The sequence below is a fragment of the Dasypus novemcinctus genome, chromosome 9 (genome assembly GCF_030445035.2).
Source record: "Dasypus novemcinctus isolate mDasNov1 chromosome 9, mDasNov1.1.hap2, whole genome shotgun sequence".
Classification (NCBI taxonomy): Eukaryota; Metazoa; Chordata; class Mammalia; order Cingulata; family Dasypodidae; genus Dasypus; species Dasypus novemcinctus.
In genome coordinates this window covers 63,193,908-63,265,996 of record NC_080681.1, presented here as the reverse complement: position 1 = coordinate 63,265,996, position 72,089 = coordinate 63,193,908, and positions in this window count along the sequence as shown.

Here is a 72,089-nt window from a genome sequence, read left to right as displayed (position 1 = left end):
TCTATGGACCATGTGAGCCATCTTCCCAACCCTAGCCCCCATCAAGCCTGCACAGCTCAACCCAATAGTATTCCTATACTCCCGTCACATCCCTTCACTGCACAACTACTTACCTCCACCTTATCATAGATTTTGCCCATATGAGCATTGGCTGACAACCTTCCTCTCCCCTCCAATTACTGGCAAACCTATCTTCCAGACTCTAGCTCTCTGAGATGTCTCTATTTGTTTAATTTATATCAGAGAGGTTATGTAGTATTTGTCCTTCAACACCAGGCTTGCTTCACAAAACATAAGGTCCTCAAGATTCATCCATATTATCCCATATATTATTACTATATTCCATCTTACAGCCAAGTAGTATTCCATTGTATGTATATACCACATTTTGTTTATCCATTCATCTGTTGATGGGCATTTGGGTTAATTCCAAATTTTGGCAATGGTGACTAATGCCACTATTAACATTGGTGTGCATATATCTGTTTGTGTCCTTGTTTTCAGTTCTTTTGGGTATATACCCAGCGGTGTATTTGCTGGGTCATATGGCAAAACTATAGCTAGTTTTTTTAAACACCTCCAAACTGTCCTCCACAATGGCTGGATGATTCTACATTCCCGTGAGCAGTGGATGAGAGTGCGAGTGCCCATTCCTCAACATCCTCTCCAACTTTTGTAGTCTGTTTTTTTTAATAGCCCCCAGTCTAATGGGTATAAGATGTTATCTCATTGTAGCTTTGATTTGCATTTCCCTAATAGCTCATGATGTTGAACATCTTTTCATGTACTTTCTAGCCATTTGTATTTCTTCTTCAGAGAAGGGTCTATTCAAATTTCTTGCTCAATTTTTAAATGGGTTGTCTTTTTATTTTCAAGATACAGAATTTCTTTACATATGCTGGATATTAGGCTCCTATCAGATATATGGTTGCCAAATATTTTCTCCAATTGTGTAGGCTGTCTTTTCACTTGCTTCACAAACTCCTTTGTGGTGCAAAAGAAATTAATTTTGAGGAGGCCCCTTTATCTATTTGTTCTTTTGTTGGTTGTGCTTTGGGTATGAAGTTCATGAAGCCATTTCCTATTACAAGGTCCTGTAGATGCTTCCCTACATTGTCTTCCAAGGTCTTTAGGGTCTTGGCTCTTATATTTAGAACTTTGATCCATCTTGAGTTGATTTTTGTGTGAGGTGTGAGATGGTATTCCTCTCTCATTCTTATGTATATGGATATCTAGTTCTCCAAGCACCATTTGTTAAAGAGGCCATTCTCACCCAGCTGAGTAGGCTTGGTCACCTTGTTCAATATCAGATGACTGTATATACGAGGATCTATATCAGAACTTTCAATTTGGTGCATATGTCTATCCTTGCACCAATACCATGCAGTTTTGACCACTACAGCTTTGTAGTATGTTATAAAGTAAGGTAATGTGATTCCTCTGATGTCATTTTTCTTTTTCAATATGTCTTTGGCTATTCAGGGCCTCTTTCCCTTCAAAATAAATTGCATAGTTAGTTTTTCCAGTTCAGTAAAAAGTGCTGTGTTGATTTATATTGGGATTGCTTTAAATCTGTAGATTAGTTTGGGTGGGCTAGACATCTTAATGATATTTGGTCTTCCTATCCATGAACAGGGAATAATTTCCATTTATTTAAGTCTTCTTTGATTTCCTTGAACAGTGTTGGGTAGTTTTCTGTGTATAAGCCATTTACATCTTCAATTAAATTTATTCCTAGGTATTTTATTTTTTTATTTACTATTGTAAATGGCATTTTTTTTCTTGGTTTCCTCCTTAGATTGCTCATTATTGGTGTACAGAAATGCTACTGATTTTTGTGCATTGATCTTATTACCTGTGGCTTTACTGAACTCATGTATAAGTTCTAGAAGCTTTGTCATAGATTTCTCAGGACTTTCTATGTATACAATCATGTTGTCTGCAAATAGTGAAATTTTGACTTCTTTCTTCCCAATTTGGATGCCTTTTATCTTTTTCTTGCCTAAGTGCTTGAGCAAGTACTTCTAACACAATGTTAAATATGAGGGGTGATAGTGGGCATCCATGTCTTGTTCCCAATCTTAGAAGGAAAAATTTTAAGATTTTGCCATTGTATATGAAGTTAGCTGTGGGTTTTTCACATATAGCTTTTATCATGTTCAGAAAATTTCCTTTTATTCCTATCTTTTGCAGTAGTTTTTTTATCAGGAAAAGATGCTGTATTTTGTCAAATGTTTTTTCTGCATCTGTTGATGTGATCACGTGATTTTTTTCTTTTGATCTGTTTATGTGATGTATTACATTGATTGATTTTCTAATATTGAACCATCCTTGCATACCAGGGATGAAACCCATTTGATCATGGTGTATCATTCATTTGATGTGTTGTAGAGTATGATTAGCAAGTATTTTGTTGAGGATTTAGCATCTAGGTTCATTAGAGATATTGGTCTGTAATTTTCCTTTTTTGTGGCATCTTTGTTTGGCTTTGGTATTAGGGTAACATTGGCATCATAGAATGAGTTAGACAATGTTCTTCCTACTTCAATTTTTTGGAAGAGTTTAAGCAAGATTGGTGTTAGTTCTTTCTGGAATGTTTGGTAGAATTCACCTGTGAAGCTATCTGGTTCTAGTCTTTTCTTAGGTGGGAGGTTTTTAATGACAGATTTTATTTCTTGACTTGAGATTGGTCTGTTGAGCTCATCAATTTCTTCTTTCATCAATGTAGGCCATCTATGTGTTTCTAGGAATTTGCCCATTTCCTCTAAATTTTCCTTGTTCTTGTCATATCATTTTTCAAAGTATCCTTTTATGATACTCTTTGTTTCTGTGGGGTCAGTAGTGATATCCCCTTCCTCATTTCCTATTTTGTGTATTTGCCTCTTTGCTCTTTTTTTCTTCGTTAGTCTAGCTAAGGGTTTGTAAATTTTATTGATATTCTTGAAGAACAAGCTCTTGGTTTGGTTTATTTTTTCTAATGCTTTCTTATTTTGTATTTCATTTAATTCTGCTCTGATCTTTGTGATCTTTGTTATTTCTTTCTTTCTACTTCCTTTGGGGTTAGTTTGTTGTTTTTTCACTAATTCCTCCAAGTGTGCAGTTAGGTTTTCAATTTTAGCTCTTTATTCTTTTTTGATATAGAATTTATGGCTATGAATTTCCCTCTCAGTACAGCTTTTGCTGCATCCCATAAGTTTTGATATGTTTTGTTGTCATTTTCATTATTTTCAAAGTGATTACTTATTTCTTTTGGGATTTCTCCTTGACCCACAGATTGTCTAAGAGTGTGGTGCTTAACTTTCTTATCTTTGTGCCTAATCTGGTTCTTTGTCTCTTGCAGACTTTCAGCTTCATTCCATTGTGGTCAGAGAAATTCCTTTGTATGATTTCAATCTTTCTGAATTCATTGAGACTTTCTCTCTTGCCTAGCATGCGGTCTATCTTGGAGAATGATCTATGTGCACTTGAGAAGAATGTATATCCTGCTGTATTGGGGTGTAGTGTTCTGTTTATGTCTATTAGGTCCAGAACCTCTAATATATTATTCAAAATCTTTGTTTCTTTATTGATTCTCTGTTGAGATGGTCTGTCTAATGGAGATAATGGTGTATTAAAGTCCCCTCTGTAATTGTAGAGGCATCTATTCCTCCACTTAGTTTTTCCACTGTTTGCCTCTTGTATTTTGAGGTGCCCTGGTTAGCTACATAGATGTTTATGATTGCTCTTTCTTCTTGCAAGATCACCCCTTTTACTAACATATTATGTCTGCCTTTGTCTCTCACAATAGTTTTGCATTTAAAGTCTATTCTAGGGAAGCAGACTTGGCCCAAAGGATAGGGCATCTGCCTACCACATGGGAGGTCTGTGGTTCAAACCCCAGGCCTCCTTGACCCATGTGGAGCTGGCCCACATGCAGTGCTGATGTGCACAGGGAGTGCCATGCCATGCAGGAGTGTCCCCCACATAGGGGAGCCCCAAGCACAAGAAGTGTGCCCTGTAAGGAGAGCCACCCAGCATGAGAGAAAGTGCAGCCTGCCCAAGAATGGCACCACACACACAGAGAGCTTACACAACAAGATGAGACAACAAAAAGAAACACAGATTCCCAGTGCCACTGATAAGGATAGAAACAGTCACAGAAGAACACACAGCAAATGAACACAGAGAGCAGACAACTTGGGGGGGGGGAGAGAAATAAATAAATAAATAAATCTTAAAAATAAATAAATAGTCTATTTTGTCCAATATTAGTATAGTTACTCCTGACATTTTTGGTTACTGTTTGCTTGTAAGATCATTTTCCAGCCATTCACTTTCAAGCTCCTTGAATCCCTGGGTCTGTGTTGTGTTTTTTGTAGACAGCATATAGTTGGAACATATTTCTTTATCTATTCTGCCAATCTGTGTCTTTTGACTGGTGAGTTTAATCCATTAACATTCAGTGTTACTACTCTCAAGGAATTACTTACATTAGCCATATTTTCTTTGGGTTTATATATGTCATATGTTGTTTTTATTTCTCTTTTTGTCTTTTTAGTTGTTCTTATATGCTCCTCCAACATTCTCCCTCCTGTTATTTCCTTTCAACCTGCAGAACTCCCTTTCGTATTTCTTGAAGGACAGGTTTCTTATTAGCATACTCTCTTAGTTTCTGTTTTCGTGAATATTTTGAACTCTGTCATTTTTGAATGCCAGCTTTGCTGATAGAGAATTCTTGGCTGGAAACTTTTTTTCTTCAGAACCTTGACTATGTCATACCACTGCCTTCTTGCCTCCATGGTTTCAGATGAGAAATCTGCATTTAATATTATTGAGCTTTCCCTGTATGTGATGGTTCTCTTTTCTCTTGCTGCCTTCAGTATTTTCTCTTTGTCTTGAGCATTGGATAATCTGACAAGTATATGTCTTGGAGTAGGCTTTTTGGATTTATATTGTTTGGGGAATGCTGAGCTTCCTTGACATGTACATCCATCTCCCTCAATAGGGTTGGTATGTTTTCAGCCATTATTTCCTCCAACACCCCTTCGGTCCCCTTTCCCTACTCTTCTCCTTCTGGCATGCTTATAATGCATATGTTTGTGCATTTTGTGTTGTCATTCAAACCCTTAAGTCCCTGTTGAATTTTTCTCTATCTTTATATCTTTCAGTTATACTACCTGTTTGATTTCAGATGTACTGTCTTCCACATCACTAGTTCTTTACTCTGCCTGTTCAAATTTGCTGTTATTTGCTGAGAGGATATTTTTTATTTCTTGGATTTTGCCATTCAGCATCATCATTTCCCTTATCTTTTTATGTATATTTACAATTTCCTCAGTATGCTTTCCCAGTGTTTTCTCAATATCCTTAACCTCTTCCTTCACTTCATTAATTTGGTCCATATTTGTTTGCAGAGCTTTAATTAGTTTTTTGATGTTCTGCTTCTCTTCCTGGTTTTCAGTTCAGTCTTTGGACTAGGTCATATCTTCCTGTTTCTTGGTAAGGTTTGTTGTTGTTGTTGTTGTTGTTGTTGTTGTTGTTTTTGCTGTCTGGTCATCTTTTTATCTTCATCTTTTTACCTTAATCAGTTTATTAGCTTCTTACTCTAATTTAGGGCTTTATTTAGTTTCTGTTTATGTGTGTTAAGTTGTCCCTTTGACCCTTTGTTATTTTATTCTATTTCCTTGTTGTTGTTTAAGTTCCCTTGAAGGAAAAAGATTAGGGCCAGTGAAAGCAAAAGAGGTAAGAAAAGAAAAAAAAAATAGTAATATTGATAGTAAAAGTTAGCAGAAGAACCATATAAGTCCTAGGAAAATGAATATTTAATTTATGTAAGCCATGTAGAGTTATATGAATAAAAAAGTGGAATACCTAAAATGAAATGGGAAACTGAATATGGAGAAGTATATAGTATGAATTAATAGGCCAGAGTGATGAGGAGAGAAGGAAAAATAAAAGAAAGGACAAAAAATAGATAGAGTTAATAAAAGATAGAAAACAGAAGAGTTAGAAATAAAAAGCCAGAAAAATTGGGGGCTAAACAAAGAAAGATGGAATGTAAGAGCAACAACAGAAAACAGAAGATAGGAAGATTTAGGAAGGAAAAGAGATAGCATTGATAGCCAAAATCAGTATACACATAAAAGAGGAAATCAAGAAAGAGGAAACACAGCAAACAAGAAATAAGCCAGCAGCATCTAATTTAAAAAGGGGGACATGTGGATAAGGAGTAAAGGAAGACAGAAACAAAACAAAACAAAACAGACAAACCCACAAGCAAAGAGTCAACCAAATACTAAGGAAAAACATACTTCCCTCTTAAGCCCCTGTGGATCTTCTCAGGCTGCCATTGTTTATCCATCAATTACCCTGCAGCTTTCTCACTGCATATTTTGAAGTGGGTTTTAGTGAGTAAACTAAGTTCAAGTATAAAACAAAAGTAACTTTTTTTTTTTTTAAGGAAAAATAAGAGACCCAAGGGAAGCTAATACAGGAATAACATCTATGTTTTCCCTGTTCTAAAATATCAGCTAAATGCTTAATATCCTAGTGGGCTATTACTCTAAATGTAGCTGGGAATCAAACTAGAGACCTTGTATATTCAAGGCAGAAACCCTTCCACTGAGCTAAACTTTCTTGTTGGGTTGATTACCTCTTCAGAAAACTATTTTCCCTTTCCTTCAGCCATGATTGACTTTTTGCAATTGGATAAACTGCTGATTAGGAATCTGTCCTCCCCTTTTTATTCTAACTGCTTTCTCTCCCAAGGCAGCAGGACTCAATAGGCTGTGTGAGAGTTTCCTTTTGAAATTCAAATGAGACCCTAGTGACTTAACTCACTGCAGAAAAAAAATGAGTCTCAGCCTCTTCAAGAGCACCCACTCCTTGCAGGGAACCCTAAATATGCTCTTGGAAGATTATTAAGCACTTACTACTGTCCCCCTGCCTTAGGCCCTGCACAGAGCTAGTTAATTGCTTGACTCCACCTTCTCCCAGGGTGGTTAGGTAATTCAGGCTGCCTCAGCAGATTTGCCTCTCTACTCTTCCTGGTTTCTCCTCCAGCTAGCTAGTAGGCCTCTCAAAGCTCAAAAAAGGGGGTCCAGACAATTGAACCCACACAAGGTAGACCCATCTCTACCCTTCACCAGAACCCTCCCACTCTCAGAGTATGCATTTTCTGGCTGGGTAACTGGCAAGAGTCAGGGATCACTGCTGCTTCCTATCCTGCGGCGGCTTGCTCAGTCGGTAGAGGTGGGGTCTGGCTGCGGACGAGGGGTCGGTCCAGCTCTGGATGAGGGGTCGGTCCCGCTCGGGACGAGGGGTCGGTCCGGCAGCAGACGAGGGATCGGTCTCACAGGGGTTGCGCGGTTCGACTGACGGGGTCGCCTGGCGAAGCCGGCGACGAAGGGGTCGCCCGGAGAAGCAGGCGACGAAGGGGTCGCCCGGAGAAGCAGGCGACGAAGGGGTCGCCCGGAGAAGCAGGCGACGAACTGGGGACAAGGGAGGCCAGGCCCTTGTCGGGGGCTCTCAGGACTGGAGGGCGCATGGCAGAAGAACTACCGCGGAGACAAGGTAAACATGCAAGTCCACTTTACTGAGGGAGAGGCAACAGTTTTATAGGGGCTGGGGAAGGCTGATTGGTCGAAGCCACGCCCTGTTCTGATTGGTTGCCGGCGAAAGGTCAGTGGGCGGTACTGGACGGGGGAGGGGTGGTGGTTAGGGATTGGCTGTCGCTGTTGCTGGGGGAAGGGGCAGGGTTTAGGGATTGGTGGCTGCTGTTGCTGGGGTGGAGGGCAGACTGGATTTTTCCGCCCACGCCTGGCTGTTGCTGCTGTCGGGGGAAGGGAAAAGGGCAGACTGGATTTTTCCGCCCACGCCTGGCTGTTGCTGCTGTCGGGGGAGGGGAAAAGGGAAGACTGGAATTTTCCGCCCTGCGCCTGCGCAGGGAGAAAGAAGAAGAAGGGTGCCGCCCCACAGGCATCGGGTGGCGCCATCCGGGAGGAGGGGCAGCCGCGGAAGCATGGCTGCTGAGAAGGGGAGACCCGAGGGCACTCTGCGCCCATGCCGAGCTTATCTTCAGGGGTGGCGGTGAGTCCGACCAGCCACCCTAGCTTACTGCGGCTGCTCCCCCGCCAGGCCAGTAAACCACACTTCAGCCCGAGGGGTGACTGCACTATCCTGAGGGTGGGGCTTAGCTGACTCACAGCTCCAGCCTCAAGCGTGAGAAAATCATGGTTTTACCTTGAGCAATCAGTCTTTTTGTCGTGTTCTCTCCAGTTTGATGCCCTGAATAATATATTTTTTTAAACATTGGTGTACAAATATCTGTTTCAAATCCTGTTTTCCATTATTTTAATTTATGTTTCTTTAAGACAAGAATTTTAATAACTAAAAATTTTGATATCTAACAAGTTTTTAAAAATCTATATAAATGCTAGAGAAGAAAAAGTTTAAAAGGTTGGAATCTCTATTGTATACATTGGGGATGATTAAAAAACAATTATAGAAACTTAAACTCAAGAAAATAAAGAATGACATTTTTAAAGTCAGATATATTGAGGTGTATGTATATATATAAATTACACAAAATAAAATTCAACTTTTGTAGTGTACAGTACTATGAATTTTGATAGACACGTACAGTTATGCAACTATCATAATCAAAATACAGAACAGTTCCTTCACCCACAAAAGAATTCCCTCATTATACTCTTTGTAGTCAAACACTTCCCTAAAATACCCAGGTCACAGCAACCAATTTATAGGCACAAAGTGTAAAGTGATTACATATAAGAAAAAATATCTTTAAATTTTTTCTTTATTTTAGCAATTGCCAGAGGTCTTCATTTCTTTGTGTAGATCCAGTTTTCCTTGGTAACATATTCCTTCTCTCTGAAGAGAGTTTTTTAGTATTTCTTTTACTGCCCATCTGCTTTAAGAAATTCTCTTGCTTTTTTTTTTGTCTAGAAAGGTATTTATTTCTCTGTTATTTTTGAAACATATATTCACTGAGTATAGGATTTTAGGTTTATCGCTTTTGTGTTTAACACTCCAATGATATCACTGCTATCTTTGAGCTTGCATAGTTTATGTCAAGGATCCTATTCTATTTTTTCTCTGTTTGTCTGTATATAATGTAGCTTACATTTTTTCTGACTATCTTCACTGTTTCACCTTTATCTTCTATTTCCAGATACTTGAATTTATTCCATCACTTAGTGTATATGTTTGTGATAATGGATGTGTGTTTGGTGTTTTTGTGCTTGAGGTTCCCTGAGATTTTTGGATCTGTGGTTTCATATCTTATTTTGGAAAATCCTTGCCTGTTATCTCTTCAAATATTTTCTGTCTCATTCTCTTTCTCCTTTTGAACTTCCTCCATTGTATGTGTGTTAGATCATTTTATATTATCGACAGTTCTTGTACATTCTGTTCTGTTTTCCTTTTTTGCTCTTTTTTTCTTTATTTTTCATTTTGGTTAATTTATTCAAGTTCACTGATCCTTTCTTCAGCTGTTAAACCTCCTGTTGAGTCCATAGTCACTGGAACCATATGCATCTTTTTTTTTTTTAACTTTTTGAGTATTTATTTTGGTTTTCTTTTACAGTTCAGTTCTCTATATTGAAATACCCTATTTGCTCATTCATGATGTTCACCATTTCTATTAAATCCTTTAACATTAATCATAGTTATTTTACAATCTTGTCTGACAGTTCCAATATCTGGTAAATCTATGAATCTTTCCTTTCCTGGAATTGAAAAGGCATCACCTCCTAGTGGACTGGTTTCAATCCAATGATATAGAATGATTGTTCAGAAGAAATAGCTAATAGAAATAATCAAAGCATCAGTGCTTGTGGACATAGATTCCCAATTCTCTCTCTCCAACTTAAAGTATCAAAAAGTAGAAAACTTTTACTTTTGTATCTCTAGCACTTGGAACAGTGATTGGCATATAGTGGTCACTCCAGAATAATTTGTTCTATGAATAATTAATGAATGAGAAAGACCCTGTTTCTTGGGCAATTAATGTTGAAGTTTCAAGAAAAAACATTCAACTCTCTGCTGCTTATTAGGTTGTATGGGAATTTCAGTCATTAATTGACTAGATAAAAGAGGTAAATCATATTTATGATATCTCAGACTGGTAAAAATGTAGTATAAATTATACTTCTTAAATAAGTTTCATGTTATATTTAGCCTGCATTTTCAACCCATTATTAATTGTGGACATATTCTACAGAAAAAGCTGCAAATGAGGGATTAAAATAACAAAATTAGGAGTAGGATATAAAATAAAGTAAGGAGGTAATAAAATCATTTGTCTAATGAATGTAATTGAATACTTTTTATTTGTCTAGCACTATGATAGGTACTGTGGAAAGTAGGTACAAAAATAATATTGGACAGCGTTTCATACATCAAGTAGCTATCAAAATATTTGGGCAGAAGTTGATAAAGAAAAAAAAAATCTAAAGAAAAAAAAAGCCAGATCTGCACAAACCTGTGTTTCATTGATAAGAAAGAAAAAGAAATTTAAACAAAGAAAAACTTAAAGCAATTGAGACTCATACTAGATGGCTGCAATCCACGAGGACTTATTGATCATTTTAACTCATTTGAAAATTTCCCCTCCACACACAATGTCAATCTATAGGTGTTAATTGTATTTTACCTGGCTACCCTACCCTTGGAACTCTAAAATAGTCTATAACTAACAAGATCTCTTTTAGTCCAAATTTTCTTTCACTGTTATAAATAGCTTTTGAAAGATCAGTTTCTGTGCTGCCACCTTACTCTATTGTCACGTTCAGACTACGTTACCTTGGCAACTTAACAAGATAAAAGTACTGCTGTAGCCACCATTGATGTCATAAGTAGATAGCATTGTCTTGGCAGCAAAATAAAATGGTTGCTCTCTAAATAGGTATTTTATGTGTGGACATTCTCAGCACCATTATTACACATTGTCTATTTTGAATGTAGTACCCTTTCAAGCACTAGACTGCTCAACAGCACTTCATCTCTCTTTCTCTTCATGTCAGTAAGTCACCAAGAGTATTAAAAAGAACACCAGATCAGAATATAGTGAGTACTGGGTACTGCTGTAGATACTGCTTACCCAATATTGATTCACTCCCCTTCCTTCCTAATTTTAAGTATACATTCACCACCACAGTCACAATCATATTGGTGACTCAAAATTGCTGAATCCGTCTGCACTGGAAAAATGGATCCCAATGCCTAAACCAGTCATAGTAATTCCAGCTCTTTACTGGTGATTTGTTCAGGGACCCAAGTTTAAAGTCATCAGTGCATGGGCATTTCCCTGGTGACTGTATTGGTCCAGGATTGAACACATGAGCAATTTGGCCTAATCAGATTGCAGAGAAGAACTTCCATTCCATGAGTGGAAGAAAGAATCTCTTTTACAAGTCAGACAAGAACAAGGAATCATTTTGTCCAAGTTATAGTAGGTAGCCATTTTGAGAATATGAGAGATGCAAGCCTGAGGTCAAAGCTGACACATGGTAGAAGGGCAGAGTAGAGAGAATAGCTGAACAATGGAGGCAGTTCTCTTGATTCCGCTTTGCTTGTAGACTGCCCTATCTCTGGACTTCCTGCAGTATAATACATTGTTATTGTTTAACACAGTTTAAGATCAGGCTTCTCTGGTTTTTTGTAACTGAAAGCATCCTAACTGATATTGTTCTGGTAGCCAATAACAAATATATGATCCTTGGACATTAGCTCTTGCATTGAACAATGAAAAGATTGCATCAGAAGACTCTCAATTGCCCTTCTAATTTTCTAAACTTCCATGGCTTAAAAGGCAAAGCATAGTCTAGGTATCATGAAGTTTTCAAAACAGTGTAAGAAGTCAAATGACAAGTTGATGCTCAAAGTTTAGGAGAAAAGGCACTCCAAAATAGAGCATATTTTAGGAAAAATCGACCTCTAGAAGTTTGGGCCAATCACTCACTTGAAAGGTTTAATGAGAAGCACTCAAAACTTCCCCTTCCTTTATTCTATATTGGAATAACCAAGAAAAGGAAATGGTAGTAAACTTTTTGGAAAGTACAGAGCTCACAAAGAGAAGCTATTTCTTTCTTCACTATCCCCCTGTGTAGGAGGGGAGAATGATGCACCCTTTCCTCCCAATCAAGGGAGTTCCAGCAGAATCATTTATAAAAAAGTGGGGATGCCTGCAACAAGGGGAGGCTTGAATTTATTCCCCAATTAGAAATCTGCTTTGCTAGTGGCTTTCTGAGTCTGCCCTGTCATGTCTCCACCTTGAACAGGAGAAAAGAGAACAGAAATTATCAGAGCTAGAAAGGAACTGGAGGAAAAGTATTCTGCCCCAAGGATAACTGAGATTCATCTGAGTGACAAGAAAGATAGGTGGACTAAAACCTGAATAGGGGGCCCAAACAAGATAGAGTATCTTTTGGGGAAGCTAGGGAATCAGTACAGAATTTGGATTTCTTAAATCAGGGAATTGTATAGATAGGAGACCATAACATGCATAAGAAAAAGTAGAATTAGTTCAGAACAAGGTATTATCAAAAAATAGTATATAAATTTTGCACCATTCTCAGGATTTAGGATTCTTAAACCTGGAAGGGACCCTAGTGGTTATTCACAGGAGTGCTTCCTATATGCCGAGTATTTCACTAGACCATCAAAACACAGTCTCATTTGTTTGGTATAAAACAAGCCCTTTGAAGAAAGTGTTAACTCTATTTTTAAAATAACAGAACTCAGTTTCCAATAAGGTAAATGTCCCGCTCAAATTTATAGCCAAATAAATGATGGACATGGCTGCGAATTCAGGCATGTCCAACTCGAAGTCCTTAACTCTTTATGCTAAAATTTCCTACCACAGAATTTTCTTCTACAGTTTACATGGTATAGGATTCTCAGCTTCATCTGGAGTATTTCAGCATGGGTTGGATGCTCTTTTGAGAGGCAACTTTTCTGTAGTTGAACAGCTCTGTTTTTTTCTTCCTATTTTTGGGCTCCCAAATTTGTCCATCAGAAACTTGCATTCAGTCTTTATGCAGCCATCTGGGGCAAAACTACATAAGGTTATTCTTTGCAACTTTACTTATCCCCAACTCTTCACTTCTTCAGAGAAAATATCCAGTGTTCTCTCAGCCGTTAGTGTCAGCATTTTCCTCCTAGACTCCTCCTTAGTGGCATTTCTTGTACTTTATATTTTATAATTGTCAGTGTCCCTGTTGAAGTGGAGTACCAGAACTGGACACAATATTCATTTGTAGTTTGCTTTCAAACTTGATATTAAATTTCAATGAGTGCTGCCTAAGTTTACTAGCTTTTTCATCAGGAACCTAACCCATTAAAGCCAGATTTTCTAAGAACCACTCTACAAGGCTTAAGAACACTCAAGAAAACTCTCAAAAACTTAGCCAACAACACTTAAGATTCATCCCATTAAAAGGAGTGCTATTAACATTCAGTTGAATCCAATTGAATTGAACTTCAAGTCCCAACATTAAAGACCTTTACAGGAAATTGCAGGCTGCTTAGCTCTGTGTTACTTTAGTTGACTTAGTTTTAGAGCCAAGACGTACTTGGTGAGATTTTTATCAGCTTCCAAGCTGAAAGGTGTGTTTGCCTTCATCTTATGCCATTTCTGTGAGCACCCCAGTTGGTGAGACTAAGCCATAATAGTAATAAAACCACAGATCACAGTCTGGGTTAAACATTAAGAAATTTAGTTTATTCTTCTGGCTGCATTTTCCAGGATTGTGCTTTTATTTTAATGACTTTCCAGTATATCCATTGTGCCCTCTCTCCTACAAAAGTGAGAAACAGCAACAGAGAATTGTGTTTCACTGAGTCCTCAGCAGCCAGGAAAGATAAGGGTAGAAGAGAAATTTGTGAGACTGAGTAAAATAAAGCTCTAATATTGTTGGTGCAGAAGCAGCCTGTGATAAGAGAAGAAAAATGTATCTTTTGGATGGCACTGCCAGAAAAAGAAAATGGAGGACATGAAGAAAAGACCTTGTAAACACTGCCTATTTCAGACTTGTGTGCTGATGCTAGGTGAAAGGGTGAGCTAGACTCTAAGTACCATGAGGACATTTCTGCCTTCTCCATTTTGTCCCATACATGGTAGACAATGCCTTTTACATTTGGATGAATGACTAAATGAACTAAAGGCTAAACCTACAAATGGTTGACAATGGCTTGAATCACGAAGCTTGTGTGTCTTATGTTGGAGATTTTAAATCCCCTTTCTTCGGATTTTTACTGCTATTAGCCATTAGCACTTTATTTCCCTAACCAATGCCCCCAGAGGAAGTCAGATCCCTCAGTTTTTGTTTCTTCATAAGTTGGTTGGATGAACTGTGTGAACCAAGCTTCTCTACACACAAAATTTGATTCTTTTATCTTGGGAGATTATATGATAAAAAAATATACATCATTTAGATCTTGTCTATTTGGTTCAGACACAGGCTTTCAAAGCTAATATAATAGACCATATAATGTAAGCAGGTTTAGGAAAATTAGGTAATATTTTGGCTTAACAAAATATTACCACGATCATTATTTTGTAAGGAGTAAGGTCACAAGTTCAGTTAATACTTTTAAGAGACAAAATTACCTGTCTTAGAAAAAAATATTTACTTTTTTAAGGAAATGCTTGCTCTTAGTTAATTTGTGATGTAATCAGTCACAGCTCTTATGGAAATATAAAGTGATTTGAAAGCAGAAAGCCTACAGTCTTCCTTGCTCAATGAAGGAGAACTCACACTTAGGCTCTGTAAATCATGCCATCTCTATCCAAAGATATTAGTTAAGATAGAAGCTGGGATTTTGTTCTTATGTGGAGACAGATATAGTTTATCCTTGGACGTGCTTGGGTCATCAAATGTGAGATTAAGGAGAGCAGAAGGAAAAAGAGACTCTATAGATCTGGCTTTCCTAGACTCCTCTCCTCTGAAACAGAAGAATAAGGAGCAGTATAGGGAAAAAGATAGGGTGGATAGCGGGAACCCGTTACACCAGAACTACCATGAACTACCACCATTCATGGATAATAAGGGGGAAATAAACACAGAGTACCAGCAACATTAATCTTCTAGTTTTAAAAGAATTGTTTTTTGAAATTTTGAATTGGTAGATTTCAATGCAAGAAAAGAAATCTAAATAAATTAACATCTATTTCTAAATGAAATATTAGAAAAAAATTTGATATGTTATAATCATGGGATGTTCCAGAACTTAGGATATCATGTGGTTTGATTTTCTGCATTTTCAGGGAACCCAAATATATGAAAACAATTGTCTAAAAATCGGAGTTCTGGTGGAAAAAATAGAGTTAAAATTCAGGCCAGAGCAGTTCTTTGGGCTACCTAATTTATTGTTTATCACCACCTGTCTGACTCTTCAGGTCCTCATGGGTCCTAATAATACTCATGGTATCTTATTAAAACACATATTATCTTTATAACTTATTATTGTTTCATACCCGGATTTTCACCAAGACTGGAGTTAACCAAAGCATTAAATAAATCTTGATAGTTGTTATTGACTGATAAATAAATTTATGAAGTAGTAGTATAGGGAAAAAAGATAGTTGCTTGTTCAGAAAAATGTAGCATTGGAGATATTTGCTACTACTTCCCTTCCAATGCATCAGATGTGGATTTTTGTATAATTAGATATTCAGGTGATAAGTCACGTGATAAATGGATAAACTGAAACTTTCTGGGTTAAGGGTTTGATGGAGAAGTCATCAAGGCAGGATTGACAGATGACACAAAATAGATGTTGAGTACATTTACCTGGAAGAAGCAAATGAAATGGGAAGAAGAGGCAGAGATAAGGAGGGAAATAAGGTAGGTAGTCTACCTGGAATGTCTGTCTGGAAGCTTTTCAAATTTTTCATTTAACCCATTGTGCTCAATTAGTTTATCTACTTGGAGTCAGATGTTGCACCATCTGATTGGGCTATCTTTCCAAGCACATAGATAATCAGCAATAGCTGTTTTGTTTAGTTCTTGGAAGAACAATTGCTAAGGAGCAAACTCAGTCATAATACCAGAAAGGAGAAATGAAAATGATAGGTGCAGAAAATCTCCAACACAGCAAATTTTGGGGACCTAACCAAAGAAAGTTATATTATGCCTCAAGTAAAGTAGACCACAAGAGCTGTTGGAACTTTGGCATAGTCATGCGGGCAGGTCTAGGAAAAACTCACTAGGCTACAAAGCCTGGAGAGGACTACAGTGTGCAATATCAAAAGACCGAGTAAGGTCAGATGTGATTACAGTGGGCATGAGAATCAGAGATCTCTAGCTTGTGCAGTGGAGCAAGTTCCTGGGAGTTGCAAAGGGAACATGATAAAACTGAAGTAGATATTGGGCTTAGTCAATAGACTACTACTGGGGACAACTAGAATGCTAGACAGAGAAACCAAGGCAGAAACCTGGTGATACAGACTGTGACAGCTTAAGTGTTGGAGAGAAAGGGCACATAGGGTTTATTCAGATCACCAATGCTGAGTATGAGGCACCAAAGGCCATTTCCCTGGGGTAGTAGAGTGCACTGGATAAGAGCAGTGACTTGGGGACTGAAAACATTGGTTCTCAATCCTGGTTTGGCTGTCTACCAACTGTGGGACTTGGAGATAAGTCAATTAACAATTTCAATCCTCAGTTTCCCCATATGAAAAATAAGATAATGCTGAACTCAGTGTGTGGCATATATTAAGCATTAAGAAATGGTAGATAATATAATTTTAATCATTTTTCATTGATGGGGCTAAGATTGCTAATATGCCTAACGTCCTTATTTAGGATTGGCTTAGGAACTGGGACACTTTGCTTAACAATGGTGATGTAAATTCCAGATAAGCAAGCCAAGAATATTTAGGAACTTAGAGGTGTAACCTGGGTTTCAGCCATTTTGGCCTTCTTTGAATGCATCTTTGTTAATATTCCTCAAATTTGTTGTCAGAGAAAGAGTACAGAAATTTTATGATCTGGTTTCTGCAAAACTTATTATTTTAAGGTTCAAACAGGAGCCAAATGTAGCCCTTCAAATGAATTTCTTATCATACCTCTTTACTCAAGAAAGACAAGTCATTTGAACTATTGGAATAAGGGTACATTGCTATTGCTGAATACTATTTAAAAAGTTGAGTAAAAATTTATTCTCTTAAGTAGTCAAACAGTTCCTCTGCAATTGTTCAGACTACCAACTGATATAGCAAAGCCTTATTTCAAATAATGGAGAGCATATACTTCAGACCAATTTCTGCCTATTACATTATAAATTTATGGGAGCTGAATAAATGAGGCTCTATTGCCTGAGAACATCAGAGTGTTTTCTGAAGAAATTTACAAATTTATGCTAAAATAACTTCATGGTTACTAAGGATTTCTGTCTTCCCATGTAGTTGTGAACATGGAAACACAGTGTAGCCTTAATACCCCTGTTAAGAAAAGTAAATTTTAGCTTAATTTAGCAAAGAAGAAAAAATTTACATGCCAGGGGCTTTCTCCAACTTTTTTCTGAAATGCATAGAGTTTTAAGACCTTATCTCTACCCCAAAGAAATCAAAGACATGATACTCATTTTCTCATTCAATCAGCAAAAAAATTAATTAGTGCCTAAGGCACTAGGGGAAGAGATGTGAATAAAAGAGACAAAGTACCTGCCTTCATGAAGCTTACATTGTGGTGCATGGAGACAGGCTATCAACAAATAATAAATAATATAATATAATACAATATAATGAATATAATAATATAAATTTGGTGTAACATAATTTAGGGAGAAACAAAATGAAGAGAAACTACAGCAGAGTAAGTGCTGAGAGACTGATGTGAGTTGGTGTTTCAGAAACCATGTCAAGGAGGGGCTCTCTATAGAGGTGACAGATGAGCAGAAACCAGAATGAAATCCCACCAGGAAGTGAACCCCAGCAGACCCCAGGCCTGGCAGTGTCCTTTAACAAATTCCATTCATCTCTGATCCACCAACCTCAGTGACTTCTTCCTTGACAGCAATACCATTTCAAGACCTAAGGACATGACTCATGTCCAAAGATGTATAGCAAGAGCAACTCCCATTCTGACATCTACTCTGCCACCTTTGTCACCACCCAATTTTAATTTCCTTGTATTACCATTAGTGTTTTAATACTAATGGCTTGCCCCTGTAGATTTATCAGCTCAACTTTTTAAATAACAGATATGGAATGTCTTCTTCTTATGAATCTAGAAAAAGAAAAGAACGGAGAAAAGAAAAGACATGAAAGAATTAGTTTACATAGCTTGAACAATCCTCTACACCAGGAGCCTTCCAAGTTATTGTGGTAGCAGAAATCCTTTTTCAGACAAGATCTTACACAAAATGTATTATATATTCTACAACACAGAAATAATCAAACTGGTCAGGATGAGGCAGGGGCAAAGATCTCAGAGCTCTGACTACTCCAGCAGTCCCTGGGAATTTTCCAAAGCCCTTGGAGTGAGGTCTCCTCAGATCTGACACACAAAAAGAAGTTTAAGTTCATTGTGAAATTTTTTAAAATTTCGGATGAAATTTCTCTTTATGCATAGCTGTCTCCTAGAAGTAGAGACAGAGCTCAATCCACATGAACATATCTGTAGAATGATTAAGATGCACAAAATTGACATGGATTAAACATATTCAATACTCCTGGGCCTTAAGACCTGACAATAAAAAAATATGAGCATATGAGGTAATTAAAAAACCCTGCTCTTACACATTTGGCAGAAGAGGATCCTCTGAACTCATGCACCTCCTTTTCCCAGCTGCTGAGTGTATTTAAAGGGCCAGGAGCCTCCAGAGGCCTCCCTTCTTTAAGTGTGAGTTCAGACTGTGGCTGTGGTCTAGATTTAGAGGGGCTACACAGAAGCATTTCTCCAGGCCTTCTACACTGGGCCCGAATCCAGAGGCCAGCCAAGCTAAGGGGCTTGTAAAGTAATTTGAATGAAAAACATGCTAATTCTTCCCATTATTTTCTTTTAAAAAATAGACACATAGCATCAGGGCCATTCTAGTCCAGCAGAGGTCACAGATTCCTGGGTTCTTTCTACCTTTCCCAGAGAAGTAGATCTCTGATTGGTCCTCTCTTGCTTTCGTGACATGTCTGACCATGTTTCAAACTCTGCCAGAGTTCTAGAAGTTTCTACATGTTCCTAGAGTCTAAACTAAGCCCTTCCTAAGTACCTTTTAATTTTATCTTTTCTGAATGGCTGTTCAAGCATAATTTAGTACAAAGAACAGGACTTTAAGTTAGGAAACCTGTCTCTAGTCACAGATGTGCCATGCACTTGATAACTTTAGGAAACGACTCCATTTCTCTGAGCCTATTAGATTAAAACACTTTCAATAACCTCTACAAGCATAATGCTCTGTGATTCTCAATAGAACACAGTATAGCCACTTGCCTCAACAGTGACCTTTGACCTAGTCAACAAACATTTTTCTCTCTCCTGGGCTTAGACTCCCTGGAACTGAAACCCACATCTGTGATCACCACCCTCACCACCCACACCACCCACACCCCTCTCTCCTCACCCAGAATCCACAGCTGTCCCAAATGATGAGCTAATCATCCCCACTGCTTTTGGACCCCCACCCTGTTCCCAGTTTATGCACATTTGCTTTAAATTAACCAATCTTAGATTTGAGAAATCTGTTCATCTTCACCTCTAGACCACAATGAAGGCACAAGCCCATGGGCCCCTGACATTGTGCTTATGTTCTCCCCACCTGCCGGTGAATCATCAGAGCTGTCTACTCTTCCCATCAATGCCTCATGCTCCCATTCCCCCCACACACCAGGACCTATGATCAACAAACCATCTTTTCTCATGCATTATGGTCTCAGTTTCCCTCCTGGCCTCTACTCAGACCCAAATTTAAAATCCAACTTAACTAATTTGAAGCAAGTGGTGCAGCAAACAGGGTATATTGATCACGACTATGGGAAATTAAACATAACACCCTTTGGCTGTCTGTGGCTTCCTAACTGCACTTCTCAGATAACTAATACTGTCTGGAAAGGCCCACAGCTTGCTGAAGTACATCTGCAGTATGCTTTGTGTCACTGCCAGGTGCTTACGTTGGGTACTGACAAAACTCCCTACCCTAGACTGTGGATCCCACAAAATGAGCCCTCCTCCAGATACGCAATTTGCTAGTCCTGTTATGGTAAGGGGAGAAATCCTAGGTTTCCAGCACCGTTCAGAATGGGAACCACTAGTCCAAGAAAAATGGCTAATAGCTAAAGGAACTGTTGGCTCCACAGAGTCAGTATAGAGACAGGAAATAGGCAGACCCTGCCCTGGTTCTAGGGCTACTAGGGCAAGGAGCATGTGGGCCTTAAGAAGCCTGACCCCATATTAACTGGGAAACTACTTGGACCATTCACTGGAGACCATATGTATACATAATAGTTCCAGCCCAGCAAGAGGGATACCACCTCCACAGGGAATGTAACATGGCACCCCACTAGCAATGGTGTCATTGGGGCCTGTGGCCTCTTTATGGCCATTACTATCTCTGCTATTATCACTCTTTGTCCCCCAACTCTATATGTTATTGTGGGCTCCATCCATGGTGCAAGAGTTATGAGCTAAAGAGTTATCCATGGCTAAAGAGTTATGAGCAAGAGAAAGGGGCCCAGCCAGTGGTACTAGCTCCCCCTAGACTCCATGGGATGTCACAAAATAAAAAATAAAAAATTTCCCAGGCAATGTGCTTGGGGCCTATTGAGCAATGAGGCCTTTTGGCAGACCAGGGCCCTAGTACTGAGCTCTCTTACATTAGGGTATCTCCCTAATGAGCCTGCCATCATCACTCTAGTGGAAACAAACCTCAGCTCCAACAAGGGCATAAGACATCCTAGAAAGGCAGTTCCCATGAGTATGGTCTGTATGGGAAACACACATCTTCCTATCACCACATTGTCACCATGTAAGGTCAAGCAGGGTCCCCAAAGGAAGTGTGAATTGGAAATTGAAACTCAAAATTTTACTTGTTCGGATATTCAAACCATATTTAAAGATTTTATAAAGGGCAGATTGGTTGCTGAGGGTCTATAATATGGGGTTCAAGGTGCCATTTTCATCTCAGAAAATGAGGCAATTGGCCAGTATCACTAAAGATTCCAAGCCCCTCCACTTGGCCAAAGCAGATACCCATTGGCAAACAATTGATGAGGCTTGATTGTTACTTAGAAAGATTGAGACGATGCAATGGGCATAGCATTTCTTTCAATATTTAGACAAAAGGCACCTAGAGTTCTTCTCTAGCCCTCGGGAGGCTTCCTTTGATACTGAGTCATGAGAAATTTTCTCACAGGAAGTCCTCCTCTACTCCACTCACCCCCCTCCCCCAAATTACTGATCAGGCTTGTTCAACCTTATTGGTATGGCTCATATGATCCCCAAGTTTATGGAAGGAGTGGAGCTATCAGCAGGTTGTGGGGAGGAAATCACATCTGACTCACTTCCCTGGCTTATCAGGCCCAGGGAGCCACCCTAGAGGGAAGCCACAGGACACCTTCCCTGGAGGGCCCTACCTCTTCCTCCCGCAAATCAAAGGCCCAATCCTCCATCCCTGGGAGTTATGATATTGGAACAATTCTCATTAAACAATTACCCACTGGTAGTGGCACCTTTTGTGCTTAGTTTCCCCACTATAGGTATTGATGCATTAATACATCTCCTGGAATAAGATCAAATCCTTGGCTCCCTTAATGGGTCAAATGGGATGCCTGTGGAATGATCTCTGCCAATCAAGGTGATAAATGCCAAAATATCCCCCCAAACAAGATACCCTGTGGCTTTGGCCTATAATCCAAGATTTCCTAAAAGAGGGAGTCATGTTACCTACCATTATTTTGCTGTCACCAAGACCTTTAAAAAAAAAAACTTTATAGCTGAACTCTAATTAGATTAGAGGGTGATGTTAAAAAGGGCCTCCGAGAAGACCTAGACACACTCACACATATCATTTACAGAAACAAGATTGGGCAATAGCACCCCAACAAAAAACAATGTCATAACTCTATCAAATTCCTGGGCATCATCTGATCTTGTAAAGGCAGACAGGTTCCCATCACCACCTCAGACACTAAGACATGTACAACACCTGTTAGGATTACTCATGTTCTGGAGGTAACTAATTCCACACCTCACACTCTCATTACAGCTCGTATGTAAAATCACATGTACATATGCTGCTTTACCACTGTGAAGAGCCCCAGAAATGTGCCTTACAATTGGCACAATAGGCCATTTCCCAAGTCATGCCCCTTGTCCCATCAGGAACGGATGTTTGATTAGAGGCCTTGGCTACCTTTGAACTAAGCATGGCAAACAATGGCTCTCTTTGGGGTTTTTTGGTTGTTTTTTTGTGTATGTGTTGTTGTTTTTTTAACTAAGAGGCTCCCCTTGTGCTTGTCTTTCCCCTTGTCTGCTGCCCAGTATACCATTTGAAAGGGCAAATCCAGGCTGCTTATTGGGCTCTACAAATAACTGTGTACCTACCTGTGCACATCCTCCTGTAATTTGGAAAAGCTCTATTTGTTAGGTTTAGCCCTGTTCTGTAGGTACCACTTCCCTTTTACCAGTGAGTCTTTAGTGGCTGTGCTGAGCTACCCCTGGGAATTCTCTCTCACCTAGGGCATTATGGGAATCTACATGTGCAAGCTTCCCCCATACTCAGCCTGTTGCTATGTATCCTGTGGCACTGGCAATAGTACCCCCATAGCCCTCCTCTAGCCTAGTGGGACCAAAATGGACCCTTGGGACCAACTGTCTGACATGGAAAGGAAGTCAGTGTATCTCACCAATGACAACACTATCATTGTACACAACACAGCTTGCTGGAGGGTCATGGCATACTACCTGGCTTCAAATACCCTGCTTACCCCAGATGGCTGTTTGGGGTCTGCACAGTTGGCAGAGCTGAAAATGGTCCAGTTACTCTCTAAGTTGCTCTGATTAAGTTGCTCAATAATCTTCACTGATTATTGAGTGGTAGGCAAAGGGCTAGGAGGAGGGTCAGGCCCAATGGAAACAGAAAAATTTTCTCATATAAGGAAGACGATGTGGGGGGCTCCACATTTAGAATCAGCTGTAGCCTCCCCCATATCCAACACGCTCAACTCACCATACAAGAGCCACTGTTCAATGACACTGGTGATAAACTACCTAAAATTCATTCCTGCACTGCATATCTGGTGGGTCCCTTGGAGACTGCCAATTCAAGTCCTCCAAACTTTCCCTCCCAACTGGTAGTCTAAGCCCATAGTATCTCAGGGTTCAAGTCTTCTTGCACATAGAAATGGATTGTTTAATGCCTTATCACTGGCCAAAATAGTAAATGCTATGGCCTGTGCTCAAAAACGAAATATTAACTTATCATAGATGGAGTTAAATTCCATGGGAGAGGGGTGTAAGGAGATAAATTCTTCTCCTGCTGCCATATTAGTTGCATAGATCACTTCTGATCACTGCAGAGCCATCAGGGAGTAGAGATTTTCACTCCCAGGCCAAGCAGTGGAACGGTCTGGGTCATCTTTAGAGGTGAAGAGAAGTTACATCTGGTGGATGCCAGTCATGTGAAAAATTGACCTCCTTTTACCCTGTCATGAGAGCCTATTATCCACACAAGGCGCAACATCCAGGCTGACAAGCACCAGTCATAGAGCTAGCACTGAGAGAAAACATTCGGTCTCTCAAAAACAGAGAAATAATACTGAGTCTGACTGTTGTAATACAAGTAGAAGTCCCAGAGACTAGTCCTCACAGACTAGTGCAATGTCAGTTGTTAAACCTGGCTCTGGGTTTTAGTATTTTTGCTGGCTGCATGAATCATGGGCTTACTTACCAACCCACAAGGCCTTCCCACACTGGCCTAAGAATGCTCAAACAATACTCAGCTCATCCTAAAATGGTACCCAGGGATAAGACACATGGGGAGATTGCTGGCTGGCACTTCTCAACCACCTGTGCCCAGCATGCTACCAAACATGGCTGATGACCCAAAGCTGTCCAACCTATAAATCAAATGGGTCTGCTGGCACCAATGCATGAATGATTCCCTCCCCATTCATAACATAAATAAGATTCTCATACAGCACCAATGGCCTCACTTGTACAATTAAATCAAGCATGTATGGCTAACTGTCCTCTGTCCTAACTTGCTAGACATACTGTTCCAAGGCAAGAGCTTGGATTGCAAAGAGGACCTGTAAAGAATGAACACCTAATTGGCATGTAAGTATGGACAAAACATATGATCCTGGCAGAGGGAAATAGGGGGGGGAGGGGTGCACATAGAACCATAAAGCCAAAGCCCTTGCTTTGACTGTTAGATGACCCCCTCACAGTCATGGTCAATGCTAATCTGGTGGAAAATTTAGTTATCAATAGATGAACTGACTGAAGTAGAAATGCCAGGATGGATAACTATTGTGAAAGTTGATTAACTAGAATTTTAAAAATGAATGAGGAAAGGCATAACTATCATAACTGTTTTCTTAACAAAGTGAGTCAGTTATTCCAGTCAAGCTGTATCTTTCCTAGATAACCAATAACCCAGGCAGTCCCTCAAAGCTAGCATTTTTTAAACCTGGAGATTTCTTATCTCCAGGGTAAAATCCACACTCCCTAGCCTTACAGCCGGGGCGTAAGTTGACCCCAACTCACTCATTGCCTTCATAGCTCAGCTTCCACTTCCCATTACAGCTCTTCCCCTTATGGGTCCAGCTTTCCATGACTTCTGGGCCTTTGCCACTGGTTGCTCCCTCTCCTGAACTATTACCCTATTATCACTTCTACTTACCTTTCAAGATAGATATCAAATACTATTTCTGCCTGGAAACTGGGCTCTCTTACTTGCTCCCTCCACACAGGATGCCCAGTGCAACACACCACTATTAAAATAGTTTGTCTTCCCAACTAGACTATGACTCCGTCGAAGGCAGAAGCTAGGACTGATTCATTCTTACGTTCCACCTCCCTGTCTCTTTCGACCCCATGTTTGACATTTATAAAATTTTGAGAAAAATTGGGGGAAAACTCTCCTTTACATGAATACGTCCTTGAACCCACTCTGCTGTGATCCCCTTTCAAAGAGAACAACACGATATGGTGAAAAGTGGGTTCTGGGATTAGGCAGACCTTATTCTAGGTCTGATTTACCATACGTTAGTTCTATGACATTGACCAAGTTACTTAACTGCTAAGAGTCAGGTTTTTAAAATTATTGTTATAACAAAAATAGTAATAACAATTAAATTTCATAGACAATATGAGGACCAATTGAGGCAACATTTGCAATTTTTAAAAACATAAATTGAGAAATTCTATATGAAAGTTAAGTAAGTAAGAGCAAAGACAAGTAACTTGTTTTTCTTTTTAAAATTTATTCACTATGGGGCTAGAGTAGGACCTAAAATTCAACCAGAAAATAATAATTTTAAAAAATTTAAAGAAGATAGCATTTCATAAATGGTTTCTGATAAGAAGTAAAGAGGTGAATATTAATGCCAAAATTAAATTTTCAAGATTTTTCAGAAATTAATCAATAGCTTCCTTCTGATATAGAATGGAAAATAGGTATTACTGTTTTAATATTAATATTAAAATGAAACTGTACATAAAATAATTTTATTAGAAGGCAATTAGACACAAGTTTGTAATTCACATATCACACACATTTTAACCCCTTTCATTCTGCTATGTTTTCCCGTTTCTTTATTGTCACCTCAAACCTTCAGAACTTCTCAGTTTTATTCCCTTTCTCTTTCTTACATTCCCCTCTTAATTCTGACTCTAAAGTTCTGCCTCTTTTCTCCCATAAGAAGAGTCTTTGTAAAACTATTTCTCAAAACAAATTATAAGATCTGTGTCTTTCAATCATGATTTATAATAAAATAGAAGCCAATTCCAGTTATTAGAAAACAGAATTTCTCATATTTTTTAATGCAACATTTAAAAAAATACAGAGAAAAAAGTTTTTAATTAAAAAAATAAAGTACAGTTATAACAACAAAAAAAGAAAACAGAATTAATTTATAAATGAGAATTTCAATTTTACTTTAAAATATAATTTTACTGCAGTGTTTGATTATGCTATCATATTTTTCTGCCTATCCAATAGCCATCTCTAATTTCCTGCTGGCAAGTGCTCAGAATAAAGTACCCTCCCCAGCCCCAGGGGATGAATGTCAATTATTCTAGTTAATCATGATAATTCCAGTCCCTACACCAGGGATTGGTTTAACCATGGGTATGTTATACAACCTTGCCAATTAGAGTAGGAAGAAGTATTTTTCTAGACTTCTGGGCTTTGGGGAAAGATTTTTCATCTTGATAACAGGAGCAAGGTGATGAAGAATAGCTCTTTTCTGCTTCTCCATTTGGTTGTGTGAGCACATGATGCTGTCACAGCTAGAAGGAGAGGAGGCATCACTCCATGCTAGTGGAAAGTGAGGACACCTGGGTCCTTTATAGTGGCATAAAATCACTGGATTCTCAAACTATGGAAATGTCCACCTGCAGATTTCTTGGTATGTAAAATAATAAACTTCTTATTATTTAAGGCACTTTTAAATTTTGTTTTGTTTTTGTTTTCCTGCTGAAAACATCTTAAAGTCTGAATAATATTTTGGTAAATTAAATTGTCTGGCTAACCAAGAGTTTTTTAAAAATTCTTTCCAGGTTATGTTGGGAGAATGCTATTAATAATGGCATCCCCTCAGCTTTGCCAGTAGAATCCTTATGAAACACAAAAAAGAAAGGCAAACTCCCCAAAATATCTCCAAAATACACATGTGATCCTGAAATTCTAGATGAAACATGCAAACAGAAGATTTGTATCGTACCTAGAAGAAAATTCAGATAACATCAAATGAAAAGTTTGGTAGATTTGACTGTATAAAAATTTAAACTCCTACACATGACAAGCAATTCCATAATCAAAATTGAAGGGTAGAACAAGAAATTAGGAAAAGTATAGGCAACAGCAATCATAGACAAAGGATTAGTGCCTTTGATATAGGAAGTTATCTAACAAGTCAATAAGAAAAAGCAAAACTATCCAAGGGAAAAGGTGTCAAGAGCAATTCATACTCATCCAGCAGGCAATAAAAATTAAACATTAATAATTAAGGAAATAGAAATAAAGAAACAATGACTCTCAATTCGAGGCAGAGTGGGCATCAACATCCCAGATCCTCAAGATTGGGGAATGAACAATGGACTAGAGTAGACTCACTGGTATTCTGGTATAGACTTATTGTTATTCTAGCAATGGAAGAACTTTTATCATTGATGTGGAGGCAGTGGCCACTGGAGGTTCTGAGGCGAGGGAAAGGGAAAAACAATTGTAATATGAGGGCATTTTTGGTACATAGGAATTGTACCAAATGACATCACAATGACAGACACAGGCTATTATATGTCTTGTCATAACTTACAAAATTGTGTGAGACAGAATGTAAACTATAACTTAAACTATAATCCACACTTAGTGGCAATGCTCCCATATATGTTCATCAATTGTAACAAATGTACCACACTAATGAAGGATGTTATTAATGTGGGAAAGTGTGGGAGGGGTAGGGAGTGGGGCATATGAGAATCCCCTATATTTTTTATGTAATCAGTGCTTTAAAAATGTATTGGTAGTAGTTTGACATTAATTGTGAATTCCAAAAATTGATATTGGATTATGTTTGTAAACTGGTCTGATTAAATTATGATTAGGACTTTGATTGGGCCACATCAAAGTTCCCACCCCCTTGTGGGTGGGGACTCATGGATAAAACTACATGGTATAGCAGAGGAGTTAGTTGGAGTTTTGGTGTTGGAGTTTTGATGCTGGAGTCTTAAGCTGGAGCCCCAGGAAGTAAGCACACAGAGGAGCTTGGTCATGAGGAAAGAGAGAAGACCCAGGGAAGAGAAACAAGCCTTTGGCCTAATAGCCCACAGTTGGTCTTGTGGAGAGAGGCAAAGCCTAGAGAGCCTCATAGTCTACAGCTAATCTTGTGGAGAAAACAGAGGAGCTGAGCCCAGAGAGAAATGAACACCAGGAAGCCTGAACCTTTGAAGACATCAGCAACTATCTTACTCCAACATGTGGTAAAAGACTTTGGTGAGGAAAGTAACTTACACTTTATGGCCTGGTAAGCTTCTACCCAAAATACCTATGATCTGTAAGCTTCTACCCAAAATAAATACCCTTTATAAAAACCAACTGATATCTGGTATTTTGTATCAGCACCCCTTTGGCTGACTAATACAGTATTTAAAAAAAGAAACAATGAAATATCATTATTTGAGTATAAATTTGTCAAGATTTTTAATGTTGATGATGGTGTGTTGAAATGGGCACCTTATAAATGAATAGCAGAATTACGTTGCTATTGTTCTTGATTAAAATTTCTCAGCTAATCTCAAAATTTAATAATTTTCATACCCTTTGACCCAATTATTCTGCTTTTAGGCATTTGCCATTAAGAAAATAATCGAAACTGTGTACAAAGTTTTATGCATACGATTTCCAATTCAATGGTAGAAATTCTCATTCCCAGAAATCTAACAATGCTCAACCTAAATTTGGCTGTGTTGCTTTGTAGACTTCTAGTCTCCCACCATTTTTCTAGGCCTCCTTGAAATCTTAAGCTATTGTACTTGCTTTTACTTTGGAAGGAAATACAGCTTATTCTTTGCCTTGCCCTTGTCCATCCAAATCATGCTCTGTGTAATTATGTTGGTCATGTTTGATAACAACCTGACCTATGGCTATCAAAAAGGCCCATCAAATGCTTTCCCTCTCCTTTCCCCAAAATAAACCAGAAGAATCCTCTACCATAGGGAAGAATTCTGACCTTATCTAGAAAGCAGCAACAGTTGCTGTCAGTTTTTATTTTTAATAGCATTTCCTCTACCTGCTAAATATGTGTATATATATGTGTGTGTATGTGTGTGTATATATATATATATATGATTACTGAAAAGTTTTCTTTTCCTTTTTTATATTATTTTTCCTATTTGCAAAATTTCTACAATAAGGATGCAATCAGAAAACAAACCAAAGGGTTATTCTAATGTTTCTTACCATTTTTATTGTAAATGCATGTAAAGCATGTTAAAATACTCTTCTTTTGAAATGTCAAATCTCAAATGTAATTAAGTTTTTAATGAGTTAATATCATATATTAAACCTTGTAGCTTTTGGGTTTATCAGTAGAAAAAAAATTTCTTATTGCAAATTTCTGTAGCTGTAGACAGAAATTGTGGAGGCTAGATCACCTAATTCTTGCAGTGGTCTTTAGTCTGAGAGGTTCATCATTCTTTCACGTGATGAACCTATAAATGAGTCTGAATCTGAGTCTGAATAAACAAGAGACTGTAAAGAACATGACAGGTGGTGTTTTGAATTAATAGTTGCTGCCAATTTATTATACACTCATTCATTTCTCTCTCATGAAAGAGACTACACATGCATAGAAAAAGTCATCACTTGAGAGTTCTAGTTCCTTGGATTAGGATGTATTTATGTGTGTGCACGTGTTTACACATGTGTGCACATGTGTGTGAATGTGTGTGTTTGAAAGAGTATTGATAAAGGAATGGCCCTGATCTTTGGAGTAAGCTGTATGTATTGTGTAATTGAATGTATGAATATGTTGCACAATGCTCTTAGAATCTAATTTTTAATGAACTGTTTATAAAGTCTTTCTAGGCTTCCTTTTTCTCAAAGCCTTATATTTTCACCACTTAGGCCTATATTCATTCACATTTCTTTCATTCATGTAATCAATTCTTGTTTACTTGGCCTTTACAAGACTAACAATAATATTATATTTTCATCTTTAGACAGCTAGAGGATTCTACTCCTACCCTCACATCCAAGTGCAGAAGAAAACAGAGCTAATATTTCTGCATTCTGGTTTACTTGAAAGCCAAATTTTCGCATTTTCTTGAATTAAATCCACAAATAACATTTGAACTAATCATAATAAGGAGGAGAGAGAAAGTGAAAAAGGAAGGTCTGGGACCATCTCCAGGAAGAGTGTGCCTTGCTGTTTGATTGGATAGAACCACCTGGACTTTTGTATCAGGTAAACTTGTGTATCTCTCCTAGCTCCACCGATTTCTCACTGTATGGCCATGGATATATCACTCAAACTGAATCTCAGTTTCCTTACTGAAAAATAGAAATAATATATTTACCTAGCAGGATTATTATGAAGATTAGAGATAATATATATGCATAATAACCATTATTGTTATAACCACTTCATGTCTCCAATATCAAATATGTTTCTGTAATTTAAACCCTAATATTCAATGTTAACTGTAACATTGTTACTTAATTTCTCTGTGCTTCAGTTTTCTCACCTGTAGTATAGGATTAATGATACTCCTCTTTTGCCTCTGTCATTTTTCTAATAAAAAAGGAAGTGAAAGGGAGAAGCTGTCCTTAGAGTCCTTATGCATTTATTCTGTTTTTCAGAGCTTATTTCATTAACTGATTGTTTACATATCTATCAATGCAGGATGGCTGTGAGGATTAAATAAGGGTAAATGTACACAATGCATACTTTCAGCAAAATCTCATCATCATCATCATAATCAACAATCAATACCCTTATGCTCCTTATGTTTCCAGACCAATGTCCTGATTTTTAGTTTGGAAAATATTTCTGTTAAGTATGGCCATAATTTAACTGTTTGGTCTTTGTCTAAAGGATCCAGAAAGCCCTCTTTAATCTGTCTGGTAGTTCTGTCAACATTTGTTGTAACAACATAAGTACACTGGGTTCAAGTCTCCTACTAGATCAGTTTCTGATTACATCGTCAAGTGTTCAAATTACTTTTATTGCTGAACACTCTCTCACCCTTTCAGATCACTAAAAGATTGAGCCTAGCCAGCCCAGTGCCCTTGAGTACCCATGGCCAAAACCATTAGAACACAGGCTATGGAAACGTGCGCATGGATACGACAATATCCTTTCCTCACCCATGGCACTAATATAATGCAGCCCCAGTGCCATTCAGACAAGGCATCAGGCTGGCCCTCCTGATAACTGCATTGGTATTGCCAAACTAGGTGCCTTAACACACAGCCCTTCTTCATGCTTTAGAGGCAGGAGGAGCCCACCGACAAGATTTTCAGTCATCTAATTTTATTGTGAAAATTGGCTTTTCTTCCATCACTAGCTTTTTTGGTCATTTTAAGGAGAGAAATAAAATAGATCATAGAAACATGCTTCTCTTACAACTGTATAAAATGATAATTGCCGATTTTCAGGGGAATATAAATACACTGATAGGTGATTGAAAGGTAAATTGGGAATCAGGGAGTAATAAAACAAAGGAGAACTATGATGAGAATTATCCAATTATAATTCTGTAGGGAACAAAGAGTAATACCCCATCAAGTCCTGCCTCACTAAAAAAGAATCATTAAGGCCTGCAATTGTGAATAATTGTTCCAATCAAGGATTTAAATGAAGTCACAATAGGTTGTATGTAAACAATCAGTTAATGAAATGAGCCATAAAGAATGGGAGAAATAGTTTTGACATCGACTATAAATGTGCTTCTCCTTTGCTTTCCCTTTTTATGGAGCAATGAAAAATGGAGGCTGGGCGAAGGCTATAAATAAAACTTACATGTATGTACAGTAAAATAACATCATTTAACCAGGGGCCCTGTAATCAGTATCTGAATTATTTACAATAGAATCTGACATGACACCAAATGCAAATCAAAGTTCACATCCTTATTTCATAGATGATAGAAATTAGGACCTTAAAATTGTTTTTATTTTTAAAATAATGTTAATATTTTGGGGTTTTGTTTTTGTTTTTTAGACTATTAAATGAAAACAGTATTTTTCAGTTAAAAATATACAAAATAGAGAAAAGTTTAAAAAAAATTAACAGCAACAGGAATTTCAGTATACAGAAATAACCATTATTGCTATTTTGTGTATTTTATTCTGATTTTTCTTTGCATGCAAAATGTATATAAATGTATTGCAAAATGAGAATCATTCTCTATATAATTTATATTCTGCCTTTTTCATAATGATTGCTATTTTAAGCACAGAGCTAACAAGTTTGGTTGTCAAAAATATCCACCGCATTTTAGAAACAGCAAATTAGAAGAGATTCAAGGACTGTTAAACAGAAATGTGCTCTCAACTGTAGATTGGATGTCTAAGAGGGTAGTAGTCTAGAAAAATATTTGAAAGAATAGGATAATAAGAATGTTGGAATTAAGGGGAAACCCAGAGAACATGTAATTCAACCCTCATGCAACTGTTTCATTCTTTCTAAGGCATTCTTTTTTTTTTTAGATTTACTTTTTATTTATTTCTCTCCCCTTCTCCCCGCCCACCCCCCAGTTGTCTGCTCCATGTCTATTCACTGTATGTTCTTCTGTGACTGCTTCTATCCTTATCAGCAGCACTGGGAATTTGTGATTCTTTTTGTTGTGTTTCTTTTTGTTGTGTCATCTTGTTGTGTCAGCTCTCCGTGTGTGTGGCACCATTCTTGGGTGGCTCTCTTTATGGGGCACACTGAGTTAGTAAGCCCCAATGGAGCCCATTCCTTTTCAGATGGTTCTTGTCTAAGTTGAGAATATGCTAGTGACTGTAAGAGATAAGACCCCAAAATACAGACAAGTAAATTCCAAAATGGGTTATCCAATTGATAGCAGTCTTTCCTCCAAGTACTAATTCAGGGAGAAGGCGCCTTCCATCTCTAGCATGTTACTTTCAAGAGTTTCATGTTCTTTAGCATCGAGCTAATGGAAGGAGAAAGAACATGGAAGATGGTGGAAAGAAGCTTTTTATGGACCAGGACAGAAAGCTTCAGACAACACATTCTATTGTTCAAAACTTGGTCACATGGACACACCTAACTACAAGGGAGTCTAGGAAATGTTGTCTAATTGTGTGCCCTGGATGAGGAGAAACAGATTTGATAAATGTCTAGCCAGTCTCTGCCAGTTTTGTCAGAAATTTCCTTCTCATAATGAGCCAAAATTCATAATGGATTGGTCCTGATTCTTCTTCCAGGTCAACATAAGATCATTTTAATCTCTCTTTCACAAGATAGCCATTAGAATTTTTTAAAAATTATTTCATCTCTCATAATCTTACTTTCTTCAGTCTAAATATCCCAAGTTTTCTTCAATTTCTTTATCTGGCATTACTATTAAAGCATAGTTACTTAAGAACATTTGATTTAGAAACAAGCAAATTCATACATATCAGTAGTCTCAAAGGCATGGATGTTTTTAGGTATAACTAATAATTCGTATGCATAATAAAACTCTTCAGTCATCTATTGAATTATTTAAGCTTCCAGGGAAATTGTGTAATACATTTTAAAAAGATATGTCATTGAAAACATTTTTTTAAGTAAAAGAAATTAAGGGAGTGAATGTAGGTTAGTGGTTGAGCACCAGCTTCCCATGTGTGAGGTCCTGGGTTCAATCTCAGTACCTCCTAAAAACAAAATTAAAATAAAATATAAAATAAAATAAAATGAATCTGCTTCTTTAATGGATGTTTTAATTTCCTTGGGTGCTCCAGCAAATACAATGCAATGGGTTGGCTTAAAAAATTGTAGTTTATTGGCTCACAGTTTTGAGGCTAGGAAAAGTCTAAATCAGAACATCAACAAGGCAATGCTTCCCCCTCAAAGATTATGGAACTCCGGAGTTGGCTGCCAGAGATACTTTTCCTTTGGCTTCTCTGTCACATACCAATAGAAACAGAGGCCTCTCCTGGCCTCTCCCTCTGCTTCCAAGTTCCACTGACCTTCAATTTCTTGCTTCCCGTGGCTTTCTTTCTCTGTTTGAATTTCATTCTGCTTATAAAGGACTGAAGTAATAGGATTAAGACCTATCCTAATTGAGTTGGGTCACACCTAAACAGAAGAACCTCATCAAATGGTACTGCTTACAATGGGTTCACAAACACAGGAATGGATTAAGTTTAAGAACATGTTTTCTGGGGTGCATAGATCCAAGAAACCACAAAGGGTAAGCTTCATGTGACAAGATGTTAAAATGGGGCCTGTTTGTCCTAACTTAATATTAACTAAGGTACCCGTACAATGGATGTAAGAATACCAAAATGAGACTGAGACAGAATACCACCCGATATGCTCCCTATGCAAATTAATAAAGAAAATAATCCTGAGAAACTGGTCCAAGACTTTTATACCCCTCAGCCAGATCAAATATAAAAAGGGGTTAGATAGGAAAAATTGAAATAGAGATGTCTTTTATGAGGGCATTTGCCTTGCTGTGAGTCTCAAACCCCCTCCTTTTTGGGGTAAAAGTAGGGGTACAATCTTCTCACCTCAAGCCTGGTGAAACATACTTTAAGAAGACCACCTGAAGAGATATCATATGTGCTCTCTGCAGTCAAGAAGCACGTTCATGAGCCCATAAAAGCACCCCAAGCTACTTTGAAAATTTGTATCTCTCAGGCCCATCTAAAGATGCCAGTTTTAACCATCTTCTGTGCCAAGAGAGCATAAAGCCAAACATCCAAGGGAAAATCGTCCTATTCCCTTATCTCACCTCCCCATATCTCACCACATGCAGCCCACAAGTAGCATGTGGGGCTGAGATGAGCGGGGAAAGTAGAAGGAGAACGCATTGTGCCCCTTTCATGCTGAAAGCAGGTCCAGCTTGGGGAGAATACAAAATTTTGTCAGGATTTTGATTAAAGTCTTAAGCTAGACAATTCAAATACTGAAACTATGTTACAACTTAAAGTACCTGTAGGAACTCTAGTTTTGTAAGATTGAGTGGCAAATTTGTAGAGCCTGCCCAGTTTTCCTTTAGAGGTAGGAGAAGATAATCACAAGTAGTGTTTGTTCAACATTCTGGTTCCATTTGGTACTTGAAAAATTCACTAACGTGGAATGCCTCCTTCTTTTGGTGTAGCCATAGGCTATATGACATGAAATGGACACATAGGAATACCCCTGATTAGTCAGAATGGAATTGGCTATTTTGGTAACAAAAAACCCCAGAGACCTCAGTGGCCTAACGCATAAAAGTTCTCACTCCCAGAGTCTTCTTCAGGTCAGATAGCTCTCCAGGACTGTTGCCTTCCAAGCAGGGATCCAGACTCCTTCTATCTTTTGCCTATGCCATATAGAACAAGTAGCTTCCAAGGTCACAAAAGAGAGAAACTAGAGAACTCACACCAATTCTTAAATGGTCCAGTAGAGAAATAAGTCATGTTCCTCTATTCACAGACTACTACCCAGAAGGATCCACCTTCCTGTAAGGACCTGGGATGTCTTCCTGTATGCTGAAGTTGAGAAACTCTGTGTTTAACTAAAGCTTTAGATGGCCAAAGAACGTATCTGTGCTCACCAGTGTATTCCTAGCATCTAGAAGAGTGCCTGACTCAAAGAATATGGTAAATAATTGACTGAAGAATCGATTAATAAATCTGATACACATGACAGTTCTGTGATGTAAGCAGGATAGGTATTATTATTCCCATTTTTATAGATATTGAGGTTCAAAGAGCTTAAGTGCCTCACCCAAGGTCAACCAGTCACTTACAGAATCAGGATTCAAATTAGCTTTCTTAAAATGTCTAGTTGTATTCTTTCCTCTTCTCCACACTGTTCTACCAGGATGGATCTAAGATAGTCTAAGACTATCTTGGACTAGACTCCAAGAAGCCATGACTCAAGTTACCACACACAGATCATGGGCTCCAAAGCCAAGTCACCTAAGCCTTAAATAGTTTATATATGAGTCCCTGTAGACACAAGCTCACACTCACCTTGTGATCCATTATCAACCTCTGTGTCTACATGGGAAGTCATTCTCCCTGAACCCAGGGATGTGAAGCTATTATGGTCTTGTTCTATGAAGCAAGCCTGAGGCTCTAGCTATACCCAGAACTTTAGTCTGAGATTTTTGGAGCTCCTGGTTTTGCTGAGTTTCTTTCCTGCTGCTACTGAAAAGAATTTGTGAGCCTGAAGGATGGATGAGAAAAGTGAGACAAGTTCATTCATTCCCTTGATCTATTTCTGGTGTTTCCCATAATTTGTCTCCATATAGAAGCTTACATAAGTGGCTATGGTCTGGATTATTTCAAGATATCAAGGATTTGATAGTCCCTGATGGATTAGGAAGTATCTTTAAGACAGGATTGTTCGACCATCCTAAGAAACAGAGAGAGCTTGCAACTGCAAGCAAAATAGTCCCATCCATCTTAGGGCCCATGGGATCTAAGGCCCTCTCAATTAGAGGTGGAGTGGGCATCACCATTCCAGAACCCTCAGGATTAGGGAATGAATAATGTACTAGAGTAGACTTACTGGTATTCTACTATAGACTTATTGTGATCCTAGTAATGAAAGAATTTTGCCGGAAGTTCTAGTGGAGGCAGTAGCCACTAGAAGTTCTGAGGGAGGAAGAGGGAAAAACAGGTGTAACATGGGGACATTTTGGGGACTTGGGAATTGTCCTGAATGACATTACCATGACAGATACAAGCCATTATATATCTTGTCATAACTTATAAAACTGTGTGGGAGAGTGTAAACTACAATGTAAACTATAATCCACACTTAGTAGCAATGCTCCAAAATGTGTTATCAATCGTAACAAATGTACCACACTAATGAAGGATGTTGTTAATGTGAAAAATTTGAGAGGGGTAGGGAGTGGGCGTTTGGGAATTCCTTATATTTTTTATGTAACATTTATGTAATCTCAGAATCTTTTTTAAAAAATAAGTAAGTATATTTTTTAAAAAAGACAGGATTGTTAAGAGCAGAGACTTTACTTCTCGTGTGGTTTCCAACCTCAATTTTTCCCGAAAGACTGCTTGTGCAATATAATATCATTGCATAGCAGGAGTTCGATAGTTGTACTCTTCCTTTCCTTTCATTCTAGGGCTTTTAAGGTCTCATTCAATTTTAGAGCCAAAGGACAAAATTTAGGTTGGTGTAGGAACCTTGTTTTAATAGTGTTTGGAGGGAACCTTAAAAAAGAACCTCATAATAATCAAGAGTTCCTGGATGCCACTTTCATTTTTCTTCATGTTTACTTGTTCATTCATCTGTTTCATTGAAACATAGAAATGCATACCTAGGAAAGAACTTAGAAAAAAAGGAGAGCCTTCTAAATGGTCACGAAGACAATTATGACACTTCCTACACCTCTTAGGAAGCGTCATAATTTAATCAATTCACAAATGTTTAGAGTGCTTACTATGTGACATTTTTTTTTTAAATCTGAAAGCTTCAAAGAAGCCTTAGATTCAGATTACACCTCTAGAAGCTTATAATATGTCTAACTTAAAATCTTATGGGTCATATATCTTAACATTAGTAAGGCTAAATCCAAATGTATCAGTCAGGGTTCTCAAGAGAAATGGAGCCAATAGGATATATGTGTGAGAGAGAGACAAAAAAAGAGAGAGTGATTTTAAGGAATTGGTTAAGCTGATTATCAGAGCTGACAAGTCTGAAATCTGAAATCAGTAGGGCAGGCTGAAATGCTGGAAATGAGGCAGGAGTTGATGCTGCAGTGTTGAGGCAGAATTTCTTCTTTGGGAAACCTCAGTTTTTGCACTTAAGACTTTCATCTGACTGGATTAGGCCCATTCACATTTTTTGAAGGTAATCTCCTTTATAGAAAGTCAACTGATTGCAGATTTTAACCACACCTGCAAAGTATTTTCACAGCAACTCATAGATTAGTGTTTGATTAAATAACTAGGTAGCATGGCCTAAGTTGACACATATAGTTAACCATCATATCATATAACCATAATTAATGCAGTCAATTACAACAATACAACAAAGATCTCTAAATAGTTTGGAAGGAATTGCCTAGTGCAGGGTAGTGGAAATTAACTGGAAAAAAATAAGTACAAAATACAAATTGCTGTGTGTTAGTTTCATTTGAGAAAGTTTCAGACATCAGATCAAATATGAGATAATCCTTCAAGGACGCCTACTATTAAAATAGAATGGACCCTTATGCACACCTCAGCAGAGTCCCAGAGACAGATGAAGTAGATACAATCTCAGGTATTGGTTCTTCTGAGGGCTACAGAGACCCACAGGTTCTATGGTCATGGCAGATGGAGTTCAGTGCCATGTCATTTGGCCCTACTTTGGAGTTTGTGTTTCTGTGTAATGGAGCTAGACTCAGATGTGATCTTTGTTCACAAGCCTCTCCTGTTACTTTTACCGGATCTGTAGTTGGCACTGGGGTTCAGTGTATACCCAGGGAACCTGAATCTCTGGACTGACCATGTGATAGCCAGGCCCTGAGCCTCAACAGACTTGCAACTCCTATAATCTGGTTTATTGGACTTACCCCACTCAGCTAACATGGAGGTGAAGAAGGTCAGCCACCACACCAGGGACCCAAGAATGCCTACAACTGAAAGCAGGAGAATTGCATAGAGCATCCATGTGGAATCTAAGCCTCCTCTTGATATAGATGTGGAGTGGACACAACCATTCCAGGGTCCACAGGATGGAGAAATAGAGTATGGATTAGAGTGGACTTACTGATATTCTATTCATGAACTATTGTGATTAGTAATTGAAGAATATGTCGCATTGGTGTAGAGAAAGTGGCCGTGGTGGCTGCTGGGGGTAGGGAGTGGGAGGAAGAGATGTGATGTGTGGGCGTTTTTGGGACTTGGAGTTGTCTTAGGTTGTGCTGCAGGAACAGTTACCAAACATTGTATGTCCTCCCATGGCCCAGTGGGTAGACTGTGGGAGAATGTGGGCTATGGTATGGACCATTGACCATGAGGTACAGTGGTGCTCAGAGATGTATTCACCAAGTGCAATGAATGTCCCACGATGATGGAGGAGGTTGTTGTTATGGGGGAAGGAGTGGGGTGAGGGGGTAGGGGTATATGGGGACCTCATATTTTTCTAATGTAACATTAAAAAAATAAAGACAAAAAAAAAGATAGAATGGGTTCACTGCAAAGGGATAGTTTACCTAAAATAGAGAATTCGTTTATGGGAGCTTAATTAATTTTAAGTTGATTAATTTTAGTTGTTTCCAAAACATACACAACTCCAGGAATTGATTCATCATTTTCTTGGTATTTTCTCTTTGAATTGAGATTACTGAAAACTCTACTAAGAAAAAGCTAAATTCTCAAGGTAATTTCGAATTTGAAATGCAATCTTAGCTTAAAGATGTATATTTATCTCCTATTGTTCTCCAGAGTTCCTGCTACAGAGAGCCTAGGTGGTTCTGGGCAAACATCAAACAACAGGGTTTCACAGGTTCAATAGTACTAGTCCATAGTTCTGAGCCACCACTAGCAAAATTTCAGGACAATTTCTCTACCTCCAATTTCTTCCTATGTCTCACACTGTCTGAGTGGCCTCAGATTTACTTCTTCAATCACTGGTGTCAATCTCTCCTCTTCATTACCTGGCTATTGCTTTTTCCCCTCTGAAGCCAGAGTGATGTTCTAAAACTCAAATCTGAAGTATCATTATCCTGATTAATATTTGTCCATGGTTACTCAATGAGGGTAGCAATGGTCTTCCAGGTATGTGTACTTTTGTGGGTAATAAAATTTCCCACACAAGCAAAGCTTTAAATAATTGACTTCTGGATGTCCAACTTCTAGTTATATTCTTTCCTGAAATTAATATGTATTTGAAGGCACCTGTGAGCAAGAAATTTTCCTCAACCTCCCCCACTTTACAAGAAAGAGAAAATTCACACTTATTCTAAATCATGCTATGAGGACTCTCTAGGTTATAAACATTTCTTCAATGACAAAAAAGGTAATAATTTGAAATATTAGTGTAGATGTTGAAAAAGTGAATATCTCTAGTGAGTGAATAACAGACTTATTGCAATTCCTTGTTTTCAAATATTGAAGGAAAATTGAAGAACTCAGTTAACTGACTATTAAAAATAATGGTTGTTAATGGATCATTTATGATTATTAATAATTATTAATTATCATAAGGAACTCAAAGAACTGAATGATATTATTGTAAAAAAACAACTTCCAGGGAAGCGGACTTGGCCCAGTGGTTAGGGCATCCGACTACCACATGGGAGATCCGCGGTTCAAACCCCGGGCCTCCTTGACCCGCGTGGAGCTGGCCCACACGCAGTGCTGATGAGCACAAGGAGTGCCATGTGACGCAGGGTTGTCCCCTACGTAGGGGAGCCCCACGCAAGGAGTGCACTCCATAAGGAGAGCTGCCCAGCGCGAAAGAAAGTCCAGCCTGCTCAGGAGTGGTGCCACCCACACGGAGAGCTGACACAGCAAGATGACGCAACAAAAGAAGCCGATTCCCGTGCCGCTGACAACAACAGAAGTGGACAAAGAAGAACACGCAAAAATAGACACAGAGAACAGACAACCGGGGTGGCGGGGGAGGGGAAATAAATAAATCTTTTTTAAAAAACCTCCATTCCCATTTATTTATTTACTCAAAATGATTTCTCAGCATATAAATCTTTAAAAAGGGAGGGGAAGAAAAGGAATAGCAACCGGAATTTGCTGTCTCCTGGTTTTGGAGGTGAGAAGTGGAAACTCAATGTCTCAATGGGCTATGCTTTCTCTTAGTGTCTCTAATGTTCTGATACTGGTTTGCTGCAGTCCTTGGAGTTATTGGTTTGCATCTCTGCCTCTTTCACATAGCAGTCTGCTTTGTTTTCTGGCTTCTTCTGACTTCTGGCTTCTACTTCTCCTGTTCAGTAATCTGTGTCTCTGTCCAGATTTCTTCTGCATAGAAGGATATCAGCCATCTGGATTATGGCTCAATCTGATTCAATTTGGTCTCATTTAAATAGAATCTTCAAGGGTCCTATTCATACAAATGAGTCCACACCTTAACTAATAATATTGTTTTCAAAGGTCTTATTTACAAATGTCTTCATACACATAGGAATGCAGATTAAGACTTGAACATGTCTTTAGGCAGACATTGTTGACTGACCCTTGACTCATTCCAGCAAAAATTAATATTTATCCATAGATTTTAAAATTAATTATACAATATGGGGTTTATCTTTTTGAAAAAGAGATTCAATGGAAATAAAGTTTTAATTTTATGCTTAGTATTTATCAAAATTTGAAATTTATTTATGACATATTATGATGTTCAGTAGCCAATTACGTCTTCCTAATTTAGGAAAATGTCTTCCTTTCTCGAATTGCCAAATTTATTTTTGAATTTCAGGATTTTGGATAAGGATTGAAAAATGATACTGCACTAAAATTTTAATGATAATTCAATCAAGAAGAAAATTTGATAAAGCTTAATTATTGCAGAGAAAATTTTAAAGTATTTTTCTTATAGTGAAATATGACGGGATGACCAATGAAATATTTTCATGCATAATGGTAATTACATTAGGATAAATAACTGAACAGAAACACAGAGCAGGGGTTCACACAAATGGAATGAACATTCCCACCATCAATTTCCTAGAAAGAAGTCAATTCTGGGCGATTCAGATGGTGGCCTTCAACAACGTTTAAGAAATATTTTTCTCTTCTTAGTGAAGATCTTATCTCACTGTGGCTAGTAACTACTTTTACTCTGAGATATGGAAATACTGGAAGGTAATTAGTTATCCCTAACAGTGGGAGGCAGGTGTTAGAGAGGAGTTAACTGCCTCCTGCCAAGTCTAAGTAGGCCTGGAGCTGGGCAGGGACACAACAGAAAAGAGAGCTGATATGGATCTAAGCCTGTGGGCTGTAGTAGCAAGTTACTTCTAGTAGTAAGTAAACAGTTTTCTCTGTGTGGTACTTTGCTAAAGGCATTAATACCACCCCATTAGAATTTTTGAGCTTTTGAGAACTGGATTAATCTAAAATAACAAAAGGTCAATCTAGCTGTCCTCTAAAGAACAAGAGACTGACAATGCAGCAGTCCAAGCCTATTCCAGAATATTCTTTTAATCAAGTCTTATAGAAAACCCTATTCACAAGACAGAATAGCAAATCTCCAAATTCCATTTCCTTCTAATATAAAACCACATACATTAACAGTGGGTTAAAGGGGTGTGGAGGAAATAGTATGAGGCATATTTAGGCAAAGAAATTCATTAATTCAGTTTTTGCTCTTTTTCCCAGGGAGTTGTATCTTTCTGGACCTTAGTTTCTTTTTCTTTCTTTTTTTTTCCCTCCTCTGTCAAACATAGCTGCTAGTCTGTTTTTGTCTTTCTAGTTTATTTGTATTTATATTTTGTAAAAATAGTCTTTATATGCAATATTACCCATATTCATATTTCACATGAGGTTTAAATATGTTATACAGTCCTATGTTAAATTTATCCTTAGACTTTCCCTTTCAACCTGTCATACCCATATAAAAGCTCTGCTAGTTATGACCTCTATGATGTGCTTTCACCATTTCTCTTCATTTCCAACAATTTACAAGTAACTTTTTACCAATTCTGCACAAACTAACCCTCACTTTCCATTTTTTACCCTCATTTTATTTTCTGGTGACCTATATTCTAATTATTAACTCCAAGAGTTTAACACAATAATGGAGTATATGTCCTTTTGTGTCTCTCTAGCTTCACTCAACTCAATGTCCTTCAGGTTCATCCCTGTTGTCAAATGCTTCACAACTTCATTTCTTTTTATACTGCATACTATTGCATTGTGTGTATACACCACAGTTTATTTATCCATTCACCAGTTGATGGACACCTGGGTTGTTTCCATCTTTTGCCAGTTATGAATATCAGTGTGCTGATACCTGTTTGTGTCACTGCTCTCAGTTCTCAGATTTGTATGATTATCATTGATTATTGTCTTAAATACTGTATCTCTTTAGGATATTTGATGTGTTCTTTTGGCTGGGCCAAATTTCCTGTTTCCTAGTATGGCTTATAACTTTTTGCTGCTGTCTAGGCATTTAAATATGTTGGTGAATTTACTCTGATGGTCAATTTCTTTCTCTTGCCTAGTGTTTTTTTTTTTCCTCACAGCTCTTCTTTGATTTTTGTTTCAATTTATTCTAAATCTTAAAAATTGTCTAGCTTAAGTTATCGAAATTGGGCCAGGGACTCACTAAAGATATGCAGATTTTCTCCCAGAGTGTTCAAGAGAGAACAAAGAGCAGTTTTTCTCCTTGCAACATCCTTACCAGCCAGCAGATGGCTCTCATTAATGGACCTTCCCATGGAGGTGTTTCTTTCAACCTCCACTTTCTAGTGTATCTGGTCTGACCAGAGCTGAGATTCAAAGCCGGCTCTGTTGGCTGAATTCACTGAAGCAAAGCTCTCTGACTCGCCCTCCCTCTACTCGTGTAACAACTGACAGGGAGGAAGATGTCTGTTCTCCTCTCAGTCAGCTTCAGAGAGCCAGGGATTTTATCCAGGCTTAATTGTCTTGAAAGTGGAGAATGGGAGACCTTCGTGGCCACAGCAGGGGATTAGTAATCCACGTTTGTTATTTTGGGTTCTTTGTCTCTGTCACTCACCCTCCTGGGAGTTGCACAGTACTTTTCTGGTCTGCTGACCCCCAAAGCAGGTCCCTCACACAGCTTTTGTCCCTTTCTCCATTGTTTTTGTGAGAGAGTTGAGCCATGCCTACCTACTCTGATGTCATCATCCCAGAACCTCTGGACTTGAATTTCCTAATCTAGAAAATGGAGATAATAATACTACCTCCTTCATAGAGCAGTTGGCAAAGATTTAAAGAGAAAATGTGTGTGAAATACTTAAAACAATGCCTAGAACATATTAAGCACCATTAAATGTCAGTATTTACTATCAAAGTAGCATAACAGCAATCAGATTATTCATGACTTATATCATTCATGAGCAGCCCCAAAGGCCTCCAACAAAGCAAATTGTGGACTTTTTCTGGGACATTCATTTGAATGAAGACCTGTAGGAATAATTTACTACTCTTAGAAAACCATTGATCAAGCAAGGCTACCTGACCCACTCAGCATGTACCTGCTAATGTGATGTATTTATCTGAAGATATTTTTGAATATAAAAATGAAATGATTTATTCATATATCTAGTGAATGGAAATGTCTGCCTGGCATAATGAGTCAATGAATTTGTGGTTTTGGATAGGAAACTGGCAGAAGCAATTTTAATTTAAATCCAAGTAGAGGGGAGATTATCAATTGAGCAGCTGTCCCAAATACCAGAAATTACAGAGAAATTTGTGTATTGTCAGAGAACAAGGAGCCTAAATCTGGGTGGGAAAGAATTATTTTAGAAAGCACCATTTTAAGACTAGAAATAAATTGAAAAATATGTTCATAACAATGCCCACTAAAATATGAAAAGCCTAGAAATAAATCTTAAATACATGCAAGATTTTGTGGAGAAAAATATAAAATTTTACTGAAAGACTTCAAAGAAGCACTAAATAAATGTTAATTTATAAGAAGACTTAAAAGATGCCAAATTGTTCTATAAATTCAAAGAAATGAAAATTAAAATCCCAAGATGATTTTCCATGGAAGTTGACAAGCCCTTTCTTAAATTTTATATTTAGGAATAATGGCCCATGGATAGACAAGACAATATTGAAGAAAAAGTTGTGCTGGAGGATATTAATACTTATTATAAAGCTATGTTAATTAAGAAATTATGGTTTTGGTACAGGACAAGTGGACAGGACCTGTGAATAGAATAGAGAGTGCAGAAATATAGCCTATATTAATGCAAATCTAATATAAAACAGATTTAGAAAAAAAGACCCAATAAAAGATACTGGGACTGTAAAATTAAATTGAATTCCTACCTCACACCTTACATAAAAATCAAGAAGAATAGAGCCATAAATATGGAAAGCAAAACTTTAAAATAGCTAGAATATATTTAAGAATATCTTTTTCTTTATGCCTTCTGATATATTAAACAAGACCCAAAGTTGATGAACAAAAAAAGGAACAGCAAACACCACTGGCCCAACTACATTAACATTTAAAACATCTCTTCAAAAATATGTTTTACTTGACACTGTGAAATGAGTGAAAAGATAAGCTGCACAAGGAGACAAAATATGTATAAGACATATAAAAGGTTAAAGAAAGATTCTCAAAATATATAAATGAATATTAAGAAAAAAGAAATCAGTAATTACCCAATAATCTAAAGGGTAAAATGCATGAAAAGACAAATCCCAGAAAAGGAAACATATGACAAGATATTCACTACCAATTCTAATTTGCATTCCAGGAAATGAAAACGAAAACCATCTTTCATATAGGCAAACATTAAAATGTCTGATAAGGGAGAGAATTGTGGGAAGATGGTGGAGAAGGGAGCGCCAGGACAAGTTCTTCCACCAGAACAACTATTAAGTAGGCAAGAACTGTCTGAAACAACTATTTGGAAACTCTGGAGGCCAGAAGGACACTGTACAGCACCCATGGAAGAACAGGAAGAAGGGGTCGCTGAATTATGTTAAGAAGAATAAATTGCTCTATCCGTGCATGGTTACTGGGGTTCCTCCCCACTCTTGCAGCAGGGTACCATGGAGTACAGGCCCTAGCTAGCTCACTGGTCACTTTCCACCCAAGACCAGTTGTTGGATGACCAATCACTGATCATGGCTTTTGATTAGTGACTTGGGATCACAGGGGACCCAGCTCTGAGGGCACCATGTTTCAATCTGCCTAGACAGGGGTGGCAGCCACCCCTGTTTCAAAGTACCCCAGACATGGCTAGCAGTGGTGGAAAGTTAAGGACTCTGCACTTCCTCAGGGCTGTGAAGGACAGTTAGTTGAAGGGTTGCATTTGCTGGGCAAGCCATGGAAGTGGCTCTTGGTGTCCTTCTTGATTCCCTCCTCAAAGCAATGTGGAGATGGTCTGTGCTCCCTTGTGAGTCCCTGCCCTGTTTTTTGGGGGAAATATTGATTTTGGAAAGTCCTCTCCAACATGCCCTTCCTCCAAAAATTTGCTATCCAGACAAAAGCAAAGCAAAGAGACAACAAAAAGAGTGTAAGAAACTATAGAGATGGAAAGTCTTGAGCAAAGCCTTGCCAACTTGAAACACCTGAGTGAGGGAGGGCTGTTCCTAGGAAAGAGAGGGGGCAATTGAATTCCTGTAAACAGGAGAACTACAGAACAACTAAAAAGCAAAGCCCAGGACAAGACACAGGCCAAGAAAGACAGAAAAAACCCTGCATACTGCATTTGCCTTGGGCAGATCAAAATCAAGAAACAGACATCTCAGGTGATAAACTCCAGAATTAAGTTTTAAAATACTATAATGTACTGTGTACAACAAACCATTGTAAGGCAAACAAAGAAATAGGAAATGATGGCCCATCCACAGGAAGAGGATAAAAATCCAGAAGACACCCACAAAGAAGACCAGAATGTGGACATATTGAAAAAATCCTTTTAAAAAAATGATCTTTAGGGACAACCAGCAAGATGGCAGAGGAGTAAGGAACTCCTAGAGTCAGCTCCTGCTATAGGACAGTTAATCAACACCCAGAGCTATCCAGAGCTAGCTGCAGTGCCTTTGGGGACTCCAGGAGGCCAGAAGAGCATCTTACAACATCCTTGAAGGAATGGAAGGAGGAGGCTGCCCATCTGCAGAGAAGGTTCCAAAGTAGAGCACTCCACACCATGGAGGCTGGTGCCCATCCTCCACTGGAGGCACAAGCCACCTCAGGAGCTGTTCCATAGATGGAACTGAAAGCTCCAATTCCCAAAAATGGGGGAGGAAGAGATGGTTGGGCACTAACTTCAGCTACTGATGAGTAAATTCAGCAAGCTAAAGTATAATCCTGAGACCAGCTAAAGTTTGAGTCTGTCCAAATAAGAAAGAGGCCAGGAGCCACCATCTTAACTCTGCACCTGGCACAAGGGGAAGTGGGGCAGAATGAAAATCCCAGTGCTGGTAGGAACAGGCTTCTTTCCATCCAGGTCAGATTGCAGCTCTAGCCTAGGCCCCAGTGCCACCTCCAGCAGGGAAGAAGCTGCAGGGGCCTGTGCCAGCCTCTCTGGGAAATTACTGGCCAAGCCCCGGAGGCTGGTGATTATCCTGCTCTGACTGCATGAGCTGCCCCAGGAGCTATTCTGTGACTGGAATTGGAAGCTCCATTTCCCAAAAACAGGAGGAGGAGACAGTTAGCTGCCAGTTTTAGATACTGATTGGTAGACTCAGCTGGCTAAGATAAAATGCTGGGAACAGCTGGGGTGTGAATTAGCCCAAGTTGGAATCAGGCTGGGAGCCACCATTTTTACTCCGCCCCCAGACTGAGGGGAAGCCAGGATGACCAAAAGTCACAGTTATGATAGGAACCATTTTCTTTCACCCACATCAGCATGCAGCCCTAAACTAGGCTTCAGCCATGCCTCTGGCAAGGAGAAGGCTGGTGGGCCCTGCACCATTCTATCCAAGTAAGTGCAGGTACCTTTGGTTGGCACAGACTGAAAATCGGAAGTCTACCGGGACAATTGCAGTCATCTTGGACCAATGCTACATACACTACTCTGCCCACACCTGCAGCTCCATCCCCACCCCAGGCAGGGGAGAAAGGGATGTGAAGCTTCATCAGTCTCTCTGGGTAACTACAGTCTAGACCCACACAGCTTGGATTATTCCACACAGCTGTGACTCTGTCCCTTCCCATGGCAAAGGAGAAAGTTGAGAGAAGCCTCATTGGTCCCTGGTGCAATGAGGGCAGCTTGAGCCTTCACAGCGTACAGCAACAATTACAACCTTGGCTCCTACTGCACAACCAGCAAGGGAGAAAGGACAAGAAGCCCTAAACTAAATGGAAAAACTGCACCCAGAATAAATATTATAGTAAGCCAGATGCGAAGACACCAACAAAAAATTATAATCCATACTAAGAAACAGGAAGCTATGGCCCAGTTAAAGGAATGAGATAAACCTCCAGATGACATAAAGGAGTTGAGACAACTAATCATAGATGTTCAAACAAATCTCCTTAATAAACTCAGTGAGATGGCTAAAGAGATTAAGGGTATTAAGAAGACACTGGATGGGCACAAAGAAGAATTTGAAAGCATACATAGAAAAATAGCAGATCTTATGGGAATAAAAGGTGCAATAAATGAAATTTTAAAAACATTGGAATCATATAATAGCAGATTTGAGGAGGAAGAAGAAAGGATTGTTGAGCTTGAAGAAATGGCCTCTGAAAGTGAACATACAAAAGAGCAGATGAAGAAAATAATGGAAAAAATTGAATGACATCTCAGGAAACTAAATGACAGCAAAAGGCATGCAAACATATATGTCTTGGGTGTCTCAGAAGGAGAAGAGAAGGGATAAGGGGAAGAAGGAATATTTAAAGAAATAATGGTAGAAAATTTCCCAACCCTATTGAAGGACATGGATATCCATGTCCAAGAAGCACGACGTACTTCTATCCGAAAAAATCCAAAAAGACCAACTCTGAGACACATACTCATCAGAAAGTCAAATGTCAAAGACAAAGAGAGAATTCTGAAAGCAGCAAGGGAAAGCAATGCATAACATATAAGTGATACCCAATAAGATTAAGTGCTGGTTTCTCACCAGAAACCATGGAGGCAAGAAAACAGTGATTTAATATATTTAAGATACTACAAGGGAAAAACTTCCAGCCAAGAATTATATTCAGCAAGACTGTCTTTCAAAATTGAGGGTGAGATTAGAATATTCACAGATAAACAAACACAGAGAATTTCTAAGCAAGAAACCAGATTTTCAGGAAATATTAAAGGGTGTGCTAGAGCCTGAAAAGAAAAGAGAGAAGAGAGAGGCCTGGAAGAGAATCTAGAAATGAAGGTTATATCAATAAAAGTAACTAAGAATGTCAAGAGTGGTGAAAATAAAATATGACAGATAAAACTCAAATAGTCAGGAATAAACTTAACCAACGATGTAAAGCACGTGTATTCAGAAAACTGTAATGTTAAAAGAAATCCAAAATTCAATGTTAAAAGAGATCAAAAAAGTCCTAAATGACTGGAAGAATATTCCATGCTCATGGATTGGAAGACTAAATATCATTAAGATGTCAGTTCTATTCAAGTTGATATACAGATTCAATGCAATCCAATAAAAATTCCACCAGTGTTTTTTAAAAAATTGAAAACACAATCATCAAATTTACTTAGAATGGTAAGGGATCCTGAATAGCCAGAAACATCATAAAAAGGAAAAGTGAACCCTCATCTCCAGACTTTAAATCATATTACCTAGCTATAGCGGAAAAAACAGCATGGTACTGGCATAAAGAAAGACACATACACCAATGGAACCAAATTGAGGGTTCAGACAGAACCACACATGTATGGTCAAGTGATTTTTGACTAGACTGCCAAACTCACACAGCTCAGGCAGAACAATCCATTCAACCCATGGTGGTGGAAGAATTGGATATCCATAGCAAAAGAAGGAAAGAGGACCCCTATCTCACACCTTATCCAATAATGGACTCAAAATGGATCAAAAACCTAAAAATTAAAGCAAGAATCAACTTCTAGAAGAAATTGTAGGAAAATACCTTTAAGACCTGGTGGTAGGTGGTGGATTCTTAAAGGCGATAAGAGGAGGGGAGGACTGAGATGGACTACTGATGTTTAATGTATGTAGAAGTTTTAATTAGCTCTACTATAAAGGTGTGGAAATGTATAGAGTGGATGGTAACACATAGTGTGTAACAGCTCATTTATAAATGAGGATGTGGCTGAAAATGATAGTCTAGGTATGTAAATGCCAATTGACAGAATGCTAGAGAATAATCTAGGAAGTGAATAGCACAGTAAACCAAGAAGTGGATGAGAATTGTGGTTGATGGTACAGATGCAAGAGTGTCTTTTGTGCGCTAGAGCAAATGTACATCACTACTGCAGGGTGTTGGGAATGTGGAGAAGCATGGGAAAAATACAGCTGGAGTGACCTATGGACTGTGGTTAGCAATAATAATATAATATTCTTGCATCTATGTGAAAGATGTACTGTGTTGATAATGAGGTAGCATGGAAAATGTGAGCCAAATGTTCACTATGGACATGTTAACAATCAGATGATATTATCTTATCTGTAGCAAATGTTCCACCATGGTGTAGTGTGTTGATGGAGGGGTGCATTTTGGGAATTCTGCACATGTGCATGATTGTTTTATAAATTTACAGCTTCTGTCATAAAAAATATATTTAAAAAACAATAGTAGTTGGAAAGCAGATTTGGCTCAATGGCTAGAGCATCCACCTACCACATGGGAGGTCCAGGGTTCAAACCCAGGGCCTCCTGACCAATGTGATGAGCTGGCCCATGCACAGTGCTAAGGCACACAATGAGTGACCTGCCACACAGGGATGTCCCCTGCATAGGGAAGCCCCACACACAAGGAGTGCACCCCGTCAGGAGAGCTGCCCAGTGCAAAAAAGAGCAGCCTGCCCAGGAGTGGCACTGCACACACGGAAAGCTGACACAGCAAGATGATGCAACCAAAAGAGACACAGATTCCTGGTGCTGCTGACAAGAACACAGGCAGACACAGAAGAACACACACAGTGAATGGACACAGAGAGCAGACAACTGGGGGGAAGAAAAATTAAAAAAAAACCAAATCTTTAAAAGCAAACAAACAATAATAGGATGGGTTGGGGAAAAACACACCAAATGTAAGATAAGGACTATGATTTGTATTAAGATTTTGACAATATTCTTTCATAATTTGCAACAAATGACTCACAACAATGCAAGGTGTTGGTGGAGTGTTGATATATAGGACCCCTGTATGATGTTATGCATCTTTGCTTTGTAAGTTCACAACTTTTACTATACACTTAATTGTTTATGTATATTCAAATACAAATGTTATAACAATAATAATAATAGGGCTGGTTGAGGAAAAATACTTCGGTTAGTAGTAATACTTTGATGATGCCTTTTAATCATTAGTTTAAAAGGTTTAACAACAATGCAAGTTATTGGTAGGATGAATTATGAGAGTCTTGTATGATGTTATATATGTTTGTTTTGTAAGTTCACGCCTATTATTATGCATTTATTGCTTATGTATGTTTATCTATGAGTGATATACATCAATAAATTAATTAAAAAACAAAACCAAAAAAAGTGATCTGTAATATGCTCAAGGAGATGGAGAAAAATACAGAGAAAGAAGTAAAGGATATCAGGAAAACAATGAATGAGCAAATGAGAATCTTAGTACAGAGACAGAAATTTTAAAAAGGAACCAGAACAGAACTATTGGAATTAAAGACCACAATAACAGAAATGAAAAATGCCAGGAGGTTTTCAAGAGAATATTGGAGCTGACAGAAGAAAGAATTAGTTAACTTGAAGACAAAGAACTTGAAATGAGTCAGGCTGAGGAGCAGAAACCAAAAAGAATTATAAAAGTGAAAATAGTTTAAGACTCCTCTGGGATACCAATAAGCATACTAATATATGAATTATGGGAGTCCCAAAAGGAGCAGAAAGAAAGAAAGGGGCAGAAAGAATATCACAAGAAATAATGATAGAAAACTTCCAAAACCATGCAAAGTATATGAATACACATATTGAAGAATCCTACAGAACGCCAAAGACAATAAACATGAAGAAAACCACCCCATCATTTATTGGTCACTTTATCAAATGTAAAGGACAAAGAGTGAGCTCTAAAGGCTGCAAGAGAAAAACAATATGTTATGATCAATCGAGTCCCAATTAGACTGGGTGCCAATTTCTCATCAGAAACTATGGAGGCAAGAAGGCAGTGGGTTAAAATACTTAAAGTGCTGAAATAAAACAATGCCAACCAATAATTTTATATCTGACAAGACTTACTTTCAAAAATGAGGGAAATATTAAGACATTCCCAGATTTTTAAAAAATGCTAAAGGAATTCATCACCACTAGACTTGTCATAGAAGCAATGCTAAAGAGAATTATTCAGACTGAAAAGAAAGGACAATAGACAGATGTTCAGTGATAGAGATGTTCAGAAATAAAGACCTGCAGTAACGGTAACCATTCAGGTAATTTGGATAACTATAAATACCATTATTATTGTATTGTATTTTTTGATATGTAATGCCACCTCTCACTTCCTACAAGTGCTAAAATGCAAATGTATAAGAAGTAATGATAAAACTATGGTTTTGAACATAAAATGTACAGAGATAAGTGATAACAAGTGCAAAATAAAAGATGGGTGATGGAGGGTGTGCTGGTTTGAGTCTTTTGTGAACCCCAGAAAATCCTGTTCTTAGAACAAAGCCATACCTATGCCTGTAAATCCATTGTAGATGGGACCTTTTGATTGGAGTCAATGAAGGGTTAGATCAATTTTGATTAGATTGTAGGACCCAGGGTGGATCTTCATCCTCTTAATGGAGTCCTTTATAAACGAGGACTAAAAAGCCACAGACACAGGGGGAAAAGCTGCCATGACAGAGAGAAGCCTCCAGATGTTGATGAACCCAGGAGAGGGAAAAAAGCCACAGAAGGAGGCCCAGAGGAGAGGTGAGAGATGAGCTGACCCTGCCACATGCCTAATCACCCACAGCTGAGCTCACGGAGATTGTGAGCTTGGAGAAAGCTGCAATTGTGCCTTTCCAAGTGGCAGGAGTCCATGTTTGCCAGCAGCTGGCCTTTGGTAAGACAGCATCTCTGATGATGGTTTGATTTGGACACTTTCACAACCTCAGAACTTTTAACCTAATACCCATTTCTGTTGTAAAAGCCAACCCATTTTTGGTATATTGCTCTAGGAGCTTTTAGTGAAATAAAACAGAAGGGTATAGGAAAAGTATATGTGTATGCTATTGAAGTCAAGTTGTTATCAAATTAAATATGATTATTATAGATTTAGGATGTTAAATCTTAACCCCATGGTAACTGCAAGGAAAATAGATTAAACATATATCCAGAGAGAGAAGAGAAGGCTTGGTATGGTACAACAGAAAAAATAAAATAAATACAAAAGTATGCATTAATGGAAAAATTGAGGGACAAATTCCTATCTCCTTCCTTCCTCAGAGGTCACCATTCTGACAAATTCGGTGTTTTTCATTTAGGAACAACATTAAAAGTAAATAAATTCACCTCTTCTCTCTAGCTGTGAAAGTTCTAGATGGCATCTTCTTCCAATGAAAGGCTATTTCATCCACATTGAAAATCTGTTTTTTATTGTATCCTCCATCAATTATCTTAGCTGAATATTCTGGATAACTTCTGGATAACTTGTTGTAACTTCTATACCAGCATTTGTTTCATCTATTTAAACTTTTATGTTATGGAAACAGCTTGTTTCCTTAAACCTCTACTAACTTCAACCTTTTCTTCTGCCACTTCCTCATCCCTCTCAGCCTTCTTAGAATTGAGGACAGGTAGGACTTTGCTCTTGATGAGTACAAATTTAATTCTGGGATTTATTCCCTGAGTTGTGTTTCTTGATTTTGTAACCAGCTGGTGATTTGTGGCTGATTTGATCTTCTTTTTTTTTTTTAAAGATTTATTTATTTATTTAACCTCCCCTCCCCCCCTCCCCCCCCTCCCCCCGCTGTTGTCTGTTCTCTGTGTCTATTTGCTGCATCTTGTTTCTTTGTCCGCTTCTGTTGTCGTCAGCGGAATGGGAAGTGTGGGCGGCACCATTCCAGGGGAGGCTGCACTTTCTTTCGCGTTGGGGGCTCTCCTTCCGGGCGCTCCTTGCGCGCATCAGCACTGTGCATGGGCCAGCTCCACATGGGTCAAGGAGACCCGGGGTTTGAACCGCGGACCTCCCATGTGGTAGACGGATGCCCTAACCACTGGGCCAAGTCCGTTTCCCTGATTTGATCTTCTATCTGGACCACTAAAACTTTCTCCATATCAACAATAAGGCTGTTTCCCTTTCTTATCATTTGTATGTTCACTAGAGTAAAACTTTAAATTTCATTCAAGAAGTTTTCCTTTGCATTTGCAACTTGGCTAACTGTTTGGCTCAAGAGGCCTAGCTTTCAGCCTACCTCAGCTTTTGACATGCCTTCCTCACAAAGCTTAATGATTTCTAGCTTTTGACTTCAAGTGAGAGATGTGTGACTCTTCCCTTCACTTGAACACTTAGAGGCCATTGTAGGGTTTTTAACTGGCCTAATTTCAATATTGTTGTGTCTCAGGGAATAAGAAAGTGCAAGGAGAGGTAGGGATATGGGAATGACTGGTCAATAGAGCGGTAAGAATGCATGCATTTATCAGTTAAGTTTGCCATCTTATATTGGCATGGTTCATCATGCCCTAAAACAATTACAATAGTAACTTCAAAGATCACTGGCCATACATCACCACAACGTATATAATAATGAAAAAGTTTGAAGTAAATGTGACAGAGAGATACAAAATTAACATGTGTTGGAAAAATGGTACCAACAGACTTGCTCCACACAGGGTTGCCACCAGTCTTCAATTCATAAAAAATGCAATATCTGCAAAGCACAACAAAGTGAAGTACAATAAAACGAGGTATGCCTATGAAAGTTTCATTGTACAAAGAATTTAAAACTCAGAACTGTAATGGACCTTCCGGTGGGCTCAACTGCTTCATTTTACAGATAAGTAAACTGAAACTAAGAAAGTTTAAATCACCTGCCCAAGATCATATAACATATAATACTCTGTATTTATATCATACCTTTTCAAGGGTTGATATGGTATTATCAAATGACACATTCATCATACTTTTATTGAGCACCTATTATGAGCCAGGCACTGTGATGTAATGGTAAGCAAAGAATGTCACAGTCTCTGTCCTCATGGAATTTACAGTTTAGTGGGAGCAATTATCAAATAATAACACAAATATAAAAGCACACCCTGCATTAGGTGCTAGGAAGGAGGGGTACAAAGTGCTGCTGCTTGAGAACATAGTCAATCTGATCTGAAGGACAGATGGGATCTGTGATGAGTCAAGTCTGTGCTTCTCTGAGGAAGTAATGTTTCACTAAAACCTGAGTGTCTCGTGGGGTCATAGAGAAAAGGAAAAGCTGAGTGGCTCCTATCTGCATATGCCCTGGAGTCATGATCTCCAAAAGCCCCAACAATTATGGAAGTCAAAACCAAGTTCAAACACATAAACCAGCAATTCAGTCCAGAAATAGGATCTTCTGATCCAATGTAATATTTTGACATCACACAAAATTGAAACTTATCTTGGGATTAAATGCTACGTAGTTATTTTTTGGGACTAATTCATTAAGGCTAGAAAGCACAGTCAAAAGCAGATTGAGAGGGGAGCAGATATAGCTCAAATAGTTGAGTGCCTGCTTCCCATGTATTAGATCCTAAATTCAACTCCCTGTACTTCCTGAGGAGAAAAAAAAGCAGATTGAGTTCAACGAAGCATGAATTGAAATGCCAGGGTGGTTACAGTAGCAAAATTTCATAAGGGAGATATAAAAGTAATTGTAAAATTGGTGAGTGTTCTGCATTTGTCATTGTCACCTTGGCACCACCACCACTTCTTTGTAAAGCTGAGAACTACATTTCCCAGAATTTCCTTCCCTGTAAGTTTCTGAAGTAGAATTTGCCAATGAAAGAACCTGCATGAGAATGGGAAAACAGAAGTGAAACAAGAGTCATTGTTTTTGGAAGACCATGGAAGTTAAACATGGTAAGTTTCCTGCCTTCTTCACATTCTCCTACTCAGTAGTTCTCAGACTTTTCCAGTGCGTTGGCTGATGTCACAGTTAGTTTCTCTAATCCTCTACCAGGGACAGCAATACCCCTTTCTTGTGTTACCTCACCTCAAACTTCCATTATACTCCAGTCCTCAGGGACCATGATTATCTAGTCATTCCATGGGACATAATTTTGGCCCATTGCATTAATGATATCAAGCTGATTGTATGTCAGCTACATCTTTCTTCGACAAAAGTGCTTATGATCAAAATGGCCATAGCAGTAGGGACAAAGATTGTTCTTACTGAAAGTAACTTCCTCTGGATATAGACTTGCCTTTTCTGTAGGCAATACTTCTACTAAAACATTTGTGGACATATAGAATACCTTATTTGCTGTCAGGTTATTCAACACAGACATTGCCTTTAACCAAGGAAATAATATTACCGTGGATATAATGTGGCAGTAGGCTAATGCCCTTAGAGTTCATTAGTTTTACCATGTTCTCCATTAATCTTAAGCAGCCTGATCGAACAGTAGCATAGCCTTTTGAAGACTTCTAGGTTTTACCTGCCTGACAACACTTGGAAGGGTTGGAGAAATGTCTTTAGTTTGCAATGTATGTTTTGAATCAGCAACCAGTATATGATGTTATTTCATTCTTGACCAAGGTTCATAGATTTAGGAACCAAGGGGAAAAAGTGGAAGTGACTCATTTTATTATTACTCCTAATTATCCACTAATCAAATTTTCAATTCCTATCCTGGTAACTTGCTGTTTTTAAGGTCTAAATTCCCATGATCAGGGAAAAAAAAATAACAATAGTTATTTTGAACTAGAAACTGAGATCTCTGTCTACCCGCAGTGGTCACCTCATGCCACTGAACAAACAGGCAAAGTATGTTGTCACAATAATGGATGGGGCAATTCATACTGATCATAAAAGGGAAATTAGGTACTTGCTACAAAATGGGAGTAAGGAAGGTTCTATGGGATGCCTCTTAATTTTTCTAAGTCCTTTGACAAAAGATAATGGGAAACTACAGAAACCCAGTATAGGCAGAACCACTAATGCAGAGATTTTTCTGAAAGATTTGGGTGATTCCACTGAGTAGAGAATCCCAACCAACCAAGCCACTTACTGAGGGCAAAAGGACTAAGGAAAGTTTAGTGGAATAAGAAAAATATATAAACACCAATTATGGCCACATCACCAGTGGCTGAAACAATAATTGTAGTAATTATGCTCATTTTTTCATAGTTTTGCTTTGAATATATTTGTATATTTTAATCCATCATTTTTCCCTTTTCCCTCTATTCACACTCATATTATCTAATATAATATATGCAGATAATGATCACCTGTGTATTTCAGTATTTATGTTACAGGATTTCAAAAGTAAATGTAACACAGCTAAAAAGGGATAAACATCATTCAGAGATAGTTAAAATGACATATAGAATTTGAGTATATTCTTTAGGAAGAAAGCTAGTAGATCTTTAGTTATATAAGGGATGGCTACATTATCTAATTGAAAACATGATGTTATTTTCTTTATTTGGGAATTAAATTTGGTTAAAAGGAGTGCCAAATTTCCAAAGTGGTGGACACTGCTACATTGTTTATGTTGTCAATTTGGTAGTATCTCAACAAGTCTTTTTGGAGTCTGGGAACTATGTTTCCTAAAATCTCCCTTCCTTTATGGATCTGGATTCGAGTATTCCAATGAGAACAACTTGCATAAGAACTTGAAGGCAGAAGTAAAGCAAGTTACTTTCTGAAAAGTCATCGCAATTCAGTAGGCAGGCTTCCAGACCCCTTTACAAGTTCTCACCTTGCAATCACAGAGATTTACAAGCTTCTCCAACAAGATATCTTGCTTTTCCTGTTCCAAGGCTTCAACCTGACACTTCAGCCTGAGGCTAAAATGTCAGCATCAGCCACCCAGATTGTTACTCCCCAGCTCCTCTTATACTTGCATAAGCCCTGTTTATTAAACTCAAATATACCCATTAATACTTGTAGTTGGTTCTTGTTTTTATTTTAAAAATCCAGACTAATACAGGCAGGGACCATCTATTCCCAGTTTATATTCTGTAGCTCTGGCCCCTGTGGCAGTCGTGTCCAGTGATGTAAAAGTAAAAGTGGAAAATGGATGCCAGGGAAAGTGTTTGGTAAAACCAGATAAGATAGCAGAGGGCCTGACAAGCAGGTCCTGTGGGAAAGCCATCAGGAAAACTCTGGAAAATGGACCAGGGAATATGCAGGGCACTCAGGCACCCAGCATTGACCTTAGGCACACTGGATTCCACACTGGAAATACAAAGAATTCTAGGCCTCACTTACTGGTAGGAAAAAAGGATTAGTATTCCTAACATACTTTCCAGCTTTTGGAAGGGTAGTTCACTACCAGTGCAGTTGAAACTACAGATGATGCTGGTTCCAAGGAGCTGAAAAAGGCAAGGTCTGACAATGGTGATACCTAGGGTTATTATAGATCAGGACTAAAACCAGGGCAGAGTTTATTGCCCATAATACTAAATTAACACATTGAGTTATAATCTTTTAATCCCTTAATGAAATTAGGCATACAAAACCTTGGTTCACAAAAAGAATCTATCTCTCATTTCAAATCCATTTCTCAAGTCCACTGTGTATATCCACCTTAGATTGTAGAACTTCCCACTTAATAAAATTTATATTCCTATCACTGTTAAGCAACCCTGAAACAAATGATTTATTCAGCAAGACCCTTCCTTTATTCTATTTCTATAATAATTTGGTTTAATTGTCAACGGCAAAAAAAAACACAACCAGATTTAGAGAAATTACTAATTTGCTAATTTTATGGTAGAAATATTTATTTCCAGGAGATTGACTAAATAGGGGAACAACCATTTTCTTAATGAAATAGAGCAATGATCTGAGCATCTCTGATTTATGTATGTGGATATGTAAACTCTAAGCCTCTCCTAAACTTTAAAGCCTTTAGGGAAAAGGTTGAATGATTAACATTATAGCTTGGGCACACCTTGATCTATTTAAAATAGCAGCCTTCTGAAAAATTTTGGTCATACTATTTGATTGTACTGGTGGCAGATTCTGCAGTGACTTGGGCTGGATACCATTCTCATTCTGCGCAATAATCACAAAACCTACAAGAAGTAATTAGAAGTCCAACTATTTTTACTGGACTTTGCCATATGTGAAAACACTGCCCAATTTCAGCTAGTAAGCACGCTTGCATGGGTCGCTGCACAAGTACACACCACACATACCACATACACACACATCACACAGTGAGTCACACAAATGTTATTTACTTCCAGCTAATAACCAAGGCAGTTTTCAATTCAAGTGATTGGCTTGCTGGTAGCAGAAGCTCCCCAGTCTCCTCCCACTTCTGTCTGCTCAAATGAGATCTGTTGACAAGACACCTTCTGGACACTTGCTGACAAGGACAAAGAGCTTATGAGTTTTGAATGGAAAGGATTTGCTAAATAAAGCTTCAGTCTAAGCCTTCAGCCCCCTCTCCCAGAGGTCAGGGCACGAAAGTCCTTGGTAGCTATGGAAATCACAAGGTGGACAAATGAATTATTTACATTTTAGAGCTTGCTGCTTGACATTGATCCTCAGTTAAACCCTGTTAAGAAATTAAGCTCGTGCAATTATATTTTCAAGAAGAATATGCAGAGTGAGAAGGCTTCCTTTTTATATCCATATAATTAGTGGTGGTGTATGCTTCTCAGGTCTGTTGTCAAAAAAATGATTGATCTCCCAATAAACCTCAACACATCCTTCTGGTGAAATTAACTCTGCCAAGAATGGAGGCTCTTTTTCTTCTGAGTCAATTCTAAATAACCCTAGTTCCTTGATTAATATGACATTTTATGCATTCAAATGTCTTTGATTTCCTTTAGATATCTTCTTTGGGTCTGACATGTGATTTATTTAGTTTGTAATGGTCATTAAATACCATAGAAAAACACTGTTTTCAGATGGGGATGGTTTTATCTGGGCTTGATTTTTTTTAAAGGAATTATTTTATATTATGCAGTTCTGACTATTGCCCTTTTCTCCATTCATGTCTTTGAACTAAGCTGACCCACTGACTCTTCTTATGGTTGGTGATCTTTACAAAAAAATAAGAATTTCACAATGCTTTTTCAGAGTCTTAAATAACTTCATTTCCATTGTTCCTCCCTAATCTACTTTTGGTTTAGTTTCTTGGTTCTAGCATTTCATTTACTCCTTGAATATGCTAATAGATCTTAATTTTACTGATTTTTGACCTTCAACATTTCCTGGGGTGGGCAGAATTATTTAGCCTCCTTAGTTTTCAAGCGACAGCCAAACTGAATTTGCTAGGGCAAAATGGGGAAGTTACTGGTTCTTCCAACCAGGGGTCAGGAGCAACAGGAAAAAAAAAAAAGAGCCCTGAGCCAACAGGGCTGGCTCACTCTTCTCTCTCTTCTTCTCTCCTAGACAGTTTCATTTTCTCCTCCTACACACACACTTTTTCCAGGTGGCGAAGGCGTGGCTGCACGTGGCTGCAGTTTCCATTTTTACAACTTATGTACTTAAGAGAAAAATGTTCCTCACACCCATGTTTAGTTTCTTGACTCTCAGGGAAGAATTCTCATGGGGCCAGCTTAGGTTATGACCTGAGAAATAAGGTATTATTGACTCAGCTTGGACCAAGTATCTCTCCCTTCATCAGTCACTGAGGGTAAGGAAGTATATTCATGTTGGAAGATGATAGCACAATTTTCTCTTTAGGAAGGAGTATAGTGGGAGGAACAGTATTTCTCCCAAAGAAGGGGAATCTGAGTCCAGAATAAAGAAGGAATATTGGAGCAAAAAACAACTAATATTCACAAGACAAATTTGTACTTATCAAAGGGTTAAGTCATGGGCTTTAAAATCAGATGTGAGTTCAAACCCCAGCTCTGACACTTGCTATTTCCTTTGACAAGTCATTTGCTATTTCTGAGCCCTTCTTTCCTCATCTATAAAATGGGAATAGAATACCTAATTTATGGGTTTGGGGGAAATCATGAAACAATGGTCATAAAATACTTAGTAGACTGCCTATAGAAAATGGTTTATAAGCTCTGGCTATTATGATTATGATGTTCTATGGTTTTTGTCCTGGTTACTCTAGTAACAACCTCACCAAACCAAATCTGGCTTCTGGGACCCAATCTGAGAGGTGACTTGCTGTGTTTACATTCCTACTGGGATTTCCCCAGGCCTCTCTGGGGAGATCAAACAAGAAACATTTCTTCACTGCCAAAAAGATAATGAGAATAAGCAGAAAAACAATATTTCTGCTACTTGATTTATATTAAAATCTGATACATTTGCTTATCAAAAAGTAATTGAGCACCAACTATATATTCATCGTGCTGTTTGTTGTAGGAAATGTCAAAGAAATGGAGGGCATGGTGTCTATTATAGATTTCTGTGGGGTGTTGACTCATATACACGAAATAATTAGGAGATCACTTAAGCTGCTAATCAAGAGCTGATTTTCTATATGTAATACGATTAGGAGAAAGTAAAATCCACGTGCTAGGTTTTCTGGGAAGGATTTGAGTTTGCCTATAAAGAATGGATGGCATTTATAATGATAAATTTAGGCACCCCAGTTTCTGTGAGGGCAAGGAGAAAAAAGCTAGACCAAAATGTAGTCAACTGCTGTTGAGTTCTGTAAAAGGGATTGCTCTCAAAAATTTACCTTCCCACTACACATTTACACAGATTTTTACTATGAGAGAAGAATAGGGAAGACCAATGGCCCTAGAAGTTACAATATGAGGCAAAGCAAACTCAGAAGGTATGAAGGCATGTGTTTAATATGTGGAGGGTGATGAGAAGTAGAGAAGAGGTTGTAGTCAGCTAGGAAAATATATTAAAGCTAAATGATGATCAGGACCAAAATGTGGCTTTGCTTTTGGTGACTAAGATACAATTAAGATGAAAGTCATTGGAATTGAGAAAGTCAAGAAAATTTGATGCAGGTGTGTTGGATCATGGAAGGGATGCTGAAGTCATAACTGATGAGGACAGGTGGTAAGATAAAGAGGAGGACTATGATACAGGTGCTGAAGTCATAGAGGAAAGTAGAGGGAGTGTCTGGAGTTGGTAAAAAGAAAATGAAGAGAAGCTGGCAGAGTGAACCTTAGCAATGGAAGTAGATGAATGACTCTGAGGTTGAAGGGGAACAAAGAAAATGCTAACCTCTCCTCTTGATCCAGTGAGTTGGGGATTAACAGTACAGTGTGGGAAAGGGTGGCCCTCCACTAGAGAGGATATAGAGGGAAAATAAGTCCTTAAAGAAAAACCAGGGTTGGATTTAGGTCAGAAGATGTCAAAGCTTGACTTTAAGTATTTTTGTACTGACTATAGGCATTTTTATCCACCATTTAGGATATTCAAAACAAACAAACTGAAAGAGGAGAAATCGGCGTTGTGGAAAGATGAGAATAGGGGTATGCCTAGATAAGTATAGATCTGTGAGAGTATCCTACTTGACTTTGAGAGGGCAGCTCAAGCAGTACCTCTTCTGGGAAGCCTAGTTTGGTCCCCCGCTACCCTATTTGGTTGCCTTAGTTCTGAACATTTATAAACCTGTATTATAATTGTTAGTTCATCTGCCTCCTCCACTGTGCTATAAGTTTCTTGAAAAGTTTGTCTATTTTTCATCTTTGTATCCCAAACCTGACATAATGCCTGGACATAAACAATTCTATAGATAACTTTGTTGGATGAAGAAATGAATGAGCATAAGTGTTGCACATTTAACTCATAATCTCTTAAATTTAACCTATCCCCCCTGCTCACAATGTTTGTTGGACTGACTTTCTGTTAGTATCTAGAACAGCATTTTGTCCAATAGAAATATAATCTGAACCACAAACTACATAATTTAATTATTTTAGCAGACATATTAGAAGAAACAAGTGAAATTAATTTTAATAATATAACTTGTTTAATTAGATACAGAAAGTATAATTTCAGAATGTGAACAATAAAAAAATTATAAATTTAATATTTTATATTCATTTTTATACTATCTCTTCAAAATCTCTTGTGTATTTTATATTTGTATTACATCTCAATTTGGACTAGGCACATCTCAAGTGCTAAATAGCCACATGTAGTTAATGGCTACTGTATTGGATGGAGCAGTTCTAGATCCTAGAACATACCTTAATCCTTTCACTGATGGCCCTTGTACTTGTGGTTTACTTTGCTTGAAGTACTCTCACTTGGATTTTAAAATATATATCACTCATAAAAGACTATACACACCAATAATATATATACACAGGTAAGCATATAGAAATATATAATGATTAATGTAATGAATAACTATGTATCCACTACTTCTTAGACTACTACTTCTTGAGAATTAGAATATTACCAATATTTTTGTTTTTTAGGGATCATTATATATTCTGTACACTGATCTTTTATTCCAAATAGCTTTTCTGAAATTATTACTTATTTTTCATGTTTTAATGGTGTATTGATGAAGAGAAGCTTGGTATTTTAATGTAGTTGAATTTATCACTCTTTCTTATGGTTTTCTTAGTTTATGGTTTTTGTGTCTTAAGAATTCCTTCTTTATACGAATTCATAATAATAATTCTTTTCTATTTTCTTTTAAACTATCTTGCATTTCTGCTTTTCCTGTTTAAGAATAATCCCTATGGCTTGATTTCTTGCTTGTATGGTGTGAGGTAGGGATCTAATTTTATTTTTTCCATATAAAAAGTAGCTGTTCCTCATATTTCTAATTATTAAAAATGTCAGCTTTGTTCTATATCAATTCCCGTATATGTAGGGTCTGTTTCTGAGCTCTGTAATTTGATCCTCAGGTCTCTTAGATAATCGAAGGAACCATAACACTCAGTATTAATTGCCATAGCTTTAATCCAGGGTGTCTTTCAAAAAAAGCAAGATTCTTATTTGGTTCATATTATAATTGATATGGCTTGCTGTTCTCTCATATACTTTTTAGGATCAGCTCCATGAAAAATGTCATCACATTGTGAAGAGTGCATTAACTTTATACAGTAATTTGGACAATTAACATTTCTGCAGTATTGAATCTACCTACACATTAATGTAGAAAATCTTTTATTTCTAGGTCTTCTTCTATAGTTTTTAGGAACATTTCAACTTTCTTCACAAAGGTCAAATACATTTTTTTATTAGATTTATTTCTAGATAACTTAGATAGTGCTCTGCAATTGTGAATACAATTTTTTAAACATTACATTTTCAAAGCTTTTTTTCCTAGTCAACAGAAAAACAATTATTTGGGGAGCATTAACTTTATATTCAGCAAATTTGCTAAACTCTCAATAATTGGTTGATTGTTTTTGGGTTTTCATTAAAGACATCACATCACCTGTGAATATTGAAAGTTCTATTCTTTCTTTCCAGATTTTATAGATTTTTCTTTGTTTCCTTTTTTATTGTGCTGATTGGGAACTTAAAAAACAATATTGAATAAAATCAGCAATGGCAAGATTCTTTGTTCCTGATTTAAAGAGACTATATCTAATGTTTAACTATTAAGTAGGATATTTCCTGTAGGATTTTGGAAGATGACCTTTACAAGATTATAAAGTTCTATTGTACACCTGACTGCTAAGAGTTTCCTTTCTTTCTTTCCTTCTTTCCTCTCTCCCTTCTATCCATTCTTTCTTCCTTCCTACCTGCCTGCCTGCCATTTTCTTTCTATCATGAATGAAAGTTAAATTCTGTTGCATTCTTTTACTGCATATCTTGAAATATAGCTTTAGCTGCATTACCTACATTTTGATAAGTTGGATGTTTCTATTAGTGCTTTATTCTAAATATTTCTAAAATTTCAATTTTGATTTTTTTGAAAAATGAATTATTTGGAATGTTTTTTAAAAACATGTTTTTTTCTCTAATGATCTTTTCATTATTTACTGCTTAGCATTGCTTTTTGTCTCCTTAATCTATTAATTTTGAGAAAGATGTAAAATCCTGTCAATATCCATTTTTCTTTAAAGATTTGTTACATTTTGCCTTATTCATTTTTAATCTATATTGTTAGCTACACATAAGTTTATAAAAAAGTGTAGAAAAATTTATAGATCCTTTACCTCTAGTAATTTTTACTTTAATATATACTTTGTGTAATATTCTAATAAACCCAATTTTACTTTGGTTAATATTTGGTAGGTCTATTTGTTTTTATACTTTTATTTTTCCAAATTCTATGTCACCCTTTTAGGTTATCTCTTGAAAACAGCATATTTTACTCCAAAAATAATTTTGTTTTATTTTATTATTTCATAGATATTTAATAATATTTAATAATATATTTAATTAATATACAGTTATATTAGTTATAGTCAATGAATTTGTATTTATTGTAATTGATACCTTTTATTTTTATCATCTTCTACATTTCGTTTTTTTCTCCTTTCTTACCTTCTATTTGGATCAAATGTGATTTTTTTCTCCCTTATTATATTGCTTTCCTTTTTCTCAATACTGTTCATACCATTTCTTTCTTTTTGCTTCCTCCTTCCCTTTCCCCTCCCCTCCCTCCCTCCCTTCTTTTTCCTTCCTCCTTTCTCTCTTTTTTCTTTTGTTTTTGGTTTCTCTTGAAATTACAGCACATATATTAAAACAGAGAAGGCTATTTATTTATTAATATTGTTTTCACATTAATTCATTGTATAGAATTTTAAGCTGTATGCAGGGCTCTTACATATAGTGTATACAAAAAGAAAAACAATAATTTAAAAAATAGTATACATTTACCAGTCTACCATGCTGCTGGTGGAACTATGTAATTAAGTTATCCAATAACATGTAAGTAAAAAAGCCATGTGGTTGCTTCTGGAACCTTCCTGAAGACACAGCAGTTGTGCCCCTTTTACTCTTCTTAATTTGTTCCTTTCTCCAACCTGATGCCTAGACTGTGGATGCTGCCATCTTGAACTATGACATGAAAACCATGGTTGATAGAAAAACGAGATACATGGTACTTGACATCCCTGACACCATGGCTTACCATTTTTTACTTGATTTGTGTGAAATAAATCTAATAGATTATTTAATCAAATTTCAAGTTGCCTTGCTTTTTAAGAAGAACCATGATTTTATGTTCTACCAAGAAAAATAAAAGTTGCAAATTAAAACATGACACAGTAATTTATTATATCAATTCTAAGCAAAGTTTCTAAAATATGAAGACATTATGTAGATATGTACATTTAGAATCAATGAAAAAATAATAAACTTAAATAACTCAAAACTACCATATAGTAACTTTGGCATATTTTTATTTCTCTCCTTCCTCTCCTGCTTACAAGATTTTGCAGTTCCCCTCCTTTATAGTAATTTTTCTTACCAAATTCTTTTGTGTCTTTACAGAGATGGACTATGCATATACAAGAATGTAGGTATACACACATATAATTTTAAATCTTTTTATTCTTATAATAGTATATTATACCACAGTTCTGCATGGTGCTTTGAAATTTAACAATATCTTGGAGATTGTTTTATATTAGTATGTAGGAGATTTCTCATTCCTTTTGAGGACTGTATAGTATTCCACTGTATTCCATATTTATTAACTGGTTTTCTAATGAAAATTTAGGTTTAGTGAATATAAGTAGAGTACTCACAACAGTGCCTAAAATAAAATGAACATTCAATACAATCATTATTATACTATTATTATAAGAATATAGTTATAGGTTAAATGTCTGAAAGTGGATGGTGGATTGAAGAGCATGTACATTTAAAATTTTGACAAATATTTCCAACTTTCTATAGTTTGTAGCAAGTTAACTTTCTACCAAATATACTTGAGATTGCCTGTTATCCAGCTCACCCTTATTCAGACAATGCATCATCAAACTTTTTTATTTTTATCAATCAAGTATATTTTAATTTAATTTAAATTTTAATTAAGACAGATTTTTTATTTATATATTGAAAAGTATTTGGATAGCTTTTTCTGTGAACATAAAGATTTGTAGAAATTCTTTATGCACATAGACTTTATAGATTTGATTATAAATACATATTTCTGTTTTTCTTTATGGCATATGAATTCTGTGCATACTTAAAAAGGCTTTTCCAATTGCATGATTACCAAATTATAATAATAACTCAAGTTTTTGTTTTTTTTTATTGACTTTGTAATAATATTACATTAAAAATATATATGTGAGGTCCCATTCAACCCCACCCCCCACGCCCCCTCTCCCCCCCAACAACACTCGTTCCCATCATCATGACACATCCATTGGATTTGGTAAGTACATCTTTGGGCACCTCTGCACCTCATAGACAATGGTCCACATCATGGCCCATACTCTCCTCCATTCCATCCAGTGGGCCCTGTGAGGATTTACAATGTCCGGTGATTACCTCTGAAGCACCATCCAGGGCAGCTCCATGTCCCAAAGACGCCTCCACCTCTCATCTCTTCCTGCCTTTCCCCATACCCATCATCCACCATGTCTACTTTTCCCAATCCAATGCCACCTCTTCTATGTGGACATTGGATTGGTTGTGTCCATTGCACCTCTATGTCAAGAGGAGGCTCAGATTCCACATGGATGCTGGATGCAATCCTCCCATTTTCAGTTGTAATCACTCTAGGCTCCATGGTGTGGTGGTTGTCCTTCTTCAACTCCATCTTAGCTGAGTGTGGTAAGTCCAATAGATCAGATTGTAGGTGCTGGAGTCTGTTGAGGCTCAGGACCTGGCTATCATATTGTCAGTCCAGAGATTCAAATCCCCTAAATATATCTTAAACCCCAACATTAACTGCACCTCCAGCACATTAGCATGAAAGTCTTATGAAGGGAGATCCCATCTGAGTCCAGATTCATCACACATAAACACCATTTCCAAAGAGGGGCCATCTGCCCTGGTAGTTAACCCCATTGGCCATGACCATAACTCCCATGGGTCTCTTTAGCCCTCAAAGGAACCAATATCTGGGGGTTGTATCTGCTTTATCTGTTTCTCTGACTCTGCTCAGTTGTGCATGAGGGCAATCCTTCTGCCAGCCTCCAGACTCTTTTTTAGAAACTCGTAGCCATATAAACTCATTTCTCCTTTCCATTTCCCCCTTACTTTAGGTCAAACAGCATTTTAAAGTCATGTTATTTTATGTAGACAGGGATATTCTGCTGATCCGCATTGAACCTTCCGTATAAGGTCATTTTCCAGTTGCATCATCAGTTGGTAGTTGATAGTGGTCTCTCGTTGCCAGGGAGGCTCATCCCCGGGTGTCATGTCCCACGCTGGGGGTAAGGCATTGCATTTACATGCTGAGTTTGGCTTCGAGACTGGCCACATTTGAGTAACATGAAGGCTGACAGGAGGAAATTCCCAGGCACAATGTTGCTCTAGGCCTTGTTCTTTTTTTTTAGGTTTATCAGCTCACAAGCATAGTCATTAGCATCAGGGGCTCACTGTTGAACCCTCACTCCCTCCCGGTCCCCGCCGCTGTACCTGGGAGACTGTCGCTGCTCCCCTAGGGACCACGACAGAGCACCACTGGCCAGGAACCCAGTACCCCCCCTGCTGTGATTTTTAATTGTTGCCACTATGAGTATATCCAAACATTACCATGCACCCTGGACATATGTTCTATACAGCTCCCTGTCAGCCATATATCACCTGTCATTGGTATCCCATACCAGTATCCCTCCATTGCCATTGTTGAAACACTCTGTGATCCAGAACTCCCCGAAATTTGAAGCCCAATATAATGTCATGGTCCCTTACTAGGGAATGGCATATAGCGATGGGTTTAAAGGATAGATAAAGAACTTGGATAAAATAACTCAAGTTTTCACCTAGTAATTTTATAGTATAATCTGTCCTAAGAGGATATAAGTATCAACTTGTTTTCCAAATGTCTACTCTCTTGTCCTAATGTGACTTATTTTAACATTGAATATACTAAATTCCTTTTCGCATTTAAGCATATTTGTGAATTTTAAAATTTTTCCATTGATATATACATATATGCATGAACTACTATCATATTCATTTTTTTTACCTTTATTATATCTTTTAGTATCTTATAAGGCTAGCCCCTTTCATCTCTAATTTTTCAGAATTTTCCTTACTATTCATGTTTGGCCATTTTTCTTAATAAAACTGGAATCAGTTTTTCTGCTATAAAAATATAATTGTTATGTTATTTTTATTGTTAACTTTGTAAATTTACTGTGGGTTATTAAAGTACTTATGATATTGACTTTTCACATCTAAGAACTTTGCATGTTTTTACAGTTATTTTAAGTTATTTTGTGTCCCTCAGAAGCATTTTAATGTTTTTCTCTAAGGAAGAAGCCCACTTTTATTAAGTTTAATCAGAGACTACTTTATCATTTAAATGCTATTGTAAATTGGGTCCTTCCTTCCCTCTAATGAGTCTAATTTGTGAGCACAAATGCAGGTTATTGATTCCTATATATTAAGTCTTTTATCCAGACAACTTGAATTCTATTAACATTCTCTGAATATTTGTAATAGATTTTCAGTTTACATTCTTTGGCTTTCCATGTAAACAACCATACTGTTTTTTAAATTGTCAGAATAAGCTAGTCTGTGTTGTGATAATAAATAAATGGTAAAAACTCAAGGCTTACCACAATGAAAGTTTGATTCTTGCAACTTCAAAATCTGAAGAAGATCAGTCAGCTCTCTGTCATTTGGAAGGAAGAGAGATGGTGTGCATACAGGATATTTGTAAAGGTCAGGTCTTTACATCACTTTTGCTGATATTTTATTGGCCTTAATGCAGTTATAGGATGCCATACAGATGCAGTGAAGGTTGACAGAGATGCAGTCTTCCTGTGTTTCCAGATAGAGAAAATAGTGTGATGAACACATATCACTGTCTGTGATGTAATTTTGTTTCCTTTTCTTGCCTAATTTTGTTGGCCAGCATCACTAGAGCAATATTGAATATTAGATAGTAGTAGAGATAAAGTACCTTTAAGTCTTATTTCTGCTTTTATTGAGAATTTTGTCATTATATCTCCATTTAACAAGATGGTAGCTTTTGGTTGGAAATTTTTGTATTTTACCATGTTGAGAAAGGTTTTATCTCTTCCTTTGTTATCAAGAGTTTTATTTATTTAATGAGTGGTATAAGCTAAAAGTTATCAAATATCTTTTCAGCCACTATGAAAATAATATTTCATTTTTGATGTCAACATTTTGATTTATATTAATAATTTCTTAATGTTGAACTATTGTACTCCTGGAATAAAGTCCAATTTATTATGGAATATATAATGTTTTGGAAAATCTGGATTCCATTTACTATTATTTTTTAGAGTTTTTCCACTAAAATTCTTAAGTCAGATTGAGCTATCTTTTAAGAATATTTTTGTCAGGTTTTGTCATTCACAAAATGAATTATGAAGCTTTTTTTTTCAAGTTTCTTGAACTGCTTAAGTTGCATCTGAGTTAACTGAATCTTCAAAGAGAAAAAGAATCCCCCTGTGTTTGGGCCAATTGCTATTGCTGTTGCTATACTATTCTTCCTTCATGCATGTGGCCACTGGTCCTGTCTCTGCTCACTCTTGATAGCATCACTCTATCATTCATTACAGGTATAACATTTTAAATTTTTAATAAGAATGTTTTTATTACTTCCATGAACTCTTTCTGGCTTCTAGTATGTTCCTTTATTATAGCAGTCTACTCTTGTTTGTTGCTGTTGCATCTTCTGAAGTTATGTTGAAATGTAAAGATAGAACTTTTAAATGCCTCTCCAGTTTTCCACATTTCCTTTCCATCAGTAGGCTATACAATTGTATACTTTCTACCTCTTTTGAAAGTAATTCTCCTTTTGTGTCTAATCATTATTTATTGCTTATCTTTATTAGTAGAGGTCTAGGTTAAGCTAGATATATGTTCCTTCCACACTAGGGTAGTTCTAGACACATGGCTTTTTGGACAGGAATGGACCAATGCATGATCTTTGGTGTAAGTGGTAAGTGGGCTGGCAAGTAGGAACTGCCCCCCTCTCTTAGTTTGCCTGACCAGCTATGACAAACATCATACATTGGTTGGTTTAACAGCAGGAATTTATTGTCTCATAGTTTCAGAAGCTATAAATCCAAACCAAGGTGTCTGCAAGGCTGTGCTTTCTCCTAAGTCTCTAGTGCTCTCATGCTGACTTGTAGCAATCCTTGGGGTTCCTTGGCTGGCTTCTTTGCCTCCCATCACATGGCAATGTCCTTGGTTTCCTCCTGTGTTTCTTGGACTCCACATCTGAATTTCCTCTCTTATAAGGCCTCTAGTAATGCAGATTAAGGCCTACCCTGGTCCAGTTGGGCAACACCTAAATAGGATCTTAGAAGGTCTTATTCACGAGTTTACTGCTTAACTGAAAATATATATTCAAAGGGTGCTATTTACAAATGGGTACACACCCAGAGGAACAGAGATTAAGATTAAGAGCCTGTCTGTTGTTGGGGTACATAATTTAATCAACCACAACCCTCAAGTGAGAAAGATGACTACAAGGGTCTAAAGGTTCTTCTATGGCTGTAGTACATGAGTCACATGTAAATTAATTCTCAGGGATACTAGATAGGACTAGTGTGGCATGCTGAGTCCCTCTGCGATCATGAGTTTTGCAAGCTTTATCTTAGGTACACTAAGTAAGGACTATGTGATGGACAGTTTTCATTTTATAGTTTCTCTCCTCTGACCTTATTCTGGAAATAGCAACTTTTGTTTCTTTGACAACTTCTTTTGTTATCCTTCTAATCATATTATGATATTAAGGTCATGGAAACTTGCCTATTTCCCTTCCTATCAGTATTGGTAACATGACTAAGTCAATGCAAATTTTGGTTTAAATAAGTCCATCATGATACTTTATCAGTTTGGCTCCATTGCTCAGTCAAAAGACAAGCCAGGTCAACTGGGTCATTTGTTGAAGTTTTTAAAAGTAGGTCTTGGTTCATTACACCAGGTCCTTGATATTGATGGTTGTGCTTAGGAACCTTTTCTTGTGAAACTGAAACTTATCCTAGTATTATATACTGTCTAAGAGTTACCTCCAAAAAACCTCCTCCTTGCTCAAATGTAGCTTCTCTCTAAGCCAAACTCAGCATATGAATTCACTACCTTCCCCCTGGCATGGGACATGACAGCCATGGAGGAGTATCCCTGACACAAAAGGATTATTACCAAGCACCAACTAGTGATCCATTTGGAAAAAGACCTTAACCAAAGGGGGAAATATTAAATACAAATGAGTTTTTATGGCTAAAGATATTTCAAAGTGACTCGGGAGGTCATTCGAGATATTATACTTATTAATGTATTAGCAGGATCTCATTGACTGCCACAGTAAACAGTGCTTCAAACAGCAGGTTCCTAAGA